Source organism: Martes martes, assembly GCF_963455335.1.
Source record: "Martes martes genome assembly, chromosome: 9".
Taxonomy (NCBI): domain Eukaryota; kingdom Metazoa; phylum Chordata; class Mammalia; order Carnivora; family Mustelidae; genus Martes; species Martes martes.
The window spans coordinates 21,134,282-21,205,004 of NC_137896.1; the positions used below are offsets into that span (position 1 = coordinate 21,134,282).

General features: G+C 54.3%; 1 protein-coding gene across 1 annotated transcript; it reads right to left on the reverse strand.

Annotated features, from left to right (window-relative positions):
* Positions 1-1,337: 1,337 nt before the first annotated feature.
* On the reverse strand, positions 1,338-51,691 carry SRC (SRC proto-oncogene, non-receptor tyrosine kinase). Its single transcript, XM_080814449.1, has 14 exons — positions 51,556-51,691; positions 34,273-34,341; positions 22,057-22,224; positions 20,940-21,197; positions 19,268-19,367; positions 11,796-11,894; positions 11,519-11,622; positions 9,558-9,707; positions 7,919-8,074; positions 5,917-6,096; positions 4,964-5,040; positions 4,137-4,290; positions 3,863-3,994; positions 1,338-3,573 (listed from the first exon to the last, which is right to left on the reverse strand). Exons 4-14 carry the CDS (start codon positions 21,187-21,189, stop codon positions 3,365-3,367), a joined length of 1,611 nt encoding a protein of 536 aa, XP_080670575.1. The 5' UTR covers positions 21,190-21,197; positions 22,057-22,224; positions 34,273-34,341; positions 51,556-51,691; the 3' UTR covers positions 1,338-3,364.
* Between the last annotated feature and the right edge of the window lie 19,032 nt (positions 51,692-70,723).

Sequence of the window (70,723 nt, forward strand, 5' to 3'; positions counted from 1 at the left end):
GTGCAGGTGCCCTCTCCACCTACTGTACGGGGTGAGTGCTTTGTCCCTGTCCCTATTGGGGCTGAGATACATCCCTGGCCTGCTGGCGCCTTCCTGAGCAAGGCCCCTGCCCGCCCCAGCACACATGGGCCCTCCCAGGAGTGGCCAGGGCTGTGTGTGCCCTCCGTGCCCACAGAACCAGCTGTACACTTTGGGGTCCAGGCCCCAGGAGCCCACAGCTGAAGCACCAATTTCCTGGATTTGTGTTCACGTGATACACACACCACTGGAGAAAACAGACACACGGGCTTCGTACCCCATGGATACCCAGGTCCACGCTCACCCCAGGAGCCTGCAGGCTATCAGACACCCAGACAGGTGTGCATACAGACACACACAGCCCTGGGCAAACAGATGCACAATCTCCCAGTCACATATCCATGTGAACAAAAGGTTGACACCACGAGACACACAGTCCTGGGAGCCCAGACTCACAGATGACCTGCACACATGCCCACACACACGCACACAGCCGCACATGAATAAACGGGCCCACGCATACAACCTCATGAACATGAAGGCATACACGTCCTAGGCACACACTCCCAGGAGCAAGCAGAAGACACAAGTCACCAACATCCACGTTCCCATGGTCCCAAGAGCGCACACACCCATGGTGTCTCTGGGTGTCCGTGCTGACCTGGGTACCAGGGGATTCGGCTTGTGAAAATCCTACTGCAGAGAGATATGTCTGAATTTTGAAATTTGCTTTTAATTAGACCATTATTATGGCCAGAGGTGACAAAGATGCATGTATGATCTGATGTAAAAGAAATTTCTTCCTATAGACTGTTGCACAGAACCACCCAGTTGGGTCCCTTTGTGGTGGAGGGAAAGGCGAGGAGAGGAAAGGTCTTTGGATTTTTCTAGAAGGCCCAGGACTTTTGTAGCTCCAGCCCCACCCCAGCCCAGCACTCCGGGGGAACACACAGCAAACCCAGGCACATGACCCCTTAAACACATCCACAACCCCACCCCGGCCCGACAGTCCCACCAGGCCCCCAGGGTGCTAACTGCCACCACTCTCCCAGGGCATCTGCGACCTGAACTGCTCATGCTCTGGGAGTCCTGGCTTCGTGGGTCACACAAAAGCCAGCCTTCCACCTGGTGCAGATACGTACGCACAGCCACATTCCAAAGTGGCTGTCTCTAGCCTGATCGTGTCTCCCCCTGGCCTGGAGCCCTCTAGCCACCAGTGGGGCCTGAACAAAGGCCCCTCTGACCGCAATTGGGCCTCACATCCTGCCCCACTCACTCTGTAGCACACAGTAGATGCTCAATAAACCACTAGCCAAACTCTGAGGTCTGTTTGTGTTTAATCAGACAATATGCAAAGTATTTACAACCAATTCTGGATCCCTCCCTCCCCCCAAGCCTGGGCCGTGAAATGTGGGACCCCAGGCCCCACCCAGCGCTGGGGGGGGTCCCCTAGGCCTCTGCATAGTCATCTGAAATCTACAAAACACTGTTTATTTAAAAAAAAAAAGAAGAAGAAGAAGAACAGTATTAGGACACCTTATACAAAGGGCCCCGGGCAGCTGGAAGGGGGCTTGAGAGTGCACCGGGGTAAGCGAGCCCAGATTTGACCGGGACAGACAGCAGACTTGCGTCATAAACATGGATGAAAGGAAAAGTTGAAATTTCATGGTCAGGCCCCACATGGCCTCCTTCCCTGCTGGCGGGGCCCGCCTGGCTCGAGAACCCCCGGCAGCAGGGGTGTTATTGCTATGGTGGGGGGCTGTGGGGGGAGATGCACAACATGTCCGGGGAAACAGAGCAGGGGAGCATTTTTACATGTTAAATATGGACACACATGGAGGAACACACACGTGCACACACACAACACACATACACATACGTAGGGGCCCTGGGCAGCAAGCCCACAAACCGTCAGTCACCCATTTTAAGATGGGCACACTGAGGCCCAGGGAGAAGCCACCACATACCCCAAGGCCAAACACCGAAGCGAGGGCCAGCGCACCTCCGGATGCCCCTGGCTGGGCTCACCAGCTGATGCCAGGCCACAGGGGTCTGGAGCAGAGCAGGTGCAGGGCCCACAGCCTCCCAGGAAGACAGACACTGCAGCCCAAAGAGGACGCAGGGGCCACCCACAGTCCCACAGCCAGACCTGGGGCCTGGCAGCAGATGCTCACCCTCTCATTAGGTACTCCTTTTCCTACTCATGAGTTACGGGGTGCCCCCCTTAGGGAGGAGAGCAGGTGCCAGGCATTGAAATGACACAGGACACACTAGGGGAAGGAAGACTAGGGGTTCTCTCCTGAGGCCACGGCCTCCCAGCCACTTAGATCTTCTATTTCTGTTTGATTGCCTCCAGAGCCCGGGAGCTCGCTCTCTTTCACGGCTGGCTAGCTCCGAGGATGAAAATCTACCCACGTTCTGATTGACATCTGCTACCTGACTCCTGCCTCGGCAGCCCTCATTCCTAGTTCGGCCCTCCATCTGCCTCCACTCTCTCCCTGCACAACAGGCCCGCTAGGTGGTGGCGGCAGCCTTGGGCCCCTGGTCCCCTGGGCTGCCCCAGTCTGTCCATGATGCCTCCAAGAACAATCTTGTTGGTTCCTGAGGAAGACAGAGGGAGCACCGGGTTCCGAACCCACCTCAACCCTGAACTGCTCTGTGGTCTTGGGCAAATCACATCCCCTCTCTGGACTGTCTCCCCCTGCATACTGTGAGGACAAGGAATTGGTGATCTCTAAGGGTCCCTCGGGTCTAAGAACAGGACTTGAGGGGGGTGCCTACGCTCCCCACCCGCGTGAGGCCAAGCTACACTTCAGCCGCCCAGCCTGGGAGCCACGGCAGAGGAGTCTGGACCCAGCAGCCTCCGCCAACAGGTGTTTCTGAAATGGACGGCAAGGGGCAGGGTGGCAGGCAGGCCGAGGGCCGGGGCCTGCCGCTCCTCTTTGGAAAGGCTCTTCGGCCAGCTCTGGAGGCAGACCTGGGGGCACATGGAAGTGGGAAGGGGCCAACGCGAGGAGCAGGCTGAGGCTGGGAAAGGGTATCCTCAGCCCGTCCTTCTCCCCACTTCCTCCTGCTGAGCCGCACAGAGCCCCATGAGGGAAGGCTGGGAGGATGCTGGAGCGGGAGCCTGGACGCAGTCACCGTGCCAGCCTTGGACCCTACACCCAGGGCTGCCCCGGGCCCCAAACCCTTCTGTGCCACAAAAGAGGGAGGGGCCTCATCACTGGCGAGTCAGCCCCACAGAGGGGATCAACGTGGGCAGGCAGAGGGAGGCAAGACCTGACATCAGGGGCCCCCCTGCCCAGGATCCAAGCCGAAAAGCCAGTCTGGCCCTGCAGCCTGCCCCCTATAGGTTCTCTCCGGGCTGGTACTGGGGCTCGGTGGACGTGAAGTAGTCCTCCAGGAAGGCCTGCAGGTACTCGAAGGTGGGCCGTTCCTCCGGCTCCTTCCGCCAGCACTGGCACATGAGGTCGTGCAGGGACTCGGGACACTCGGGCGGGCAGGGCATCCGGTAGCCCCGCTCCACCTGGTCCAGCACCTCTCGGTTGACCATCCCTGTGGGAGGGGGGAGGCGTGAGGGGACGGGCTCCAGTGAGGAAAGTCGGGTCGGGGGAGGAGGACGAGGACAACGGAGAGGGCCTCTCACCGGGATGGGGGAGGGTGACCATGGGTAACTCCCTTCCCCAAGGCTGAGAGCCCTGACCAGAGAGCTCCTAGGATCAGATGCTCAACCTCTTTGTTATACAGATGGGGAAACAGGCCTGGGAAAGGGTATGGCTTGCCCAAAGTCACCAGGGCAGAGGGGATTCAGGGATCAAAGATAGGGCACGGGGAGCCCTCTTACCAGGATAGGGCACCCGTCCCTTTGTCGTGAGCTCCGTCAGCAGGATCCCAAAGGACCACACATCTGACTTGATGGTGAACCGGCCGTAGAGGGCCGCTTCTGGAGCCGTCCACTTGATGGGGAATTTGGCACCTGCAGGAGGGAGAAAGGTCAGGGGAGGCTCAGGAGAACCTCAGGACAGCGCTGCCAGGAGATACCACTTCCATCCCCTGCTGGACAGACGCAGAAACAGGCTCAGAGTAGGCCAGATGGCCCCAACCCGGACCCTGCGCACCTTGTCGGGCTGTGTACTCATTGTCCTCGATGAGCCGAGCCAGCCCGAAGTCAGCCACTTTGCACACAAGGTTCTCTCCAACCAAGATGTTGGCAGCACGGAGGTCCCGGTGGACATAGTTCATCCGTTCCACATAGGCCATGCCCGAGGCGATCTGTAGGCAGAACGCCAGGAGCCCAGCTCAGGGACCATCCCCACCCCTGTACCAACCCCGCCCCTGCCCGCCCCACCCCGCTGGGTCACCCTATCCTTCCCAGTCTTCTGACTAGGGAAGTGAGCTTCCAGTAAACACTGCTGGCACAAGAGGCAGGACCAGCGCTCGGCAGAAAGAGGAAATGCAGGACAAAGGGCAAGGGCAAAGGGGAAACACGGACAAGATCCAGCCTGGAAGCAGGGCAACCGTAAAAAAGAAGCCCCAGAGGCCCCACAGATATAGATGAGTGCCAGGCCGTGCCTGCTGTCCCCAGTCCCCTCTCTGACCTGTTTTCTCATGTCAAATGGAGGGACAGCCATCCCCACCTCCCCTGATTGGGAGGATTAATGAAGGAATGACTGTTGAGCACCACCTACAGCAAGCAAGTACTAACGCATGTTTGTTGAGTGACTGAGTAACCTTTACAGAGAAGAAAACTGAGGCCTGAGGTCCCACAGCATGTTGCTGACCCCTGATACCCAGCGAAGGGCTCTTTCCTCACCCGATGATAAATGTGGTGGGGTCAGAGAGGTGGGGGCGGTCAAGGCATGCTGCCTGGAGGGGGCGCTCAAGAGGCAGCGGAGGCAGAGGTGAGTGGGACTGAGGCTGTGGGAGGTGGGAGGGGCTGACTCACCTGAGCAGCCATGTCCACCAGCTGCGGCAGCCGCAGGTACTTGCCTGTCTCTCCCTTGAGAAAGTCCAGCAGGCTCCCTGGACAGAGAGGAAGCAGCACTAACTAGCCCCTGCCCTGCCCTCCCAGAGCCAGGAAGCAATGACTCCCAGATCCCGTCCGCCAGGGCAGACCAGCCTCGGTGTAAGCGGCGCTCATTTCGGGCAAACCCACCTCTGAATAAAGTCTCCCTCAGCATCTGCCACTCAGCAGGCAAAGCGGGATAGGAAACAACCAAATGTCTCCGGGAGAAGAGAAACTGTGGTCCGTCCCCACCATGGATATTACTACCCAGCAATTAAACAAGGGACATACTACGGATACATGGGACAAGGACAAACCTCGGATGTAAAAGATAGCACATATGAAGTTCTAGAATAAACAAACTTATGATGGCAGAGGGCATGAATTATTGCCTGGCTCTAGGGCTGGAGGCCACTGTCTGCACAGGGCAATGGAGAGCTCCTGTAGCTTGACTGTGGTAAGGGATCCCTGGAGGGTCCATTTGTTAAAACTCACGGAACTGGACCCTTAAAATGGTGTATTTTATCATTTGTAAATTATGCCTCCAAAAGGCAAATTTTGAACAATTGAATTAATTTAAAAATTAAGTACAGGTCAAGCCAGGACCTTGACCTAGATGTGGCCCAGCTTGGATGGCTGGAGGACTTCTCTTTTAGCCGCAGAGCGGCAGGTGGAGTGGGAAAACCAGCCAAGGGGAGGAGACAAAGTACATTGTGGAAAATCATAAAAAACAAAACGAAATGAGAAAGGCAACCATTGATGTGAGAAGTTGGTTCTACTCCATTCGACCTTTTAAAACGTATACCCTAGATCTGAGGGGACGGGAAGCGTGTGCCCCCCTGTCTGGCAAGGGGCTGCCCCATGCATCTGTGTGTTGGTCGCCCAGGCCTTACCCTTGCTCATGTACTCCGTGACGATGTAGATGGGCTCCTCAGACACCACGGCGTACAGCTGCACAAGCTTCTCGTGCCTCAGTTTCTTCATAACCTGGGCCTCCTGCAGGAAGGCCTCTGGAGACATCGTGCCTGGCTTCAGGGTTTTGATGGCCACTCTGGTGGTTCCGTTCCAGGTCCCTGTGGGGGCAAGGGGTGCAGCAGGCTGCCTCAGTGAAGGTGCCCCTGGTCCCATCCCACGGGGCCCCAGATGGTCCTGCCTGCAAACCTGTTTTGGCTCTGGCCTGCCTAGCCACATGACCAGTCCAGCCGAGGCCCGTGGGACACTACACTGGAGGCTATTACAAGGATGAGATGAGTCTCTGATACATGGTCAAGAAACAGCAGGCGCTGAGCTGTTGTTGGGGCTGCCGTCAGTGGGAGTATCCCCAAAAGCCACATACGTGCCTGACAGATGTAAGATCATGGCTCTAACTCAACCACTGTCTCCTGAGAGGCCAAGTTCCTCCCAGGCAGCGTGCGGAAGGTGAGTCGGGAGTGAGCACATGAATAGGGCTGGGGAGGGGAGGCAGAGCCAGCCTCAGAACAAAGCCACTGCAACGAGAACATGTCTTGAGCCACACTCTCAAAAAGTAAGGCCTGGCCTGGACCAGGCCCACGAGGGCTCGGAGGTCAGACCAGTCAGGGTCTGACTCCCGGCTCTGCCTCCTGACAGCAGTGAGACCGTGGGGCGGTCCTTTCCCTCCTCCGGGCCTGTTTTCTTGCCTGGGAAATTTGGATGCTAGAGTGTCTCCCTGGGGGGCTGTTTGAGAATTAAGTGAGATTCTAGGCACTGGGCCCAGCCCGCCATGAGGGCTCCGTAAATAAGAGCTACACTTGTCATTTGATTATTATCACGGTTTTCAAACTGTGAGGCTTTGGGGGAAGCCATGTGCTAGCCCAGCATGTTGAATCCGAGTTCTTGTGCCAACTGGACCCAAGGTCCTTTGATGAGTGGCCCAAGACCCATTCCTCCCAGTCTCTGGGCCTCCACCCAAGGACTGGGGCCCAGGCCTATCTCTAGGGTCCTTGCAGCACAGGATGTCTGGGGATCTGTACCTGGCCCTCCCTGAGTTGGCCTGCTGCTACCACACACACAGGCCTGGAATGCATTTTTCTAGCCCCCAGAACATCCCTCTCCCCTCTCCCCGGCTCAAAGCCAGCACCTCCCGTTTCCTGACTTGGCCTGACCTCCAGCCTGCAGGCCTTGGTCCCTGCAGGGCCTTCCACCCAGCAGCCCTCTCTGCTCTTCCCCAAAGGGAGGAACATAGATGCCAAGTGCACACTAAGTGCACGCAGTGGCTTACGAGACTGGCACACGGTGATTCCACGGCAGAAGCCACAGGCACCTACGCGTCAGGCCTGCCTCACGCCAGCCTCCCCAATCCCTCCGCGTCAGCAGGAACCAGGCAGCAGAAGGGGGCCTGGGTTTTGTCAGGGCTGCATGGTATTTGTTTTCAAAAGACAGTTTGCCATTTCTCCAGAGTTAGACAGGAGAGCGTTAACAGGCCCAGAACATGCCAGACCCTGGGCTTCCAAGCCCTCCCTCTGTGAGCAGAGGCGTCTCTTCCCATGGCTAAGTGCTAACGTGTGGATGCATGGGGTGGGGGGCAGCGTTCGCTCACACCCCACGGTGGGTCCTCTTATCCCCACCCCCATTTCACACTGAGGAAGACAGACACAGAGTGAAGCCAGCTGGCCCAGACCACACAGCGTCTTTGGGGAATCGTGATGCCCAGCCCCGAGCGGCTCTTGGCAAACAGGTGCCACGGTCTGCAGAGGTGTGGGGGAGCTCCACATGTAAAAGAGAGCCCAGTGTTCAGTAGGGGCAACAGAGACTCATGGTGGTGAAGCAGGGGGGGGGCCTCGAGCTGTCCCGTGGGATGGTTCTCTGCTGGGGACACCAAAGCCCCCCCCCCAAGAGGAACATGGCTTCTTCTGGGGGGCAGGGGCAAGGTCTTACCCATCCACACCTCTCCAAAACAGCCCTGGCCCAGCTTGACCTCCAGCCGTAGGGACTCCCGAGGGATCTCCCAGGCATCCTTGGCCAGGCCCTGAGTCTGGGGCTTGGACGTGGGGCACACGGTGGTGAGGCGGTGGCACAGGCCGTCAGCATGTTCTGAAGACAGAGGAAGGGAGGTAGAGTTCAGGCCAGGCATCTGCTCTGGAGCTTCTCTGTCCCACAGTGTGACAGACACATGGGATGCACGCAGGCTCTGGGGACACGTGGGCTGCCCTCGAGGCCAGGCATCCACACCTGGGTGTCACCACCCCCTCACACTGGCTCGCGCTTCTGCTCCCGGAGTTATTCACTTATTCATTCATCAAACTTTAAGGGGCGGTCACCTCGGTGAGCACCAAGGACACAGTGGGGGACAAGTCCAGGGGAATCCTGCCCTCAAGGAGCTCCCAGTGCAGGAGGAGCCCAGCTTCCCTTCATCATCTCCCAGGGCCATGAGTGTGATGGAGGAAAGCAGTGCGTGCAACAGCAGGTGGGTGGATGGGGTCTTGGAAGGCTTCCCAGAGGAAGTGGCACCTGAGCTTGGAGCTGCAGGAAAGTGAGTGGTTGACTAGGGGCCACTCCAAGCAGACTCGTGCACATGCCAAGGCCCCGAGAGAGGAACAAGCCTCCAGGTTGCATGAACAGGAAGGAGGCCGGAAGGGCTGCAAAGGAGTGAATGGGAGCAAGGGGCCCTGGGGAAGGCAGGGAGGCCGGCCAGGCCTAGAGCAGCCACAGCCTCAGAGGCCATGTGGGGGTCTTTATCCTGAGATTCCCAGGTAACCTCGGGAAGGTTTTGCTGTTGGGACCAGTGTTCAGAATGAACCGTACAATGAGGGGTGCCAGGTGGCGGAGGGTGTCAGGAGGCCCAGTGGACAGAGAAGGAGGAGGCCCAGGATGGGGAGTAACTGGTGTTCTCGAGATAGGCCACACCTGCACATGGAGGCCACGGCCACAGCCACGTGAGGACCCACAGAGACCCGCCCATATGAGGACACACTGACCCTTGACATTCAGGGCCCCCAGGGGAGTCCTGAGGGTCCAGATACAGCACGCATGCCCGCCCCCACGACCTGTGCCAGTGCGTGCGTGCATGTGTGTGTGTGTGTGTGTGTGTGTGTGTGTGTGTTTGTACACAGACTGGGAGCCCTCGCCCTGGCTCCCATGCCCGGGTTCCCTTGCCTGCCTCCTTCACTCCCTCCCTCAGCGGCAGCCCCGTCTAGCCACCGCCTCCTCTCCCAATAGCCGGTTCAGACCGGTCTTAGGGCTGCAGAGACAACCAGCACCAGCCTAAGCCCCCTCCCTTCCCCGCTCCCCTCTAGGCAGCGTCCCTGTCCCCAGCCAGCTGCAAAGGAGGAGAAAAGCGGAGGTTGGGTATGGTGGGGGAGGGGACAGGGAGGAAAGAGGAGGAAAAAGAAGGAGGAGCGGAGGGAGGGGGAAGAAAGGAAAAGGAGGGGAGGGCGGGTGCGGGGGGAGAAGGAGCCCCATATTCTCAGGATTATAGAAGCTCTGGGCCTTCTTGGCTCCAAAGCACCACCCCCACCCCCAGACCCTGCGTGGAAGGTGGAGCCCCCAACCCCGCGCCTGCCCGCCTGGCCCTTACTGGAGTAGTAGGCCACCAGCTGCTGCAGACTGTTGAACTGGGTGCGGGAGGTGATGTAGAAGCCGCCGCTGTCCAGCTTGCGGATCTTGTAGTGCTTCACGTTGAGGCCCTTGGCGTTGTCGAAATCAGACACAGAAAGGCAGTAGGCTCCTGCGGGGCGGGGACAGAGAGGAGCAGTGACCCCCACGCCCAGCACCCCCCACCTCTCCAGGCCACAGGACCAAGTGCCCTTCTGGGCCTGCCCAGCACTGGAGGACTGGGAGGCCAGAGCGGCAGCCCCAGCCCCGGGCCGAGCCAGGTCTGGCCTGCCCTCTCTCTGAGCACCCAGCCCTGGGGTGGCCATCAAGGCGGGACCCAGTGAGCCAAGGGGCCCCTGATCAGAGACCCTCCCCAGGCATTCCTGACCCTGGCAAGACCTCCAAGACTGAATGTATATCCCAACTGTGTGACCCAGACAAGTCACCTGCCTGCTCTGGGGCTCAGTTTCCTACTCTGCACAACAGGATGACTCCCGCGGATGCCAGGAAGATCTGAGACCACATGTGAGAGGGCCTGGCACATAGTAGGTGCTCAATAAATGTTTGCCGGGAGCCAGGAATGGCCCTAGTGGCTGTGTGTCCCTGGCTTACCTGCTTCCCCTCCCATGAGAGCACTCTGGGCCCCACACCTTCCCGGACCCCAGGCTCAGGCAGGAGCGGGTGGTTGGCTGAGGCTACGGGATGGGCAGGAAGCCACACACTAGGTGTGGCCTACAGGCCACCAAGGCTAAGAGGGGCCATCCCTGGTGGCCTTCTCCCTGCCTCTCTTGAGCCTGGAAAAGCTTTTGGCTGGGAAATTTTCCTCCTTCCTAGCAGGCCTGGCTAGGAGCCTCTGTTAACCGGAGCCCAAGACAGACCTGGGATTGAGGCTTCAACAGCCAGAGAAAGCCCATTCCAGAAGGTGGGGTACAGCCCCCCACAGCCCATGGCGCTCTGAGTAATGCTCAGGTGCAGTTTACCATCTCCAGTATAAAGAAGGGGAAAATCAGACCAGAGAGGGAAAGCAGCTTGCTTCAGGTCACCCAGCAAGTCAGGCACACAGGACAGCAACCAGGTCTCTAGAGCCTGCATCAGGCAACCATAGCTAACAGATGGCCCAGGCCATGTACACGTGGATGCCCGTGACCTGAGCTGAAAGCCTGTCCAGCCCACGTGTGTCTGTGCACACACACAGGCATGCCCACACCCAGCGGCCCCACGCTCATGCAGGGACACATTCCCCAGGCCCCCAGGCACAAAGGCAAACCCACAACAATCCATTCCCACACAGCAACACCCAGACAATTCCCCCTCCACGTGCACACACACGCCTGGACTCACACATGGCCTGCACGGCCACACAGCTGCTCACACGTGGCAGGAGGCCCTGCTTCCCATCTCCCACTGAATCCTAAGCCCACACGATGTGGCCCAGCTTTGTTTCCATGCGGCTGGGTCACCGGCAACGCACTGGCCAAGGGACTAGAGAGAAAAGGGGTGACCCGTGTTCTCTGGCTGGGGGAGGGACAGAAGGGGAACAGGGACCCGGACTGCTGGGGAAGGGCAAAGCCGGCTCCTAGCACCTAGTCCAGCTCTAGAAGCCTCTGGAGAGGGAGACCAAGAGGGGCCTCCTTCATCAGCACCCACCCAGCGAACAAGTCTTTTGCTGCATGACCCTCAGGCCTCCCGACAGCCTGCACCCATATGTCATCTGAGGAAACTGAAGCCAGAGAGGCTAAGTGTCATCGTTTGCTGCATCTCTGGCCACCCCCAGCTAGCTCAGTGTTCCTCAGCTGTAGCTCCCTGCCTCTCCTGCCACTTTCTCCTCCTGAAGGGCTCTTCCTACTCCACTCCAGGTACCAAACTCCTATTCATTCCACAATACCCAGCTCAAACAACCCACATTAAGACTCCGTTCCCAGTGGCCAGCAGGAGTGCTCCTACCTTTCGTGGTCTCGCTTTCTCGCACCAGGAAGGTCCCTCTTGGGTTCTCCGCATTGAGCAGTAACCGCTCTGACTCCCGCCTGGTGATCTTGCCAAAGTACCACCTGGGGCAGGAGGAAGGAAGGCGGTGTTGGTGATCTTGGCTTCCATAGCCCAACTGTGCCTTTCTCTAGGATGTGGCTGAGGCCCGAGGCAACCAGACCACCCACTACACCCTGGGAGAGAAGCTCCCAACCAGCAGGTGGGGGGCAGGCAGGAGTCCAGGTTGCATACTCACTCTTCAGCCTGGATAGAGTCGGAGGGCGCCACATAGTTGCTGGGGATGTAACCCGTCTGTCCCGTGCTGAGCGAGTGGGCCAGCCACCAGTCACCCTCTCTAAGGAGGGGGAAAGGGAAGGAGCAGAGGAGAAAGAGCCATCAGTGGAGGGCCCCAATGCTACAGTCTTCACAGGTGCTGTGCTGGGGGTCCCCAAGGCCAAGTGAGGCACTGGGAGCTGCAGGGCCAGCTTGAGCTCTCGTGCTGCCAGGCCAAGCCTGGGATTTTTTCTCTCCCCAGCCCAGATGCCTCTTGGCCCAAGCTGACTCAGACGGACTTCGTCCAGGACTATGGCAGGACTGACCAAGGTCAGCCCGAGGCCTAAATTCACAGGGGCAGAGTCCTGGGATGGGAAGTAATTTGCTTCCCTTCAGCTAGACCAAGCCGTCTCCAGATGCCAGGAGCTGTCTCGGGAATGAGGGAGGGAGCTCCCTGTCTCTGGGAAGCAAGCAAGTTGTAACAGGAGAGATGATTCCTGCCTAAGACAGATATCAAGTCAGATCTTCAAAGCCTCCCCAAGCCCTGAGATTTGGAAGCAGATGAGACCTGAGTGGAGGTAGGGGATGGCCCTTTGGGGGATTGGTGACAATCCAGGCGCTAACCCCGTCCACTAGAACAATGCTTGCCTTTTGTCACAAACCACTGGCCATCCCTAAGGGGCTCCTCAGCTGAAAGCTACAGGCCTCCCCCTGCAGCCTACCTGTCTACAGGGGAAACTGAGGCCAAAGGGGGCTGGGGCTTGCCCAGAGTCACACAGAGTCATGTCAGAGGGGCTGAGGTGGCAGAGCCCCAATGCCCAGGGCACTTCTACACTAACTGTCCCACGAGGAGGAGACGGGGACAGGGGCAAAGGAGCTCCCCACACGGTCGGGTCCCCTGGGCCTGGGTGGGAGCGGGGAGGGGGCAAAGTACCTTTGCAGCCATCTGAATGTGAACCAGGTCTGGCTGGAGCGGGGGTCCAGAGACACAGAGGAGAGAGGAGAAAGCGAGAGCCCAGTAGGAAAGAAGAGGCAGAGATGGGGGTGGTGAGAGAGAGAGGCAGAAAGAGCAAGGAAGAGAGCAGGAGAGCAGACCAGGGACAAGGCGGGGCAGCCACAGGGGCCTCACATCCAAAAGCAACCAAAGGGGACAGGGACGGGTCCAGGGGGAGTGAGTGAGGGGAGGCCAATGGGAAAGGCTGCCAGTGGGGAATAGGGCTCAGCCCCCTTCCATTCCCACCGTGCAGATGGGAAGACAGGCCAGAGAAGCAAAGGCCTCTGCTCAAGGTCACACAGCCAGGCCCAGGATCCTGACTCCCAAGTCAGAAGGAATCTTCCCCTACAGGGTACGGTGGGACCTGAGAGCCTGCGGAGCTTCTCGCTGCAAGGCTGCTGTTGGACCTCACCATGACCATGACCCTGAGAAGACACATAGCCAATGGGATATGCTCCCCCTTCCTCACTGCCAGGGCCCGGAGGAAGAGGTCCTTGCCCACAGTTGCACAGTCTGGAATCGAACCCGGATCCCCAGCTCCTGGTTCTTCTGAGCTGCCTCTGTCATAGTCTTCAGCCCATTATGAAGATTGAGAAGTCAAGGCAAGGAGAAAGCAGGCTAGGAGAGCTCTCCAAAGACTGGTCAGAGTACAGGTGAGCACCCAGACCTGGGGGCTCAGTGGGGATGGCTCGAGGCTGAAGCAGAGGGTAGAGAGTGCCTTCCAGACAGCAAAGGGAGCATGACCAGGGCCATGAGGAACACCCAGCTGTGTAATTGCTGCACGCACGCTCAGACAGGGGCACAAGCTCACATGGTGGTCTCTGCTGGAGAGGGAAGGCTCTGGAGAGAGGTGGCATTGGAAGCCCAGGACAACCAGCCATCTCCCTGTTGTACAAACACCCAGGGGTGTCCACATCTGTCTGTCCCATGTGATTCTCAAGGCCACCTGTGAGGAGCAGGCCTCAGCCCCTAGATGAGGAAACTGTGGCTCAGAGATGTCAAGGCACCAGCCCAAAGCCACCCAGCGCCCAGGCTGGAGTAACCTAAAACGTTCCTTGTGGGGAAACTGGGGCACAGAGTTGGGCAAAGACTTGCCCAAAGCTACAAAGCAAGAACTCAAGTCACAGGGAACACCTGAGATCTTCCAGTCAAAGCCTTCGTTTCACCAATGAGAAAGTAAAGCACAGAGAGGGGCAGGGATTTGCTAAAAGCCACACAGCAAATCAGTGGCAGGGCAAGGGTGAGAACCAGGTCCCTGAGTGCCCACAGCCAGACACACAGCAGGCCCCCCGGGACACCTGCAGCTTCCCCAGGCCACTCAGAAGCTCAGAGACCCTCAGGAGAGCCAGGGGAAGCTAGAAGAGAAGGCAGCAGGGCTGGGACAGGAAACTGGGCCAAGGTCTAGGTCAGAGGCTACCAAACGAGACAGACTGACTAAGCCAGAGTCTGCAAACTGGCCAGCCTCTAGGGAGCCTCCATCCAGGCACTCAGAGTGGCAGGCCGACAAGGAGCAAGGTGCACAGAGGCCAGCCAAGCAGAATCAAGGGGCGAGGCAGGCAGGGTCAGTCCTGCTGGCATTACCCAGACTTCAACGTCAGCCAGCTGCTCCTCCAGCTCCCTGACATCAGCCCACGTGAGTGTGGGGTTTCAAGTCCAGGCTTGGGGTTTTATTTAGTTCACAAGGCAGGGTGAGGTGCAGCACAATCTCACAATGGACCCAAGGTCCAACTCTGACCTGGCCCCAGCGTGAGAGGCGTCTAAGAGCTTGAGCTCCAAGAGTCAGACCACGCTGGGCACCATCCTGTTCACCACCTGCAGGCTACGTGACCTTGACCCTGCCTCCATTTCCTCACCTACAGGATGGAGATACTCAACACCTCCCTCCAAGGATATAAAATACCAGCACAGGGCCTGGCATACAGTAAGGGCTCAATGTACATGAGCCGATAGTATCTTGATTTGGCTTTAAAAAGAAAAACAATGAAATCCGTGTCTCTATGGCACCCCTCCCCACTCTCCAAAATGTTTTTAAAAACTGAAGCAGCAAATTTAACTAACTAAATAAATAAATAAATAAAAACCAAACCCGCTCAGTCCCAGTCTCCAATAAGGATTTGCTGTGTGACTTTGGGCAAGGACCCTACCTTCTCTGGGTCTTAATGTGCTTGTCTATAAAGAGGGAATAATATCCGCAGAATCTCCCTTGCAGACAAAGTGTATAAGTCCGCCAGCCGCGAGCTGGGCTTCGGGTCAACAAGGATCATTAGTGTGGCCGTCATCTAGGCTTCCCTGTGAAATGGAGCTGTCCAGACACATCTTCCTATGTCAGTGGTCTAGGAGGCTCAAGCCCGCCTTGGGTCCCACATGAAGGGCCCCACAGCCTCCCAAATGGGTCCAGTCCCGCCGGGACACCAACCTGAGCCCACACTTGGAAGTAATCTATCAGGCTGAGCAGACTTACTACAGGCAGTGCCTTCCCCGGGGTCCTGGTCCTTATCAGACGGACTGGAAGAAGGGAAGGAAGGAAGGAAATAAAACACATTTCCTGCCGCACCCGTCGCCTCCCCACAGGTGGCCAGCAGAAAAGCACTGGGTCGGGGTCCTCCAGCTACAGTTTTACCTCCCAGTTGCTGTTTCACTAGCTGTGTGACCTCAGACAACTGGCCTCACCTCTCTGAGCCTCAGGATCTTCTTTTCAGACCCTAAGCCTTTAGCCAGCCAGGCTGGAGTGTGGATCGGGGGTATGGCAGCTTCAGAACCTGGGAAGTTACTCTGGTTTGGGCACTTACATTTAACTCCCTTGGGTTGTTGGAACTGGTCAGACAAGCACTTTGGGGACTGTGGGCAAGCCAGGGTTCCCTGAGGCCCGGGCCCACGGTCAGCGGGGCGGCGGCAGGCTGAGGCCAGGGGAGGCTGCGTGGGGAGGGTGAAAACAATCCTTTGCCCCAGGGTGGGAAGTGGAACTGGAGTGCCCAGAACAAGGGGGGAGACATCGGTGCCTGCTGGATGGCTCCCCCAAAGAAGCTGCTGGAATCTGCGTCGGAGGAAACGGCAGTTTGAGGAACAACCCAGAGTCGGAACCTGAAGTGCCCCGACTCCTAGAGACTCAGACACCAGCGCTGGGGGTCCGGGACAATCAGACGTCAGACCCCGGTGGGCTTCCTCAAATCCAGGCCACATAGCACGTGGGATTCTGGGACCCAGGGCCATTAGGCATTAAGATCCAGGGAGCAGGGTCCCTAGGCCGGCTACTGTGAGGACCCAGGCCCAGTAAGTCCTGGCCAAACCCTAATGACAGGCAGACTAGTCCTTAAGCTCTCCCGTCCCCAACAGCCAGTGCAGCCACCGGCCAGCCTCAGGAAGTCCCTCACTCAGACCGGGCCGGGGCTGGTGGTGGGAGTGGGAATAAATCATGGGCCCTGGGCAACAATGGGGGAAGGACACGCAGGGTAGTGCCTGGGTGGCTATGAGGTCTGAACACCTCAAATTTGGGTGACTCATCTGTCACTAAGGGCTCCCCATCCCTCCCCTTCCTCTGCTGCCCCAACCCCACCACCACTTGACTTCTCAGGCCAAGGGGTGCCTGAGCACCACGATGAGAGAAGGGCTCCCGGTCCCCCTCTCCAGTCACAGCGCCTCACTGCTATCCAAGGACTTCCCATGGACAGGACTCAACCACTTGTGGCCCCAGGCCTGGCCCAACACCCTCAGCCCTACTTGGAAAGCAGGAAGAAGGGAGGGAAGGGGCCAAAGGACAGGGGAGGACAGCCCTCTGGCTCTAGGTGAAAGAGGCAGAACCAAAGTTTCCAGAGCCTTCCCCCCACCACACCCTGGTTGCTCAAGCTGTGGCCCCAGCCTGAGGTTCCCTTCCCATCACTGCGGGTAGAGATTCCCCCAAAGCAGACACCCCTGCAGGGCCCTTTCCTCCCCCCCAGGTCCTCTGGCTGCTAAGGAGCCCCTCCTTCAAGGGCCGTGGGTAGGAGGACCTGCCCGCCCCTCCCAGCTCTGCCACCACCAGCTGTGCGACCTCGAACAAGTCACCTCACCTCCCCGGGCCTCAGTTTCCTCCTGCGCCAAAGAAAGCAAATCAGAGTTTCCAGCTCACGGGGCTGTGGGGCCCCCCACGACACCAGGCTGGCACGCGGAGCACAGGAAACGGGGGACGAATGCTAGTCATCATCTTGCTTGACAAGTCCAGGGAGGCAGCCCCCACGGTGCTGAGCAACAGGTGATTTGGGGACCCACGAAGGTGGCAGACCCTACAGCAGCCCCCCAGGAGCTCCCCGCCTTGGGGAGGCCGATGCAAACCGCTGGAACTGCAGGGCACCCAGGAGCACCAGGACTCCGATACACAAGGGGCGGAAAGATGGGGAGAGAGCTGCTGCCCAGGTTCCCATCCCGGCTTTGCCACCTGCTAGCTGTGTGACCTTGGTCAAGGGCCTTCACATCTCTGAGCCTCAGTTTCCTCACTTGCAAAATGGAGACAGCCCCTCCCCCGTCCCCAGAGCCCCGGCAGGATTGCATCGAGGAGTAAATACAAGGACATGGGTAGAAACGCCTGGCACAGCACCTGGCACCTCTTTTCCCTTTTGCCTCACAGAGAAGGCCGTCCGGAGCTGGATCTTGAAGGATGAATAGGAGTTTGCCAGGCAGAGACGGGAGAAAGGTGTTTCAGGCAGAGGGAACAGCATGCACAAGAGTCGGGAGGCATGAATGAGCGAGACACACTCGGAGCTGCTGATGTCCAGCCTTGTTAGCCAGGCCTTTGAGGATACTAAAGAACCAAGTCGATACTATCCCTAGCACCCTCTGGCCTTTCCACACTCCTAAGGGTGCCCCACCCTTTCCGGCCCCACACCCTCCCACAAGCTGCCCTTCTAAGAGGGACTGCGTTCCACCACTTCCACCAGCCACAGACCATCACTGTCCTTCCTTCGAGGACTTGCTTGAACTTTCTAGTCCCTGCAGTCCCCACCATAGTGGGGGGCACACAGCAGGGACCACATGCCTGAGCAGACCCTGGCCCTGCCCTCTGCCTCTCACTGGGTCTGGACTGGAGCTGGGCACCAACCTCCCCGAGCCAGGCTGGCTCTGGGAAGGTCCCTTCTCCCCGCAGACCTCACCGGGCTAGCACAGGACCCTGCATGCAGCTGGCCCTCAGTGCAGGCTGACTCGGAGGGATGGAGAATGGGCAGGCTAGCAGGAAGGTGGATGGGGAGGAGGCATGATGCAGTGAGTGACAGGGGATGGCAGGACCCTCCCCAGCCTCAGCCCAGGGTCAAGGTCAGGATCTGGTCGCACTGGCTGGGGGGAGGGCCTCAGCTGGGGAAGCTGGAGGGGGGCAGCCCGGGCAGCCAGGATCCGCAGGCAGGGACATGCAGTGGAGACACATGCAGACAGCAGCACCGCCCCCCCCCCGACCAGCAAAGCCCCCCGACCCCAGCCCGCCGCCTATGAAATGTGTACACACCTGACATCCACCTTCCTCCTAAGGGCCAGCGAGAGAGAAGCAGAGAGAGGGAGAAGCTGAGAGGGGGCTGGAGAGAGCAAGCAGGAGCCAGGAATTGGGGGGGTCCAATGGGATGTGGGGGTACACAAGGCCCTACCAAGGGCAGGAATGCAGCAGGTGCTGAGCTCTGCCCCCTAAACTGGCAGTGCCTGCAGGAGCGACCCTACCCCACTGTGCTGCTCCCCACCCCTCCCCGCTGGGCACATGGCCCAGAGCCTGCACCCCCCCAAAATAGGCATTGCACCCCACCCCCCCATACACTCCTGACAGGGATAGGGAAGAGGAAAGGGGAGAGGACTGACCCCCACCCCGTGACTAGAGCCCTACTCACGCCTCACGAGTTCCCTCACCCCTGCCTCTGCTCCCCGCAGGGGCCCCAGGGCCGGCCTGGCCCTAGGATGTCCCACCCCAAGGCTGGAGTCTCTAGAGGTAAACCGGACGTCCACACCCCATCCCACCGTCTCATCCTGACGCCCAGTTTTAACCCCCTCACGTTGAGCACCCAGTATGCAGGCCCTGCCTGCTCCCAATCTGGGCCCCACCCCCTGCAGCTAGAGACTCCTGCTCAACCAGCCTGTCCAGGCCCTCCAACCCCAGGTCCCTAAAGAGGGCACCACTGAGGGCACAGCCTCCAGCTTGAGGCCCTGTTTTCTGCAGTCCTGGGTCCTGGGCCCCATCCTGCCCTGACCGTATGCCCCTCTTTGAGTCTGGGATGCTGTGCTGTACTGAGTTACTGAGCCTGGATTCCTTGCCCTGGGAGCCCTAACCACCACCACCTGTCTCATCTCCCATCGGCCCAGGACGGTTCCCTGGACCTCGGCCAGCCCTGACACTAGCAGGCCCGCTGCCCATCATGCTGTCCCTGGCTCTGGGATGCTCAGAAGTGGCTCCGGCCCAAGACTAGGTCCAGGGGATAGAGTCCCAAGGGAAGGTGGGGAAGGGGGTCACTTACGTGTTGTTGACAATCTGGAGCCGCTCCCCTTTCTTGAAAGACAAGTCGGTCTCTGTCCGAGACTCATAGTCATAGAGGGCCACAAAGGTGGTCACTCCACCTGCAGAGATGGGTGGGATGTGTCAGAACAGCCTGAGAGGGGTGGACAGGAGGGTCTCCCACAACCACCACAGCCCAGCCCAGAGGCGCGGTCACCCTTCCAGGGGTTGGGCCTGCAGCGTGTCTGCCTGTGTGCATGTGTCTGGGCACCCCCATGGGGGGCACACAGGATGCGTGTGCATTTCTTCATACGTGAATGTCCCCAGTGGGCTCTAGGTTGATCCTGAGTGTCAGCTTCAGGGGAGTGCCCAGCTTCCCCGAGGTCTCTGCAGCCCCCAATCACAGGCCCCTTTGTGTTGTTCCCAGAGCCTGGCACACAGTAGGTGCTCAAGAAGTAACTGTGGGCGAATGAATGAACCAGTGAAAAAAGGAGTCTGTGCCTGGCCAGGTTATTCTCTTTTTCCCTGTGCGACTGGGTGCCTCGATGTATCTGGGGGGATCTTGGCTCCAGGTACTATCCCCTCCAAAAGCCCCTCTCTGTCTCCCATTTTAGCCACAAACTTCACCCCACACACCTCCCCCCAAAACCCCTCCATGCCCTTTTGGCTCCTTCCCAGCAGCCCCACCTTCGAACACCCTACACATTTTCCAAGCCTTGCTCTGTTTTTCTCCTCCATGATCTGCATACTGCCGTGTCCCCAGCACGCAGAAGGGGCACCACGAAGGAATGGGTGTGCTTGTTGGTCTGTCTGTCTCACTCGGGGATGTGTCTGTGTCTAAGGCATCCGCGAGTGACCCTGTGTCTGTGCACGTGTGTGTTCTCACTGCTAGTGTATTCATCTGGGATCCTCTGGTTGTCGGGGATGGTGTGGCTAGCTGAGCCTGTGTCTGCACCCTGTGTGTGTCTTGATCTGGGAGTATGGGGTTATTCGTGCATGTGTGTTTGTATTTGCTTACGTCTGCATAGTTGTGTGTCTGAGCCCAGCCGAGTGTCCCGAAGTGGGTCTCTAGGTACACGGTGTGTCTGTGAGCATCTCTGACGGTATCTCCAGCTCAGCTTGTTTAAGTGTCTGCATAGGAATCTTAGGAGTTGCTGACTGTGTGTGGCTCTTTGTGCATCTCTGGGCCGGCATTGTCATCTTTAAGCATCCCTTGCCTGGGGCTGCCATACCCCTGAAGCGCCAGCAGAGGGCGCAGAGGTGCATCACCGAGTTGGGCCGCCCCCCCCCCCCACCTCCCCCACCAGGGATCAGAGAACTCCTTCCTAGCCTTCCTTGCCCCCTCTGCCACTCAAGGCTTCTTGACCTGACCCATCTCTGAGCTGACCAAAGCAAAAAGCAAAGCCTCAGGCCTAGTCCCCACGCTGCCCTGGGCAAACAGCCACCTGAACCTCTGGGCCTCAGTTCCCCACTAAAGTCCCATACCTCTAGACCCCTTTATACTCTACCCCAGATTCGCCCTCAAAGGCAATGGATGTGCACCACACTTTCCAGTTTCTAAAGCCCTTCCCCACCCACAACCTCCAGGAAACCCCCAACAGTCCCCAAACCCAAGACTCTTCCCCTTCAGTGAGAGAAGCAGCAGCCCGCAGAGGCCCCGCCCACAGGCGCCCACACTCCCAAGGCCCACTGACCGGCCAGCGGCCCCGCCCTCTGCGGGGAAGTGACTGTGTCTGAAGAGTTGAAGCCCCCGAACAGCTTGGGCTCAGCAGCTGCAGAGGGGAAGGCCGTACTGGGGCCTCGGTGGCCATCAGCGGAGGCTGGCTTGCTGGGCGTCTGTGAGGTGGGGAAGGCGCCCCCGCCGCCACCGTGGGTGTTCTCAGCGGGCTCCAGGCTGCGGCGCCGTTGGCTGGCATCCTTGGGCTTGCTCTTGTTGCTGCCCATGGTCCTGGCTGGAGAGGAGAAAGCACGTTGGGGTGAAGAACTGCTGGGCCTGGGCCCTTTGGACAGTCTCCACTCCCCTACCCATTCTACAGATGAAGACACTGAGACCCAAAGAAGGGTACTGGCTTCTTTGGGTAAGTTAGATTTTCAGAGCCTCAGTTTCTTAATCTGTAAAGTGGGGATAGTGATGGAACCCATAAATGGCTTCCTTGGTACAGGGCCAAGCACAGAAGAAATGACTCATAATCAGAATCCCTAACCTCCCCCACCTCCCCCTGAGTCAGTTTCTGTCCGCCATGGGCCGGGATAGGATCTGAGTCATGTCCATCTCCCAGGCACACAACACATGGGAGAGGGCTCACTGAGGGTTTGCCGAGCAAACACACGTCTGACTGAAATGGTTTCACGCCAGCATGAAAGGTGCTAAAAGTTGCAACCAAGGCAGGGATGCAGCCGGAAGCTGGAAGAAAGAGAGATGTGTGGGGGCTTACCCCAGCCATGGGGCCTGTGCACATGCTATTCCCTCTGCCTGAATGCTGTTCCCTGACCACTCCACCAGAATAACTCATGCCTCCTTCAGTTCTCAGCTCAAAAGTCACCTCCTTAGGAAGTGTTCCCCAAATCCTTTCTGGCCTAAGTCCCCCTGACTTTTGTACCTCTCCTTGATAACACGTGGCTCAGAAAAAAGCAAACTGAAAACTCTACAGTGGTGCCCACCGCCGTGCCACCCCCTTTTGCCTCCTACCTCCCAATCCATAGATCCTGGTTGGCCCCAATTCCCAGTGAGCCTGGCCAGGGTCTTCCCAACCATCAAGACCACCCCTCCCTCCTCCCTCATCTTGCAGCCCTGATGCATCATCGCCTCACCTGGTGGAAGGCAGCGGCTGTCCCAGAGGATCTGGGAAGCAGCCTGAGGTCTCAGCACGAACACCAGGTGTGGAGTCGGGGGTCTTGGACTAGAGGCCCTGCTCCACTTCTCCCCGTTATGTGACCCTGAGCAACTCACTTCCCCTCTTTGGGCCTCAACGTCTTCATCTGCAAAACAAGGATAAAGCAGACTTCTCAGGGCTGTTGTGCGGATATGATTAGAAAGAGAAATTTCCATGGCTCTGACTCTTGGGTCATACTTTATCAGGCTCTGACTCCGAAAGTTCCAATGCTAAGAACTTCTCAGACCTTCCCTTCCTTCAACCCTCCCAAAGCCTGTTATGAGCATGAGCAAGGTAGGGTATGACATCGTGGTTAAGGGTGGGCTCTGGGGCCAGACTCCCTAAACTCAGATCCCACCTGTACCCCTAATTGGCTGTGTGACCTCAGGCAAATGACTTAACCTCTCTGCGCCCTATTTCTTCATCTGGAAATGATGGGGTCATCTGGGTCCCTCATAAGTGAATGAGGCAAGTCACCCTACCACATCAGCTACACAGACTGCTACTGTGTAGTTCTGGACATACCGGCAAGGTGGGTTTGGAATATTCTCCAGGGAATGCTGGAGGCCCTGGAATGAGTCCAGAATTTCCTCTGGGAACCCGTGGGTGGGGAAAAGTGCTCCTTTTTTTCTTTTTTTTTTTTTTTTAAGATTTTATTTATTTATTTGACAGAGATCACAAGTAGGCAGAGAGGTAGGCAGAGAGGTAGGCAGAGACAGAGGAAGGGAAGCAGGCTCCCTGCTGAGCAGAGCTCAATCCCAGGACCCTGGGATCATGATCTGAGTCGAAGGCAGAGGATTTAACCCACTGAGCCACCCAGATGCCCCGGAAAAGTGCTCTTGATTGGTTGGGGCCTTAGACAAGATCACTGGCCCTGAGCACCAAGCCCAGGTCTGCAAGATCTCCTCCCTACAGGAACCTTAGCCAGTTCCTGCACCCCCCGGGCCTCAGGCTGCCAGGGTGCACAATGTGGGCACAGCCAGCCTGCTCCCTGGGGACCATCCAGCTCTGAGAATGTGGGGCTGGAGAGGCCGGGAAGAGACCTGCTCAACAGCCCCAGGGATCACCAGGGCCTCCTGAGGGACCGGCAAACAGGCCTGGGGACAAAGACCAATTTCTATGGCAACCCAATCCACTGGGGTCATATGACCACTCATATAGCCCATGTCCCGTGGGTCCTACTGACCCAGTTTCCCGAGGCCCCAGGCTTGATGAAAGCTGGCCCCAACCACGGCATCCCCTACTCAATGGCTCCCTGGTACAGCATTCACAGTCCTGACTGTGCAGCAAGTGATATGCCAGTTAACAGCGGGACACAAAGATGAACTGGCCAGGCCGTGTGTCCAAGGACACATGCGCTAGCAGAACACTTGTTTGTGCGACTCTCCAAGGAAACAAAAAGTATATTTTTTAGTTATAATTTTTAAAAGTTTTTAAGTGATAGAACTCTCTAGGAGCCTGAACTTTCTTTAGAATGAACTAAATGATGAAGGGTGAGCCCCCTGTCACTAGAGGTAATCAAGGAAAGGAGACAGAGTCATTGGTTGGTGTGCTGTGGCAAAAGAGGGAGAGCCAGGCCTGGACATTGAGAACCACCCCGTACCCAGCACCTAGAAAATGCATGTTCCCTCTTGGGAGGGGTTGAGGGAAAAAAGACAGCTCTTGGTCCCAAACTCTTACACTGACCAATACCACTCCCAGTAGGGCACTCAGAAAAAGTATGAGAGAGCTTTTAAGACCCAGGAAAGGTGGCCTGGTCTCCAGCTGCAATGTTTTTCAGTTTGTGGGGTTTCTGTTCTGTTTGTTTTTTGGTCTTTGTGGTTAAATCTGATTATCTAAGTAACACGTGTTTGTGGAGAGGCAGGCGTGTGGTGGTTAAGAACTACAGTACCAGAGTGTTTGAATCCTGGCCCTGCCACCCCAGCATGGGACTCTGTGCATCAGTTTCTTCCTCTGTCAGTCAGGGAGAACAGCAGTGCGCATGTCACAGGGCTGTTGGGAGAACCAGCGAGGAAGACATACGGAACATGTTCAGGACAGAGCAGCACGTTGCTGGCCCTGCCCCGGAAGACAAGCAGCCAGGCATCATGGGATCATATGACGGTAAAGAGAACAGGGCTAGTGCCCTTGCCCACGCTCCCTGGAGGCAGGCCCGGGTCAAACCCACCTCCACCTCCCCAGGGACCAGGACGGACCTGGCATCTACTAATTGTTCTGGAAATATCTGCAGACCAGACAAAAGACGAATGAGCACAGACATGATTTGCCTCCTGCTTTGTTCCCACGACGCCACACTGTGGACACCAAGTATCACTCCTGGATATTCAAAAACTCCCAGGGCCTGGACCTGGGCGAGGCCTTGCTCCAAGCAGTCTACAAATCCTCATTCGTCCAATTCTCATGATAATCTAGAAGGTAGATACTAGCGGCCTTCTTGTTTTACCCATGAGCAGACTAAGGCACAGTGAGGTTGAACAACTTGTGTGAGGTCATCCCTCGAGGGTGAGAGGGGACAGGGAACCACACTGGGCAGGCAGGAATCAGGGGCTGCTCATGGGGTCTGCTGGGGGGACTTGTGGACCTATCTCGCCCTCAGGACATCTCTCACGTGGAACAGCCAGATGCCCTTGGCGGATGGAGCTTGGGAGAACAGCCCAGCCTGCTCTCCTGGAAAAAGCCAGAAGTTTCCAGCTTTGACAAAGCAGAGTGTCCTCAAGGAAGGACAGGTGTATTCAGGGTGGCGTCTAGTCCCTGCAGGGCTGCTGCCGTGCTGTGTGACCTCGGGAGAGACCACCCTCCCAGACCCCAGGCTCCTTTCTTGAGGCAGGACCCTGTCTCCCCGCCTTTTGGTTCTGGGGCCCAAACTCCAAGTCACCATGAGTTGCCCCCTGGAGAGGAACCAATCCCCACATCTCTTCCGCCACTCGCACACTCTGAGGTACAGATAGACCCTTGGGGGGTCTGGGGGAAGTGGTGAGGCCTCCACGCTGGGGTGCCTGAGGTTCCCAGAGGAAGGAGGCCCCTTTCCTCCGGGGAGCCACTCCTAACCTCAGGCTCCCGACCGCAGTCCCCAGACTGAGGGCAGTGCATGAGAAGCACCAGGAAGCCGGCCAGCAGCCCTTCCCCTCACCGCCCCAGTCCTTCACGCTCCAGGAATCCCCAACTGACTTGGCGTCTCCCCATAAGGCTGTAGCCCTAGCCCCACGGCCCGTGTCACCGTCTCCGTGCTGGTTCTCCCAAGTCCCCAAGTCTTCCTCAAACATCTCCCTCCCCAAGCCCCGCGTTGGTCCCCTGGGCGGGGCACCTGTCTTCCAGGGCCTGGACACTGGAGTCCGGCCAGCAGGTGCGCCCACCTTCCCACAACCAGGGGCATCTCTGTAAACCACATGGACAACGGGGGCCTCCTCTGCTTGGCGCGTGCCATGGAAAACCGGAAACTAACTATGTGCTTGTGAAAGAGGGGGCTGGGTGAGCAAATGATGCCTGTGCACCGTGGGGACAGTCGCATAGCTAACCAGCCGCAGCCAGAGCACAGCGCTGCCAGAGAGAGAAATCGGCCAGTGCAGAATGTCCTCTGGGCCTCTCGGGACTTGTTTCCTCAACTGGAAAAGGGGGACAACAACACTCCCTACGTCCCGGCGTCGGTCAGAGGACTAAATGAGCCAGCGTTTGCCATGGGCTTGATGCGGTGCTGGCGTGGAGTAGGCACGAGTTACTATGGTTCTAGAAAGGAAGCTGGCACGTGCGTGTGTATGTGTGTTTGCGAGAGCATGTGCGTCTACCGTCGAGGTGCAGAGAAAGTTCTGGAAGGATTCCAAATGCTTCACAGTATTTCATCCAAAAAGTGTGGGACAGGGAGAGGAAAATGCCTTTTTTACTTTATGTCATATCACGTGACATTTAGAATTGACTTTGTCAGGAATTGTGGGGTTTTGTTTTGTTTTGTTTTGTTTTGTTTAGGAATTGTTTTTTAATGAGACACACACACAGACACACACACACTGAAGAGCTTCCCATGACTCCCTTCTGGACGAGGCCCAAACTGCTCTCCGGGGTCCACCAGGCCCTGCACAGTTGGTGCTATTGTGGTCTCCCATGGCCACTCCGCTGGGGGGCACCACACTCTCCCTTACCTCCTGACCTGGCGTGACCCCTCCCCAGGCACACAGACCCTCACAACATCCAGAAGTATGTGGGCAATAAACTGCTGCTCACTCCCAGCACACCCGCCCCTTCCTCCCCTACTCTGAAGAGCATCACCTCCACTTCCTCTAAGGGCAGAGGGAGGCCAGGGTATTAGGACTTGAGAGTGAGGAATCCAGTCAGGCCTGGGTTCAAATCCTGCCTCCACTGTTTACTAGCGAAATCTTGGGCAAGTCACTTTGCATCTCAACTTCCATATCTTTAAAATGGGGATGATAGAAAAAAAAATAATAAATAAAATAAAATGGGGATGATAGTACACCTAACATCAGAGACTCAAACGAGAGAGGCCATGTACCAGGCACAGAACAAGTGCTCAAGAAACAGCTCACAGTGGTGTTTGCTGTCATTAGTAACCTGGCAGGGAATAAGAGGAGATAGGTGTTAGGTGTCAAGGCCTTGAATGCCAAGCATAGAGCTGAGAACTTTACATGAGGTTGATCCTCAACTGTCTTGACAGCACAAGGAAGTAGGGACTGTAACTGTGCCCACTTAACAGATGGAACCACGGTTCAGAGAAGCCAAACCTTTCCTGAGGCCACACAGCAAGTGAGTGTACCAGGGCTGGGATGCTCGAGGTCTAGGAGAGTGGCATCAGAAGGCACCTCTGGGGGACCCCCCACCATGCAGATAGCCCCCACTGCCAGGTGCACCCACCACTCCACCAGCTCCACCTCCCCTACACAGAAGCAACACAGGGCTCAGAGGCCAACCTCTGACATCACTGACCGTAACTCTGGACCTTCCAGGAAAACAGAAGCATCACAGAACTACAGGCTTGGAGCTAGAATGCCAGGTTCAAGTCCAGCTTGCCAATTTCTAGCCAGGCAGCCCCAAGGGGGCCTCAGTTTACCCCTTCCCAAAAATGGGAATCAGTGTAATTGTTCCCACATAACTAGTCTTATTGTAAGAAAACATAGAGGTGGGGCGCCTGGGTGGCTCAGTGGGTTAAAGCCTCTGCCTGTGGCTCAGGCCATGATCCCAGGGTCCTGGGATCAAGCCCCGCAACAGGCTCTCTGCTCAGCGGGGAGCCTGCTTCCACCACTCTCTCTGCCTGCCTCTCTGCCTACTTGTGATCTCTTTCTCTGTCAAATAAATAAATAAAATCTTAAAAAAAAAAAAAGGAAAACATAGAGGTAATACTTATAGAGGGCTTAGCAGATAGGAAGTGCTCCATAACTATTAGCTACCATCATCATTACTGCGCAAGACCTTTTTTAGATCCTTGCTCTTTTTTTTTTTAAAGGTTTTATTTACATATTTATTTGAGAGAGAGAACACGCACGTGAGCGAGAGGAGGAGCAGAGGGAGAGGGACAAGCAGACTCCACACTGAGCATGGAGCCCCAGATGCGGCTCAATCTTACAAACCTGAGATCAGGACCTGGGCCAAAAGTAAGAGTCAGACGCTCAACTGACTGAGCCACCCAGGCACCCCAGATCCTTGCTCTTTTGTAATCACTCTTACAATGAGGCAAAGGCTTCCCAGATTTCCTACTACGTGCCAAGTTCAGTGCACAGCCGTGGAGAGACTATCTGTTGGGGTTCATTAGGAGCCCAGGCCTAGAAAAGCCACTTCACAGGGGAAAAGTCCAAGAAAGACGAGCATGCCCACTAGTTGACCTTGCTCTGAGACCCTTGCCAATCCAATGAGCTAAGAATAAGAAATGGAAGTAATAAAACGAAATTAGAAAAGAGAAGACAAGGAACATCATTTGCAGATGTTATCAGCACAGACCTGGGAAATCCAAGAGAATCCGCTGCAAAACTATGAAGCAAAGAGCAAATTAAGTAAAGTGGAAGGAAATTAAAAGTTAACACCCCCAAATCAACAATGTATCTATACACCAGCAGCAATCAGAAAATAAAAGCAAGGTAGTCTTGATTTTGGCTCAGGTCATGATCTCAGGGTCATGAAATCAAGCCCGCATCAGGGCATCAGGCTCTGTGCTCAGCGCGGAGTCTGCTCTGCTTGAGGATTCTCCACACACACCCCCACCATCTCCCACGGCCCCTCTCTCACCTCACACTCATGCGCTCACTCTCTCTCAAATAAATTAACAAATCAGATCTCTTTTAAAAAAAGAAAAGAAAATCAAAGAAAGCTTAGCATTATGAAAATATCGATTCGTCCTAAATTAATCTCACAGTTGAATGTGATCCCAATAAAAACCCCAACAGGATTTTTTTCTAATCTAGGTATATCGATTTTAAAGTTACAACTAAAAGTAAATGTACATGAGTAGCCAGAAAAATCCTAAAAAGAGTAATGGGGAAACAGCCCGACCAGGTAGTGAAAATTACTGTAATTAAAACTGTGTTGGGGCATCTGGGTGGCTCAGTCGTTAAGTATCTGCCTTCAGCTCAGGTCATGATCCCAGGGTCCTGGGATAGAGCCCCACATTGGGCTCCCTGCTCAGTGGGAAGCCTGCTTCTCCTTCTCCCACTCCCCCTGCTTGTGTTCCCTCTCTCACCATCTCTCTCTCTCTCTCTCTCTCTCTCTCTGTCAAATAAATAAATAAAATTTTTAAAAAAGCTCTGTCATATCAGCACAAAAACAGGAAAACCAATGCAACAGAATAGAGGGGGGTCCAAAAATTGCCCAAAACATACAGGGATTTAACACATAATGAAAGTGCCATTTCATGCCGGTGCAAAAAAAGGTAGATTATTTTTAAGATCGAGCTGAGATCAATGACCTGCCATTGGGAAACAAAGATGGGTTTTAAACCTACTCTATATGTCTATAAATTCCAGATCAATCAGATTTAAAACACACAAAAATAAAACCAAAAAGCTTAAAAAGGGGAGCAGAGAATAAATTTTCTAATCTCAAAATCAGGAAAACATTTCTTAACACAGGACAAAACCTAAAAATCATTCTTAAAATGATAAATCTTATATTTTTTTTAAAGATTTTATTTACTTATTCCACAGAGAGAGAGATCACAAGTAGGCAGAGAAGCAGGCAGAGAGAGGGGGAAGCAGGCTCCCTGCCGAGCAGAGAGCCCGATGCGGGGCTCGATCCCAGGACCCTGAGATCATGACCTGAGCCGAAGGCAGAGGCTTAAACCACTGAGCCACCCAGGCGCCCCAAAATGATAAATCTATCTACATAAAAATCTAAAATGTCTGCGGGGCTCAATAAATATAAACAAATTTAAAAGGCAAGCAACAAACTAAGAAAAATATTTGTAACTCATATGAGAGACAAGGGTTATCCCCTTTACATATAATGAACTCCCACAAAATAAGAAAAATAATTATAGACAGTCTATAGCAAACGAAATGGCTCTTCAACATATGACAAGACACTCACCTCACTTATAAGATTATGCAGATTAAAAGTACACAATTTCCCCCAACCACAGCAGAATACACATTCTTCTCAAGGGCAAATGGCACATGGAACATTCTCTGGGACAGACCATATTCTAAGTCATTAAATCAGCCTCAATAAATTCAAAAGGGGTGAAATCATAAAAAGTGTGTTTCCAACCACAATATGATGAATTAAGAAATCAATAACAGAAATTACAAATATGTAAAAATTAACACACTCCTCAATAACCAATGAATCAAAGAAATCATCAAAACAATAGAAAATGCTTTGAGGTGAATGAAGATGAAGACACAACATATCAAAATGTATGGGATGTAGTAAAAGTAGAACTTAAAGGTTAACTTATAGCTGTAAACGCCTATATTAAAAAAGAAGAAAGAAAAAATAAATAAATGAAAAAGAGGAAAGATTGCAAACCAATAATCTAACTTTCCACCTTCACACAATAGCAAAAGAAAAGCAAATTAACCCTAAAGCAAGTAAAAGGAGGGAAACAAAGATTAGGGCAGAAATTAAGGGCATAATTTGCAACAACGTGGATGGAACTAGAAGGTATTATGCTTAGCGAAATAAGTTAATCGGAGAACGACAACTATCATATGATCTCCCTGATATGAGGAAGTGGAGATGCAACGTGGGGGGTTGGGGCGTAGGAAAAGAATAAATGAAACAAGATGGGATCGGGAGGGAGACAAACCATAAGAGACTCTTAATCTCACAAAACAAACTGAGGGTTGGTGGGGGGTGGCTAGGGAGAGGGTGATGGGGTTATGGACATTGGGGAGGATATGTGCTATGGTGAGTGCTATGAAGTGTGTAAACCTGGCAATTCAAAGACCTGTACCCCTGGTGCTAATAATACATTATATGTTTATTAAAAAACAAAAAAATTATTTTACAAAAAAAGAAAACAAAAAAAAGAAATTAAGGGCATAGAAAATAAAAAAAACAACAGAGAAAATCAACAAAACTAAAGGTTGGTTCTTTAAAAAGATCGACAAAATTGACAAACCTTCAGCTTCACTGAACAAGAAAATCAGAGAGAAGACTCAAATTACTAAAATCAAGAATGAAAGAGAGAACAATACTATAAACCTTATGGAAATAAAGAAAGTTATAAGGGCATGCTATAACTACTCCAACAAATAAGATAACTCAGATGAAAGGGACAAACTCCCAAAAAAACACAAACTACCAAAAGTAAGAAGAAATATGAAATCTGAATAAAGCTAAAACAAGTAAAGAGATTGAATGAATAATCTTAAAACATCTTACAAATAAAGACCCAGGCCCAGATGGCTTCACTGGTGAGTTCTACCAAACATTTAAAGAAGAATTAATATACCAAGTCTTTACTAGGAACAGCACTCTAATACCAAAACCAGACAAAGACATCATTTTAAAAAAAGGGGGGGGAGACAACTACAGACTGCTATCTCTTATGAATATAAGATACAAAAGTCTTTTAACAAAATATTAGAAAACTGGATTCAACAACACATAAAAAGAATTATACATCATGACCAGAATACAATGTTGGTTTAAATTCCTAAAAACTGATTAATGTAATATACCATACCAAATAGAATAAAGGACAAAAAACAAATAACAAAAAAAACAAATAACAAACAAAAAACAAATAATCTCAATAGATGCAGAAAAGGTATTTAAAAAAATCCAACACTCTTTCATGATAAAAACACTGAACAAATTCCCTGGAATTTCCTGAATCTGATTAAGGGCATTTGTGAAAAACTCTCTCTAACATCATACTTAAAAGTGAATCGCTGAATGCCTTCCCCCTAAGATCAGGAATAACATAAGGATGTCCACTCCTACAACTTCTCTTTAACACTGTACTATAGGTTCCAGGCAGGGTAATAGAGAAGAAGATGAAATAAAAGGCAACCAGATTGGAAAGGAAAAAATAAACCTATCTCTGTTTGCAGATGACATGATCTTGTATACAGAAATTCCTAAGGATTCCTATAAAAAATTATCAGAATAAACAAGTTCAGCAAGGTTGCCAGGTATAAGATCAATATATAACAAATAAATTATATTTCTAAACACTAGCAATGAATAATCCAAAAATAAAATTAAGAGAACAATCTACAATATCAAAGGAACACTTAGGAGTAAGAGTAACCAAAGAAGTACAAAATTTACACTCTAAAAAACTTCAAAAACTGTTGAAAGAAATTAAAGAAAATCTAAATAAGTGGAAAGACATCCCATGTTCATGGACTAGAAGACTAAACACAGCTACAGTGGCAATATTCTCCAAATTCATCTACAGACTCAACATAATCCCTATCAAAATCCCAGCTACCTTCTTGGCAAAAATTGACAAACTGATCCTAAAATTCATATGGAAGGTCAAGGGACCCAGAATAGCAAAAACAATCTTGAAAAAGAGAAACAAAGCTTGAGGGCTCATTCCTCTCAATTTCAAAACTTGGGGAAAAGCTCCAGTAATCAAGACAGCATGGGGACACCAGGCTGACTCAGATGGCAAAGCACACAACTCTTGATCTCTCATGGTGTGTTAGGGCCCCACGTTGGGGATAGAGATTACAATCAATCAGTCAATCAATCAATCAATAACACCATGGTACTAGCATGAAGACAGATGTATAAATCCATGGGAGAGAATTGAGGGACAGAAATAAACCCTCACATTTACAGGCAATTGAGTTTTGGCAAGAGTGCCGACACCACACAACAGAGAAAATACAGTCTTTTTCAACAAATGCTGCAGGAAACACAGGATACGCACATGCAAAATGTGGAAGCTGGATACCTTCCTCAAGCCTAACACCAAAAATTAACTCAAAATGGATCATGAGCCTAAATACACAAAGTAAAGCTGAAAAAAATCTTATAAGAAAATCTATGTATACGTTTCATGGCCTTGGTTTCCTAGATATGATACCTGAGCATTAACAACAAAAGAAAAAAATGGATAAACTGGATGCCACCGAAATTAAAAACCTTTGTGTCCAAAGGACACCATCAAGGAGGTAAAAAGAATTCACAGAATGGGAGAAAATACTTGCAAATCTTATCTGTGATAAGGGATCTATACCTAGGATATATAAAGAACACTTACAACTCAACAACAAAAAGACACATGACATAATTTTTAAAAATGGGCAAAGGATTTGAATAGACATTTCTCCAAAGGGGAACTACAAATGGCCAATAACTGTATAAAAGATGTTCAACATTATTAGTCATAAAAGAGATGCAAATCAAAACCACAATGAGTTACCCCTTCACACCCACTAGGAAGGCTATAATTAAAAAGATAACTGGAAGTTGTTGGAAACGTGGCTGATGGGAATGTACAGTGGTGTTGCTGCTTTGGAAAACAGCCTGGTATTTCCTCAAAAGATTAAACATAGAGTTACCATTATGATTCAGAAGGTCTGCTCTAGGTATGTACCCAAGAGAAAAGAAAACATTCACATAAAAACTTGTACGTGAATATTTATAACATCATTATTCATAATAGCCAAAAAATGGAAACCACCATATGTGCAGCAGCTGACGAATGGACAAATAAAATGTGGCCACTATATCCAGACAATGGAATATTATTTGGCAAGAAAAAAGAATGAAGTACTGATAACATGCTATGACACGGACGAACCTTGAAAACATGATGCTAAGTGAAAGAAGCTAGACACAAAAGACCACATTTATAGAAAAGGTCCAGAATCGGCAAATCTATAGAAACAGAAAGATTGGTTGTTGCCTGGAGCTAGAGGAGGAACATCTGAGGGGGAGTGGGGAGTGACTAATGGAAACACAGCTTCTTTCTGGGGTGATGAAAATGTTCTAAAATTGATTGTGGTGATAGTTACACAACTCTGTGAGTCTACCAAAAACCATTAAATAGTACATTTTAAATGGCTGAATTGTTTGATATGTGAATTATAACTCAGTAAAGCTGTGATATTTAAAAACAAAACACTACAGCACAGGGCCACTGTTCAACTATTAGATTGGCAAAGACCCCAAAATTCTACAGCAACCCACAATGGTGAGAGGGAGGAGAGACCGGGGGATGGGGGTGGGCATCCACACAACCCACCGGAAGGACCATCTAACAATCGCCATCAAAATGACTGCATACACCCTCTCACCCCGCATTTTGGGATCAATCCTCAAGGAATCGTCCCACATGGATACTAAGTGTATGACTGAGGGTCTCCATCACCAAACTGTCTATAAGAAGAAGATACTGGAAACAACCAAAGTATTCTTCACGAATTAAATAAAGCACGGTCTCCATCTACACAATGAAGACTAAGCAACCATATAAAAGAAAGCAGCACCCAACAATCCCCAACATACGCTGTCAAGAAAAAAGTTATACCGCAGGCTACGTGTGTGTATGTGTGTGTTACACGTTTATTCATGCCTCTCCATCTCCCTGGAAGGACACACCAGAACCCCTCCCAATGGTTGTCTCTGGCAAGGAGACCTGGGTCCAAGAAAGGCTTTTCCCTGTCTTCCTTTGTACTTTGAATTTTTTTTTTTTTTTACTCTGTGTGTGTGTGTGCGCTTTTTCTTTTCCTTTTAGGAAAAAACACAGGCTTACCTGGTCTCAAATCCTGGTGAGCTCTCTCTCATAGCTGGCAATGTCCCCTCGCTTCTCTGAGCTTGTGTTCTGCAAAGAGAGGATAATCGTTATCAGCCTTCAAGGTTGTCGTGGAGGGGCAAATAAGACAGCCCGTGCACAGGGCTCTCTGCTGTGCCTGGTGCCCATTCAGGGCATGGTCCTTATTGTTTATTAATAGGTCACCCTCTACACCAAGGTGGATGGTACCAGGTGGCAGTAGGGGGCCTCGGACCACATGTGCAGAGCACTGGCCATCCTCTCAGACTGGGAGAAGCCGGGAAAGGCTTGCTAGGAGAGGCAGCATTTGAGAAGCACTTCAAGAATGAGAAGGAGTTCCACAAGCAGAGATGGCTGGAGACAATGCTCCTGGCAAAGGGAGCCATGCACTCAAAGACCTGGAGATAGGAAAGCCCTGGGTATTCACTCAATTGCATTTTTGTTGGTTCCTTCCACTAAGCTTAGCTGAGCATCTGCTAGATGCCGACCACTGTGGTGGGAAAGACAGGCAAAAGCGAAGGGGCTAAACCAGCCAAGGGAGGAATTATACTGATGGGGACAAGGAGGGACTGGGGCAGAACCGCACATCCTACTGCTCAAAGAGCAGACCAGGAAAAGGAGGCTCAGAGAGGGACAGGGGTGGCCTAAGATCACACAGCAGGATCTCAACTTCTGAAAAGACCTCCACCCTCTCCCTCACCCCACAGGCCTGGAGAAGAAAAAGCCCACAGGGGTCCTCCTGATGTGCACCCCTCAGAAGGTGGACAGATACCATCTAAACTGGGGGGCCCACGAAAAGGAGAGACAGTTGGTTCTCAGATGACAACAACGGCCAGTTGATGAGCAGAGAGACTCCTGTGTGTCAGATATCATACTAAGAATGGCATTTTGAGCATGAAGCCCAATGAGCCCACGGCAGCCCTGTGTGGCCAGCCGTTTTGCAGATGAGAAAACTGAGGCGTACGGAGGTCATGGTGCTTGCCGAAGGTCACAGAGCCCATAAGACGCAGCAACCGCAAGTGGACTTGAACCGTCTGAGTTCTGTGACCTCATGTCCCAAGGACCCATCTCCAAGGGAGCCAACAACAGGACCAGTATCAGTGGCCACAACCCCTCTCAGAAGCACCCAAGCTGGGAGCTCTTCAGCCACTCCAGGAATGTCTCCTGATAACAGCGACCCAAGGAGGGGTGGGGAAGCATGGGTGGTGGAGGCTGTATCAGGAATGTGTTGGGGTGGAGGGGGTGGAGGTGGGGGGGAGGTAAACAGCCCATCGGCAGCCATCAGTCCTGTCTCTAGAGAGAGGGACTGAAAGGCACTATCAGGCACCTACCCGAGCCAGGCGGGCTGCTGTATAGGGTAAAGGGGGCCCTCCACCGCGGCCCACAGGTGGACCCTGGATAAATTAACCAAAGCCTCCTTCAGTACCAGGGAGATGCCCATGGTCATCCCCAGGCAGCTGCAAAGGCAAATGAGCTAACTGACACAGAGCCCAGAGCGCACAGGCCACACTTCATAAAAGGGGACGTCACTGTTGGGAACGTGATCACTTCCATTATTGCTTAGTTCCCTGGGTCTCATCAGGACCCAGCTACACGGGGGCGATCAGCCCTGTCTTGCAGAGGAGGGGACAGAGGGAGGCTCAGAGAAGCCAAGTCAGGTGCCCCGGCCACCATCCAAGATAGAAGTGGGCCCTTTGGGGATCCTGGGTCTCCGGGCCCTAGGCCGCCGTCAGTCCTTCTGTCCAAGGCTACTGGTCCCAGCTGGCCTCCGGCAGGGAGTCCGTGCACTGGGGACTAAGCAGGGCTCCATGGCCAGTCCACTGTCCATACGGGGAAATGGGAGGCCAGGACAGGGGGAGTGGCTGATGTATGGAGTGGCCACATATGGAGTGAACGTGGGACCCTTCGGAACCTCCGAGGCCAGGTCCCCAACTGAACCCCCGTCCCTCCTCACAACAGCCCTGCGGGGAAGGTGCTACCAGCACCACCCTGTCCACGGAGGAGGCCGGAGGAACGTGGCAAGGGTGTCAGTCCAACACTCCCATTTCACAGATGGGGGCTGCGTCCTGTTCCAGCCTCCCCTCTGGCCTCCCACACTTGAACAGAAGCTCCCTGAGGACAGGGGTCTTCACCTGAGTCCTTCTTTCCTTTCACGCTCGCAAAAGAATTACCTATCAAACAGGGGTGTGTTCCCACAGGTGGTTTGGAATATGGAAAGGACTCTGGCTCCAGACTGGGGGGATACGAACAATGACAGTAGGAAAAGCTAGTACTTATTTAGGATCTACTGTGTACCGTTCTCATTATCCCATTTATAAAATAGGAAACAGACACATACCAATTAAACGATGGGACTAAAATCTCTTAGCAGCTCACTGCCAAGTCCCTCCATCTCCGAGCTTCTGCCTACAGGGAAGGCCCGAGGAAGGAGCCTTGGCTGCGCTCTTCTTGGTAGGGTCTAGGGCCCCCCTGGCTCCCTCAGCAGATCTCAGTGCCATTGGCTGATCCCGTGCAGGCTGGAGGGGTGGAATGGGGCATGCTGATGGCCACATTCCCCTCCCCCATCCTCCCAACTAAGGTTCACACTATCCCTTCAAATGTTCCCAAAAGCCCTGAACTGAGCCATGGCCACACTCATATCACACGTGAGGACGTAAAATCTCCAGGAAGCCGCCAAGCCAGGAAGTGGAAACCCAGAAGCCAACACAGATCCAGGCAATACCAAAACCCATCCTGCCTCCACAGGACCTATAAGGAGGCATGGGAAGGGCAATCTAGAAGGGTTGGCACAGCATGTGCAAATATCCTGAGGCAGGAAGGCCAGATGTACAGGGGGTTATCGCATGAGAGGTCTGGACTGTGTGGGTCCCAGCTTAACTGGGTCACTGCTGGTGTCTGGGCCAGGCTTGAAGAGGTCTGAAGCAGGCCCTGAGAGGGATAGTCTGGCAATTTAGACCAGAAAGGCCTGAAAAACTGAGAGGGGAGGCCATGAAAGTTTTCTCAGGCCCCTGAGGGTGTGTAATGGGGCAGGGTAAGGTTAGTGAATCTTCATCCCACAGTGATCCTATCAGAGTACAGTAACCTCCAGCTCCAGCAGGCTGGAGGGACAAGAAGGGTCCTAAACCATGGTGGACTTCCCAGAGGAGGGGACATCACAGCTGAGGTCCAAAGGCTGGGCAGTGTGTGAAAAGAGGCAGGGGAAGTATGATCCAGGCAGAAGGGCCTGCTTGGGTAAAGGCCTAAAGGTGGGGTCATTAAGAGAAAGGAAGGGAGCCAGTATGTAGCTTCAGTCTCCCCAGCAGCAAAATGGGCAAAAAGACAGGCACACAGTGGGTGGCTCCAGTGTTCCCATGCCCACTTCCCACCATCCCCCATATCAAAGGCCCAAGAGATCAGTCACCGGAAAGCCGCTGCTGGGTCCTCCTGCCCATGGGAGCAACTTGGGGCTGGTGAGGTTCCCCCCAACCCTACTCTGACTTCTACCCCAGAGCCTAGGCTGGGTAGCCAGGCCAGCGGGTGAGCAGGGCGGCCCACAGGCCAGGAGGTCACGGCCCCATGCTAGGGAGCCTCTGTGAGACGTCCCCCTTCACAGACCTGCTTGGGGCAGGGGGCGCCCAGACCGGGGTCACAGAGCCAAGCGAGTCAGGCCCCTGACCGAGGGTGTGGGCACGGGGAGGGTGAAAGGCTTCAGTCAGAATCACTGTGTGATCTCAGGCAAGTCACACCCCATCTTGGGGCCTGGTGTCTGGACCTGGACAGACGCCCTGGCGTGCCAAGGCTTCCTTAGCAGATACCACTCCCAACCCCACCGCCACCCCCGTGCCACTGAGGCTTCATGTTTTGTTCTCTCCGGGCCTCTCCAAGGTCAACCCTCCCGGGCTGCCGACTGCCCCACCCCGGCTGGCGGACGGGCCTTGGGGGGACAACTGCCAGCCAGGGGCTCACAGTGTTCATGACTCCCTGCCAGCAGCTCTGCTTCTCTGCTCCGGGAACACAGAGTGCCCCCTCCTCGCTGCCCACACCCAGGCAGGAACTCCACAAGGGACACGAGTGGGCAGGAGCACCTGGTGGCCTGGTCCCCTCCACACAGTCAGCCCTGAGCTCCACCCCCTCCCCCAACCGCGAGGCCCACACACAGGTGGCCCCCCGGATGCATAGCTTTGGGACGTCCAGCTCTCCCTTTACTTAACCCATGAAATGATGCCTCTGCCAGACCCGAGGAGGGAAGCCTCTGAGCCTGAGGCTGGGGATGATGATCAGCAAGATGGGCCTTAAAGCTTCTACTTGCGGCTCGCAGGATGGAGGCCCGCAGGATGGAGGCCCGAGGCTTTCTCCCTCCTCCCTACCCCTCGGCCCTACCCTCAACTCGTAACCATGTAACCACCATTGTCTGGCCTTCAGGCTTGGCATGTGCAGCCCCCTCCCCCAGGGCTTCCCCACCCTTCACAAACTCCAGTACAAGGAGGGAGGGATGGGGGGAAGGAGGGAGGAAGAGACAGGGGGAGGGAGGGAAGGATGGATGGGTCCCACCCAGGGCCTGGAACAATGAAGAAGTACAGGCCTCAGTCCTGGGTCTGTCCCACCCCACAGCCTACACCCCAACCAGCCCCATCTCCTGCCACCACCTGAGGGGTCCCTGTGGCCAGGCTTCTGACCTCCCTGACCTACACAGGGCAGTAGGCAAGCCAGAGACAACTCCAGGTCCCCAGCCCCACCCAGCACGGGCCCAGGCACAGAACGGGGCCCAGGCACAGAACGGGGACCAGGGGATGTTTGCCGAGTGAGCAAGGAGTGAGGGAAGGGGGAGCCAGGGACCATCCATGGGCCAGAGCTGCTGCAACATGTCTGGTCCCATGCTCGTGGAGCAGACATGCTCGGGGCTGGCAGGCCTCAAACCGGCTCCGCCAGTGCAGCCGGGGCGGAGCGGGGGCTGCAGGCTCGGGCTGGCACCAGCTTAGGGGTGCAGGAGTGCTGCTGGGGACAGGATCCGCAGCCCAGGGAAGGCAAAGGCTAAGTGGACCCTGGAGCTCCCATTAACCCCAGCCCCACAGAGACAGAACCATTCCAGCTCCTGCCGCTCTCGGGTTTCTTCCTGGGCAGGAAGGGGACTTCTTTCCAGACTCCAGGCCCTGCCCCGCCCTGCAGAGGGCAGGATCCCTTCCCGCTAGGACCTGCCTCCACCTGTCCACAGCCTAGAAGCCCTAGAGGGATGGGCAAGGCCGGGAAGTGAGTGGTGCAGGAACGGGCCGAGGCAGCAGGCCACCTGGTGTAAAACCCCACTCTGTCCCTAGCTGCTTCGTGGCCAGCTTCCCCAGGAACCAGGGGAAGCCTCAATCCTCTGGTGCGGAGTCACCTAGAAGACACCACCAGGCAACCGCAGGTCTGCCCCAAAGCCCCGCGCTGTGGGTGGACATAGCCGGAGGCCAGACGTACACACATGTCCTTACTCCCCACAGAAACAACAACAATAAAACCACCTGCTGATTACTTCATGTTTACTATATGCCTGCCAGCGGGCCTGGCACTTGACACGCCTCGCTTTGTCTGGTCCTCTCATCACCGCTAGGAGCTAGGGACCCCCAGCAGAGGAAACCAAGGTCCAGGTCATGTGGCCAGGGAGAGCCCAGGCTCCTGACCCCACGCCTGAGGTCGCACTGAGCAGCTTCCCTCTCCCCAAGGTAGTTCAGGGCAGGAAAGGAATCTCGGGTACCCCCAGAAATCTGGAGCTGGAACTGGGGAGGCAGGATCCATAGTCCCCAGATCCACAGATCCACTGAGTCCTGAGAGGGCAAGCGCCAACCCTGCCTGGCTGTGTAACTCAGGCAGTAGGTATATCACTTTGAGCCTTCGGTTTTCTTATCTGTAAAATGGGCAGGGTCCTGACCATTTCACCTCATGTATAGGAACAGGACGGCTCAGTCCAGCCCTCAGGACAAGGTGAAGGAGGCACTAGAAATGTGTGCCTCCAGATGGGCTGGGGAGAGGAAACGATCATAAACCAGAAACCACAGTGGTCTGTGACGGGGACTCGGGCCCTCATCACCAGCAGCCCAAGAGAGGAGAGATGATTCCCCCTACCCCCATGCAACCCAGTTCCGAGTCCTGTCGGTCCCACCCCCAAACACATCCTGAAGCCACTTCCTCTCACCATGGCCACCCCCCTAGTCCTGGCCCAGCCTCCTCCTCCAAGCTGGCCAACGGGGGGGGGGGGGGGGGGGGGGGGAGGCAGAGAGCCTTTCTGGAATGTCAGTCTTAACCCCCGCTCCCGCTTCACAGCCCCAACAACACAAAGGACAAAGTCCTCACAGGGACCTCCCAAGGCCTACGGAGGCCTCTCCCAGGCCCACCCCCTTCCGATCTGCTCACTCTGGCCGCTGTTTCCCCTTCCCCTGAGAACCCGGGGCACACGCTCACTCGGGTCTTTGCCCCTGCTGCTCCCTCCGCCCAGAGCACGCGGTCCCCAGACCCGTCCATACCTCCCTCCTTCACTTGCTTCAGGTGCTTTACTCAGACGTCCACGGGCTCAGAGGGCCTTTCCTGGCCACCTGTTTAAATGGCAACACACCCAACCAGCTCTGCCCTCTCTCTCTGAGTCTCGTTTCAAAAGCTACCTCCTCACACTCTTGACCTCCCCCAGTCCAGGCGAAGACCTTCAACTTCTCCTTCCTAGCACAGCCCACAGCTCTGATGACACAACTCATGGGGAGAACGCACAGCTGAGGGGAACAGGGACCACTCCTGTCTCACAGCTGAATGTCTACAGCACGTGGAACGGGCAAAATAGTCACCAGCTGGGATGTCTGGCTACCACCCGGCCAGAGTGGACACTAGCCGAAAGCACAGGACCTAGCATGGGGTGGATACCTGGTAATTACTGAATGGGTGGACGGATGGACGGATGAACAGATGGATGGATGGACAGATGGATGGGTGGGTGGATGGATGGACGGATAGATGGATGGACGGACGGACAGACGGATGGATGGATGGATGGACGGATGGACAGACAGATGGATAGGTGGATGGATGGATGGATGGCTAAGTGAACAGGGCGCACACAGGGGACTTGGGACTTGCCAAGGATGCCCAGGGCCCTGAGAAGGTGGCCCAGAGAAGGGACGGATCCGCCCGAGCTCACCAGCCAGGCTCTGGCCTCTGCAGCTGTACCCAGCCCGGCCTTTCCTCCTGCACAGCCCGACTTTCATTTCCCATCTTCTCTGTCTGAGAAAGCTCCTTCCCCCGGGGGAACTGAATGAGGAGGAGGGGCGGGTGGCCTGAAGAGGGGGGCTCCCAGGCTCCATCTGTCCCACCACAAAGGGGCTTTGTCTTCAGTGCCTCTGCTGAGCCCAGGCAGACCAGAAGCCACCCCTCAGCCGCCCAAGCAGGTCCCACCACCCTGGTTGGCCCAGCCAACAGCTCGAAAGCCAGACCCCAGGGGTGGGCATAGTGCTGGGCGCAGCCCTCTGAAATCTCATTCAGCCCTAGGAGACTCTAGGGTGACCCCCATTTTGCAGATGGGGAAACCGAGGCTCAGAATGGCAAAGATACTTGGCCAAGGTCTCCCGGGCCACAGAGAACAAAGCTGGGTTTCAAACCGATGCCCATCTGGCACCAGAATCTTCAGCCATGGTTCTCAAACTACCTCATCTGGAGTACAAACCGTCTGGGTTCAAGAGGATGGAGGGACCTTTCTGGAGGCAGAAATGGACAACCATGCCTAGCCCTGCACCCAAGCGGTGAGACCTTTGCCCTGGCAAGGTTTACCAATAAGGCAGGGAGGCTGGGCCCTGAACCCAGAGCCCTTGCCCCATGCCCAGCCCATGTCTCAGGCACCTTCAGAATCGTCCAGCCAGGCCCCAACACGTCTCCACTACTTCCTGCCAGGCAGGCTTCCGCAGGGAGAGGATGTCCAGGCAGGCAGAGCAGGGGCTGAGGACCCCACCCCTCACCTTGCTGCTCCCCCATTAATCCCAGACCTGCCATTTGTCTGGCCGGTGCCCACCTTCTCTCCAGGGCCACCTCACCAAAGCCACAATGCCAAATGAATCAGTCGTGCCCAGCAGCCTCTCCTCAGGCCCAGGGACAGCATGGAGACTCCCCGAGCAGGTGCTCAGGGCTCTCCATGGATGGGCACCAACACCTCTCAAGTCAAAACCCTAACACTTCTTGGGGTTCCAACAAGAGGAGCTGCTCATCCCACACCTTCAGGCCTTGGTTCAAGCTCTATCTCCCCACAGAGAACTATCCCATCCTTTCAGGTATGTTATGCACCGCTTCCTCCAGGAAGTCCTCCCTGGTCTGCTCCCTCCAAGGCCCCAAACCAGCCTCTACCTTCTGCCCCAGATAGGGGTTCTTGATCCCTATCTGGAACCCCAGCCTCCCTGGACTACCTTCACTTGGCAACAGTAACTGAGCACTGAAGAGCCGGGTCTGACCCTCTCTATGTATTCCCTTCACACCTTCAGCAGGAAGCCTCAGCAAAGCCTGGCAAGGTATTGAGGTCTTGCCTGGTTAGTCTAGTCACCTTCTAACTACCTTGTACATGAGCTGACATTCCCCACCTTCCCAGGCCGTGCCTGCACCCACCAGATGAGTTCCTCCCTCCAGATCTTCGCCCAGGCTCTCCCCTCTTTCTGGCATGCCCTCACCACTTTTTCCCTTGTGAGCGCCTGCTCATCCTTTAAGACTAAAGGTGGCACCTCCTCTAGGAAGCCCTCCTGGCCTTGTAATGGGCTGCCACAGTTCCTACAGTGCCCACCCTGTGGTAGGGCAATGATCAGGGTCATGTCCGCCTCCACCGGAGTACAGGCTGGTCCCAGGGTGCAACCTTTGGGGTCTCCAGACCCCAGCACAAGGCCCAGACACCAGCAGCGGGTTATCAAGAGTCCAGCTGCCAACTTCCTACCCAGAGAACCCAGGGACAGAGGCCAGGAACAACTCCCAGAGACGGTAATGAGCCCTATTTTGCCATGCTTCCCACAGATCTAAGGTATGGGCGGAGTGGTGGTGGGGGGTGCCTTCTGCAAATGGCCAACTGGTAACCAAGCCCACGTCGTTTCTAAAACTAGGGCACAGGAGAGAAACGGGAACAGCAGAATTGTCCCCAAATAGAACTGTGGCTCATCTGGTTCCAGGGCCTTCGGGAACACCTGGCAGGGAGGGGGGTGGGGAGCACAGGTGGCTGCTCCCAAGGCTCTGAAAGGAAATCTGAAGTTTGGAGGGCAGGAAGGTCAATGTCACCACAGTCACTGCTGACACCCTGCCCCCTCCCCTCGGGGTCAGTCCAAATCCTGGAAGATGGCAGTCCACTCCCACTTACCCTCCCCTAACTGCAGGGTGTTCCCTAAACTGTCCTAACTCTGAGCCTTTGCTCACATGGGTCCTCTGCCTGGAATGCTGTTCCCCCTTCTTACCAATTAGAGTCCTGCCCATGGTCATAACCATAACCACTAGCTGGGGCCTTTCTCTAAGCCTGGCGTGGGCAGAAATCTGGAAGAAAATGAGCTTATCCAGTCCTCCCAGCAGCCCAGTGAAGAAAGACGCCTGCCCCCATGTCACTGATGAAAAACTGAGGCTCAGTAAGAGAAGCCACTTGTCCAGGGCACACGGCAGAGGCGGCAGGTGGACCAGCTGACATGGTGGGACCCTGGTGCCGGTAGCCGCAGGGCCCCCGGAAGGCCTGGCCGAGCCTGGTTCAGCCTCCTAGGCGGGCCCAGCCTTGAGAATTTGGCATAATTCAGGGACAGAGTGCACGGGGAACAGCCCCCACTAGACTAGACCGGAGCACTCACCTCCCGCAACCCGCACCCTAGGGTGGCTGCTGACTAAGAAACCACACTGGTTTGACGTGACAGAACTATCTCCCCCACGATAGGCACAAACCCACTGCACAGATGAGAAAACTGAGTCCTGGGAGGAGACAGTTTCCCCATCTGGAAAGTGGAATCTGCCCTCAGGAACCTGTGACATCCCTCTATGGCCGGTTGGATGCTATTTCCTTTCTCTGAGTCTCAGTTTTCCTATCTGGAGCACCTGACTGTCAACCCGTTCCTCTTCAAGTCGATACGAATGATAAGAAAACAGCAGCTAAACTTTGTTGGGGGTGTATGACGTGCTGGCTTTGCTGACAGCATTGCACACCTCACTTGATCCCCAGAACAAGCCCACGATGTAGGTCATTAGGCCCATTTTTCAGGTAGGGAAGCTGACACACAGAGAGGTAAACTGACTCACTACAGTCACACAGCTTGTGGATGACAGCAGTCAGAGGTAGAGGAGAAGCCCTGGGGTTGGGGGCTGGTAGCTTCCCAAAGCAGTCTCCTGGCCTCGCCACCCCGAGAGGAATGCCAGGGAGGGGCTGTAGGAGAGTCAGGGGTCAGAAAGGAGGCAGAGGAGGGCTTGGCCTGGATGAGGTGGGGTTGGCCTGTAGAGTTCACGGGGTCCTGGGTGCAAATTTGTGAACTGTGTGACCTTGGGCAAGTCTCTTTGCTTGTCTGAGCCTCCGTCAGGTGAGAAGGGGCCAGAACGGCGGCCCTGCGGGATGCTGGGAGGACAAGACCCAGGGCCCAACCATGTACTGAAGACGCCAGTGACTTCTGAAGGAACCCCGGGGGCCGGTCACCGTTCCCTCAGGATCACAGCTGCATCTCATTCTCCACTCAGAAGGAGTGGGAACATGGGCACAACCTGTCCCTCAGTCCTAGAAGGAACCCTCCCCACTCTGCCAGCCTTGCAGGCCATGTGACCTCGGACAAATCACTTAATCTCTCTGCACCTCCAAATCCTTTCATGGGGCTCTGAGAGAGGGGCTCCCACCTCTGGAGATGGTGTGTTCAAGGGGTGGGTGTGGGGTTAGTCCCATCCATGCAAGCAGAGAGACCAGCCGGGGTGACCCTGACTTGGGGCCTCAGTTTCCCCATCTGCCAAATGAAGAGGATTACGACGGTTCTGCCTCCCTCCTGGCCCTGCCGGGGATGCTCAGAGGGGGCTGTGGCAAGCGCTTAGTAAACTGTCAAGGGCGGTACCCAGAGCCATGGTTCCCGCTGAGGCAAAAAGAACCCCATGACTTGCCATCTAGGGCAGAATGTGTCAGCACCGTGAGGGAAGGCAGAGAAGAGGCAGCAGAGTGCAGAGCAGGAACGAACGGACTCAGGTTGGGGCACAGAGGGTGGTCACTAAGAACTTTCCAGAAGCAGAGGTATCTTAGCCACTTAGACAAGTATTGAGAGGGACGGCCACTGGGCAGTGGGCCCACGGAGGCCAGGCACAGAGGCTGGACAGACACACTGGGAGACAGCCAAGCACTCTGAAAGGCTAAAGTGCCACCTGAGTACAAGGGAAATGGGGGTGCAGCTGCAGGTGGGTGAGTCACAGGTGGGCAGAGGCAGGAGCCAGGCTCAGGGAGGCCGGATGACGCTGGTCATTTCCAATCCACCCGGTCACCAAAAAAGTCTGTTTCTCATTAACCTTCCCCTCGGCCACGTCCCATGGGACAAGCCTGCCACAGGCACAAGCATCCAGTGGGAGCCCTGGGGATTCCCCAATCAATTGGCCTGCAATTCCCATCCAGAATTCCCGCCCTGTCAGGGAATTGCCTTCATAAGCACAGGCACTCAGAACCATGAAGCGCTTGCTGTGTGCGGACTCAGCCAAAGCAGCCATACATTAGCCCAGCTGACCCTCACACCACCTTGTCGAAGCTGGCCCTGGCACTGTCATCCCCGTGTCACAGACAGGGACACTAAGGCCCCAAGCAGTTGTTTTCCAACAATCCTACCCAGCAAACGCAGAGTCAATATTTGAACCCAGAACCAATGGGGTCCAAAAGTCTTTTGCTATGTCCACTCCCTCTATGCCACGAGTATCCACCGAGTACCCATGAGATCAATCCATGGACCTGGGAACTCCTGCAAGATCCAGTACTCGGGATCTGAATGGAGATCCATCAGCCAGAACCAGAAGCCCAGAAAGTCAGGACCACCTGCTCCCAGCAACACACCAACCCTATACCTGGGAAAGACTTCGGCAAGCTGGGTACCCACTCAGTGGGAATCAGATGTTACAAATCACCCAGAAGCCAGAAGTCTGGGCTGTGCTGGGAGACAGTGGCCCCAGCCCTTTTCCCCTCTGAGCCTCAGTTTCCTTTCCTGTGTAATGGGAACAAAAGTTCTGCCCACCCCACGCTGGGGCAAAGGATAGAATGGGCCACCTTGCTGTGACCTGGCTGGACAGGGCATGACATGAGGACACCCACATCAGATGGAGTAAAAGGCAGGCCAAGGGAAGGTAATCAGGCCTGAACAGGCGGGCTGAGTTTCCAGACACCATCACCACCCTGACCTTCACCCCCGGCACCAGGAGTCAGCCTGTGCCGGCCTCGAAGCCCAGCGGCTCTGGGAACCCAGAGGACTCCGTCAGGCCTGCCCTGGAGGACCCCCCACCTAGGATCCCCACCACACAGCCTCAGTGAGGGAAAAGTCCTCACCACACAGAGCAGGAAACTGAGGACCAGGGTAGGAGACACCCCTCATTTTATTTTGGAATCCCCTGGGTGGTTCTGTTGGGAGGAGAGGGACTGAGGCCCAGGTTAGAAGGATGTCCCTTGCTCAAGGTCCTATAGCAGGGAGTCGGGGAACAGGGGTTTGGCTTCTGGCCGTGGGCTCTGGGATCCTCCCCATTCATCTACCCCTTGACTCGGCCCCACCCAGGCTGTCCCGTGGGAAGGGGCAGGCTGGCTGAGTCGGGAGAGGCCTGGATCAAAAGACAGGAGACAGGCCTTTTTCTCCCAGCTTGGATAATATGTCCTGGGTCTTTCTGGCCTCAATTCCCCCATCTGTGAAAAGAGAAGGTCAGAACAGACCAGGCATGACAAACCCATGGCGTGTGTACAACATGCTCAAGTCATCTGCCAATAGCAGACATTACAAATCCCTCACAGTACTCCTTCCCGGGAAGCCAAGACTGGGCCTCAGAAGCCTTCTCAACACAGCAGCGGAGGCCTGGGCCATCCTAAGACTCAATACTATCTGAGCCCCCACAAGGGAGGGGAGGGAGAAAGATGTCCCATTTACTGAGCATCCAGTAGATTTGAGGCATCGGGAGAAATTAGCAGATTCCATCTTCACAGGGGAGGTGTGCCGAGGCCGAGGCTCTTCTGGACAAACAGTGGGAACGGGGCCTTGACCACCAGGGAAGGAAGCATGCACTGGGCCTGCTTTTCACCGAATTGTGACGCAGGGCCAGCCCCCAGGTAAAGGCAGATACAATCTCCTCCCACTCTCCCTTTGGCCTTATCAAGGGTAAGCCCCAGGCCCACTTTGTAGCTTCAGAAACTGAGTCACAGGAAGGGGCTGTCCACTGCCAGAGGAGGAAGGACTTGAGTCGGGTCTGGGTCTTCCCCACCCCTATTCATCTAGTCAATGTGTGCTAAATGCCTTATTTCAGTCCCCTTGGGGCATCCTAGAAGCCATGACTCATATTATCCCACTTCACAGATGAGGAAACTGAGGCGCCCCAGAGGAAGTACCCGCACCCCCATCCCTGCCCTGCCCAGTGGCTTGAGTGGAAACCAGAGTGGTCTGCTGTGGAGATAAGAGGGTAAGAGCGGTGGGGGGGCAGGAGCAAAGGGCTGTAGGGATCCAAAGGGACAGAGAGGTGTGGGAGCCACACGACCCAGGCAGAAAGTGGCTTCTCCACTCTGGGTCTTAGTATTTATATCTAGAAAATGGATCGATCTCACCTAAGGCAGGCTTTTCGAGAAGCTGCATGGAGGTAGACCAGTAGTGCTCTCCCCAGCTGAGCCTCCTTGCACAGCAAGGGCAGAGCAGGACTCAAATCCCCCAGCACACCGGAGGCTTTCCCAGGCCATTCCCGCCCAGACCAGCACCTTCAGACTCCACGAGCTCATCTGCTTAAAGCCTTCACCACACAGACAACGAGGCCAGACCCACTGGGCCCACTGAGCCACCCAGTAGGACACCACTCAAGGCAGGTCCCCCTCCCTAAGCACCTGCTGGCCCCATGCACTGGGGCTGTACAGCCCTCCTTTAACTGTCAGCTGATAGGGAGATATTTATTGTCTCCATTTGCAAGACGAAGAAAGTAAGTCTCAGAAAGTTACAGCGAATGACCCAAAGATATGCGACAAGTACAGACAGTCAGAATTCAAACACAGACCCGTTTGACTCCTGAGCAGCCCTTATCATACCTCTGGTCTCCAGCTGCCTGCTTCCCACCTCACTGCTAGCCTCCGGCCGCCCTGCATGCACCGCCCCAACAGCTGGCTGCCCCCCTCTCCTGCCTTCCTGCCAGTGAACTCCTACTCCACTTTCAAAGCCCAGACTCAAATGCCTCCTCCTCTTGACTCCTGATCTAGGCCCCCACAGAATGCTTGGAGTCCAGCCCACAGATCTATTCCTACCAGGTGCCTTGAACAGCTCCATACCCACCGCCTCCAGCATGGGGCTGTTCACACAGGGGACACCGATTAGCCCCTTGTGTGAAGATGAAGGCCAAACTCCTCCCCAAGGCCCACACAGCCCCATATCGTCCAGGCCTGCTGATAACAACCCCCATAACACCCCCCACTTCACCTTTCACCCACTTTGCTTAATTCTCCACACTCTTGGACTCAGAGGCCCTCCCATTGTTTCTCCATAACAAGACACACTCCCCCACCTCAGGGCCTTTGCACATGCAGTTCCCGCTGGTTGGCAAGCCCTTCCCCTAGCTCCAGGCCTGGCCAGCTCCTACATACTTCCTTCTAGATTCCTCCGCACCCCACGCCTCTCTCTCTATGCCCTTATCGCATCTATGATTATATATTAATTTATTTGGCAACTTGTTTGCTACTTGGCTCACACTCTAGACTCAAATATCTGAGAGGCCGGGGACCTGTTCACAACTCCGCAGCAAGGACCTACCCAGACTGACCACACACCACAACCGCAGAGGCCCTGGGAAGTGTCTGAATAGAAGGGAAGAAAGAGCACCCTCCCTCCTTCTTTGTTGAGCAAACTTCTTGCTCTCCCTGAGCACCACCTCCTGGAAGCCTCCCTACTGATGCCTCCTACAACTCCCACTACTAACCCCATCACCACACTGCTCAGCCTGAGTTAGAAGCTCCTGGTACACAGCAGAAGCTCATACAGGGTCGTGGATATTTGCATATAAGCAGGTTTGGGAAAATGGGGTCAACTGAGGACCAGGGGTTTGGGGTGGGGGGGTTGTTGTCAGCAGGTCACTAAACCATGTACTCTCTGGTTCCTGGGGCTTAGGGGAGCCAGACATCCCACCCACCCACCAGGTCACAATCAGGGAAGAAGCCAAAGCAGGCACAGTGCTGTGAGCTGGAGAGAGTTCGTGCTCCAGGAAGAGGCTGGGGAGAGGAGGCAGAGCCAGGGAGCCTTCCTGGAAGAGGGGGGCCTGAAATAAAGCTTTCAAGAGCAAGAACAGAGAAGCAGCTCAGAGAGGAGAGGGCAACGCTGGCAGGGACACCTTCAGGATAAAAGCCCAGGGGCCACCCAGGAGGGCCTAGGCAGGCAGTCAGCTGAGAGAGGTGACACATTGTAAATCACTTCCCTGTGTGGAAAGACCACATCACCAAGGCACACCACATCACCACTCCACCAAAAGGGCCTCACGGCTTCCATGCAATCACTCATCCATCAGGACAGTCTTTTCCAACACTGTTGTGGGCCCGGCCCCAGACTGGGAAAGCCCTGCTCCCCCAACACTGGAGAGGGGTACAAGGACAGCCAGACTGGGGTCTCTGAAGCTCTGGGGTCAAATTGCGTGAGCTTGGTCAACTCACCTCCCCTCTCTGAGCCTCAGTTTCTCCATTCGGCCTATTTTATACTTAACAAGACTGGGGCCTGAGGAAGCAGTGAGCGGCTTGAGGCCACACAGCTGCTGGCCGGCAGGATGGTACTGGAGCTGTCTCCTTCTCAAGGGGTGATGAGATGGCTTCCCGGACACCAATCCATCCTCTTCTGGACACGAGTCCCACAGGACCCGCACCCTCGGCCCCACCCACTTTAAGCAATTCATCCAGTGAAGCGCTCATTTATTGAGCACCTACTACATACCAGGTTCCCACGTGTAGATTCCCCTATTCCACATGTGGGGCTCAGAGGGGTCGTCCCTTGGCCCAGGTCACCCAGTGAGACAAGAAATGTCGGTGTCTTGTCTGCCTGGCCAGGGGGCTGAGAAGAGGGTCAGGAACAGGACCAGCCTGGCCTCTTCTTGAAACCAAGTCTGATGTCAGTGGCACTGTGGCTGGGCCTGGACTCCCCGCAGGTAACCCAGGGACCACTGCCCCCATTGTGGAAGTCCTGAAGCTTGGGGACCCCACTTGGCCAAGCCTCACTTGTTCTGCCCACTGCCCGCTCAGCCTGAAGGCCCCAGAGGCAGACCTGATACCCCACAGGTGAGCCTCTTCTGTCCACCCCCATCCTTCCCCAGGAGTCGCAGCCAGACCCACCTGCCACTGATCCAGACCCCCAGCTCGGAGAGGGTAGGCAGTCCTCTGACCACACAGAGATGGGCAAGTGGTTGGCCCCGTTGGCACTCAAACTCACCCCCAGCCAAAGCCCAGGCAGAGAGATGGACCCCGCCTGGTGGAGAAAACCCAAAACTTTTGCCAACTTCTGATCAGGCAAGCGGCTGGGCCTCCCAGGGGCGAGGCTGGGGGTGCTGGGGGCAGCAGGGACCAACAGTGTGGCCCAGTCCCTTGCAGACCGGCGGCACCAGGCCCTACCCTAAGTCCCAGTAGGATAGGGAGGTCCTGGTGCCCCAGCCCCGTGCCCCTGGCTCGGCGCCCCCAGGCCCACCCTACCCGCCCCCTCTCCACCTCCCATCCCCGGCCGGGGGCGCCAGGCCCGGCAGCCGCGGCCAGAGGCGGCGCCGACAGGCTCAGATTTCAGATTTGGCCTAGACCTGGCCCGGGGGCTCGGCCTGGCTCCTGCTCTCGGGGGGCTCGCAGGGGAAGGGTGAGCTGGAGGTGGTCCCCGCGCCGACAGGACCCCCGAGCCCCCCGCCCAGCCCCCTCCCCCCGCGGCATCACAACAAAAGGCCGCGCCGGGCAGGTCCCCGTGCGCCAGCCCAGCGCTCCGGGATCGCGGCTCGGACCCGGGGGTGGAGGTTGGAGGGGTGGACAGGAGCCCCCCTTGGCCCGGCGATCCGCTACCACGGTGGTCCCTGGCGGGGGCTCCCCCATGCCGGCCGGGACCGGGGGTCCGCGGAGGGGCGGGGGGTGGGGGGGCTCACCTGGGCCGGTCGGTAGGCGGGCGCACCGGCAGACAGACGCACGGGGTGGCGGGGGCAGACCGCCGGACAGCCAAGGCTCGGGCAGACGGCGGCCTGGCCGCTCCGGCTCCCAGGCCGGAATGGATTCCGGGCCGGGAGAGACAGATCGAGAGAGAAAGGGAGGAGGAGGAGGAGGAGGAGGCGGCCGGGGGAGGGGAAGAGGAGGGAGGGAGCGCGCGAGCAGGGAGGAGGGGCCCGGCAGGCCGCCGGGAGGAGGAGGAACGAGGAAGCGTGCGGGGACGGATTCCCCGCCGGTGACCTAGGAGAGACCCACATGGGGAACCCCCACCCCACTGGAGCCGGGGGTCCGGGAGGGGCAGGGCCGGGGGCGGAGGCACAGAAACCCTGCCCCCACCCCGCCCCGTGAGAGCGCCCCACCCAGTGGGACCCCAAAAGACCCTCAAGCCAAAATGCCCTCCCTAATAGCCCCCAACCCACCCACCCTGTTTACCCCAAATCCATTTTTCGCAATTACCAATAATAATAATAATAATAATAATAATAATGTCAGCACTAATGAAGCCCTCACTCCTTGCCAGGCACCAGGCTAATGGCTCAGGTCGACTCTAGGATCTATTCTTAACAACACCTAGGCTGGGCAGACTGATGATTATCCCCATTTTACAGATGAAGAAACTGAGGCACAGAGAAGTATGTTGAGAATCAAGCATTGGACCCTGGCCTTGACCTGTTTGCCAAAGTAAGGATTGAGGATTGGGGAAGGAAGAACAGAGTGGGGAGGAGGAACATTTATTTTAACAGATATGTGTTCATTTTATGTCTTTTTTTTTTTTTTTTTTTTTTTTAGATTTTATTATTTGAGAGAGAGAGCATGAGCAGAGAGAGGGGGAGGAGCAGAGGGAGAGGGACAAGCAGACTCACCACTGAGTGGGAAGCCAGATTCAGGGCTCAGTCCCAGGACCCTGAGATCATGACTGGAGTCAGACGCTTAGCCAGCTGAGACACCCAGGTGCCCCGACATGTGTTCATTTTAATGTGTATTTAAAAAATGAAACAGTAACTAAGGCAGCTCATCAGAAGTCATTGAGTTCTAGATATTCCTGCTTATGAGGGGGCTGAAGCCAGTACTTAGTGGCAATCGCACTTCCAAGGAAATAAGGAGGCAAATTACATCTGGATGCAGGAGGCCAAGAGTTCAGCAGAGAAAGGGGACATAAGGAAATGCTGCTTTATGCCACAAAGACTCCCCCAAATGCTATGCCAACAATGTTACCCCCACCACCTCCCAGCCCATGCTCCAGAACGGCACCCCACCTTTGGCTCTTCACTTATCCTCTGGGAATCATGGCACAGGAAGGGGTGGGTCTGAATCCAGCTTTAAGCACCTCCACCTGCTTCCTCTCTTTCTCTGAAAAGTTCTCCCATTTCACAGATGGGAAACTAAGGCCCAGCCAGGTCCAACAGCACCAGGCCTAGGCTTCTCCTCCTGAAAGAGGCTGGGAGGCGAACCCTAGAATATGGGAGGCAAAGGCCTCAGAGCACAATAGAGCCTCCAAGAGACTAGGAACGAGCAAGGCCTAGAGCCAGCCCGATCTGGGTTCAAATCTAGGCTAGTTGCCCACCTGGGGCACGTTGTACAAGCCCACCGACTTCCCCAGCCCCATCCCCTTGTGCTTACAAAACAGAAGTAAACGTAGCCGCAGAGGACTCCTGTGAAGGTCAGAACGGACAGGGGTGAGGGTGGCCAAGCTTGCACTCAGCTAATGGTATCAGCTAGTGATAGTTCTTATGGTCGGTAAACTGAGGCCAGAGGGGGAAGCAGCTGCTGCAAGTCCCACAGCCAGTCAGAGCCAGCACCTGAAGCCCGCCTGGGCAGGGAGAACAGCTGTTCCTGTTTGCAAGGCTGACTTAAAGATTAACCGCAGCTTCCTGGGATTCTGGGCGGGCCCCAGGCTGGAGGAGCAGGTTTCTTGGTTTCCCTTATTCACTCCTGAAGGCCTTCACCAGCCACACTGGCCAGGATGGGATAGTCACCAGGTCGGTGCTGGAATTGACTCTTAGCCCTTGAAGCAGCTAATTGTGCTCATCTCTCCAGCTCCAAGGTCCATGACATCACATGGGTAGCTCGATATTAGCCACCATTGATGGGAGTAGTTACGCCTTGGAAACAAGCGGGGGGGGGGGGGAAGGCTTTTTTTCCTTCCAGTGAGCTAAATGTTAAATATTTACAAGCACAGAACATTCATCCCGAGGAGTTTAACCGAAAGTTCTGGGCTTCTTCTGGACCTGGGAGGACAGAGGGCTTTAAAAGCACAGACTTTGGATCCACAGGCTTGGGTTTGAGTCCCGACTTTGCCACTTCATATATATGGGATGGTTAGCGCGCTGTTTCTCTACACCTCAGTGTGCCAATCTGCAATATGGGCTAAAGATCGTGTTTCTCTCAGAAGGCTCTCCTGAAGATGAAACAGGTGATCTACACTTAGTATGTGTCAGCCCTCGGGATTCATACCCCTACACACTCTCTTGAAGGAGGCAGGGGCTACTGGGACACGTCTTGGGTCCGTAAGCACAGGTGCGGCCTTCTGCCTGGAGCCACCACTGGCTTTGAGGGTGGGCTCAGAGGCTGAGGTTCTCAGGAGACCCTTCAGGAGGATATGGCCAATACGATGGTTTCATTATCGAGTGGTGGAAGTGTTTGTAATTTTCATACCCCCTACCCCCGGGCCTTTGCTCAGGCTGTAAGCCAACCAGGAATGCTTACCCCATTTTTCTAGCTTCCCAACACCCCCTGCTCATTAAGGTCCTGAATAAATGCCACCTCGTCCAGGACGTGCTTCCTGACAGAGCCCTGATGGAGGCACACTGCAGATCTGTCCCCACCCTGAGGGCAGGGACTATGGTCTGACCCATGCCCAGCACAGAGCAGATACCGCCCAGCTGGCTGGAGAGATCAGACTAGGGACGTCCACATACAAAAGTTCAAATTCCAATTCTTCTATTCATTGACTGTATGGTCTTGTCCTCTCTTGAGCCTCAATTTACTCATCAGTATAGTGGGGGCAACAACTGTACCAGCTTCTGTGATTAGACAGATACAAGAGTCCCTGGTTTGGTGGATAAGTAGCTCTTCATGCATTATTCTGTTTAAACCCTTGTTAGTAAAACAGTGACTCATTGCTTAATACCTGCAAGTTATTCATCATCATTAATGGACAGCAAACATTTATGGACCACCAACGGTATACAAAGCCCTGGGCCTGGCCTGGAATGCCACAAGGACGATCTCCCAACCCAAAGCACCCAGCAAATGAGAGATATTAGTGATGTCAACAGGTTATATCTCTGGAAACCTCCTCTTCCCTCTGACACCCAGCCTGGGTCAAAGCTACACAGAGGACAAGGTAGAAGGGGTCAGGGAGACCTGGACCCACACAACTGGCAGCAGTCCCATGGGTGACAGCTTTCCTGTGACATGGGATATGAGGCCCCATCTGTACTTTACCCAAGGCCCTGGTGGCTCTGGTTCAGTGGTGGCCTAATGGCCACACCCACCCTGGGCCTAGCTCACCCTTGAAGCAGCGACTGGGAAGCCAACCCATCACAGACTCTCAGCGGGAAATTCCAGACCAGCCCTGTCATTCGCCAGAAGGTGGACTGCAAGTTGTCTGTTCAAAGCCATGGGGCTCAGGGTGAAAGAACAGGGTGAAAGGGAGGGCAGGCTCTGGCTTGAGGCTGTGGAAGGGGCGTGGCCCCTTCCGTGGCACTGCACTTGACAGGTGACACAGAGAAGTCCAGTTCTTCAGTGCCTCAGCTGGATCTGTCCCTTTCCAACTGCTCAGGCCTCCCACACGAGCTCTGCTCACCTTCCCTCCTTGTCCGGCCGGCCTCCCTGCAGTCACCCATCACAGCAGATCATGCCACCTGGAGGCTTTGCAGCTGCTGGTCCCTCTGCCAGCAAGACTAAGTTCTATCCTTTCTGGTCAGTCCATATTTACTGAGCATCTACTAGGTGCTAGGGTCCGTGCTAGGGGCTAGGGATGCAGCAGTGAAGAAACCAAGTCGGGGGCACCTGGGTGGCTCTGTTGGTTAAGCCACTGCCTTCGGCTCAGGTCATGATCCTGGAGTCCCAGGATCAAGTTCCACATCAGGCACCAGCTCCACGGGGAGCCTGCTTCTCCCTCTGACCTTCTCCTCTCTCATGCTCTCTCTCACTGTCTCTCTCAAATAAATAAATAAAATCTTTAAAAAAAAAAGAAAGAAAGAAAGAAAAGAAAAGAAAAGAAACAAAGTCGGACCTCTGCCTTAGAGTTGCTCATAGCCTCAAGGAGAGGGAAGTTTGAACAGTGCACCAGGCACAGTGATGGGGCAAGCACTGGGGGCCGGTGCGGGGGGGGGGGTGGCGGTGCTCAGAGGAACCTCCCCAACCCCTGTCCAGAGTGTGTGGTGGAGTAGGAGGCTGGTGAAGAAAGAAGGTCCACTACGGAGAGTGTAGAAGCCTAAGGAGAGCACTGCTGGTGAAAATCAGATGGAGATAATGTTCCGGGCAAGGGGAACAGCATGAGCAAAGACACAGAGGCCCAAACCACTGCTGTGTTTGGAACTGTGATCAGGGCAGGGGGGATGGAGCACAGCATGATGGGCAGGCTAGAGTTGGGGAGGGGAGGGGAGATGGGCGGCTGGGGTGAGCCCTGAGGATTCCTGAATGCCAGGCTTGGCTTCTGTCCCGGAAGCCTTGGGGAGCCATGGAGGGTTGTGAGCAGAGGAGGGCCTGGGGAGATGTGCTTTCACTGAATGGAAGACAGGCTGTGGGGCAGGGAAGAACAGTCTGGAAGCCTCTGATGGCAGCCACAGCTGAGGACCAGCTGAAGCCAAGCCCCAGGCCTACCTAGTGTATATGAACATGGGAGTTCCAGGGAGTAAGCCCAAACCAGCCTGAGGACAGTAGAGATGCATCCAAGCCCCATGAGAGTCAGAAGGCACTCGGGTCAGGTGAGTGTGTTCTCCCTCAGAGGCCAGCTGCCAGCAGGGTGGCCAGTCTCCAGCAGGTTCCTCCAGTATCCACCCTCCTTCCAGGGAAGGGACGGAGACAGCGGGCACCTTAAGCAAATCATGACATTAACCATCAACATCCTCACAGGCCCACCTTCTGGGTGTGCATGGCCAATTCGCAGATGGGAAGCCTGAGGTTCAAATGCTTCTCTGTCCAGCCCAGAGTCTGGTGACAAAGCAGAGGATGTCACAGGCAGAAAAGACCTGCCCGTGTGAAGAGAAGGGAGACACCTGCCCTCCACCCAGGTTCCTGTGAAGGGCAGGAGCCAAGAAACTCAGGCATTCATCATCCCACCACTCCCCTCAGGCCCCAGGAGAGGCCCAGAGAAGGAAAGACATTCTCCCAAGGTCATGGGGAAGGGGGGAGTCCTCTGGCAGGCAGAGCCAGCCCCGCTCCAGCCCAGGCCTCCTTCCACCATGTCTCTGAATGTTTGTGAGGAAAGATGAAAGGAGCCACGTCCCTTGATCCGCCTGGCCTGGCGGGAGGGCAGAGGGCAGGGCGGAAATCTGCAGCCAGAGCGGTGACCCCCAAGATCAGAGGGGTAGAAACCTGCTGCGCAGACAGGAGACGGCCTGCAACAGGAGGGCTTCAAAGAATACTTATAAAAATAATCATCAGAGCACCAGCTCCCCGTCGCTGTGCACACTGCTTCCTGGCCAGTGCCCCGTCCTGGGGCTCTGTGTGTAGCATCTCATGTGTTCCTTCCAGCTCTGTGAGGTAGGAGCTACTGTTATCCCCATGGGACAGAGGAGGAGACTGAGGCTCAGGGAGGCCACATGCCACAGCGGCGGAGTGCAGGACCTCGAATCCAAACCCAGGCAGAATTCAAGTCCCCCTGAGAATGATGCTCCAGTGGTTCTATCCAGCCCAGAACTTCTGTGAGCTTCAGCCTTCAGAGCCTTCACCTATTTCACATCCAAGGGGGAGAGGTGGGGCCCACAGAGCCTGACCCAACAGCTGACCCCACCCCAGCCCCTCCCTGAGCCTCCACTTCCCCCTCATGGAATGTCGCCATCTGCACCGGTTCCCAGGCTTGCTGGAAAGATGGACTGTAGCAATGTTTTGTGGGAGTGCTTCAAAAAGTAGATACTCAAGAAGAAAAAAATGCTAGTACTCTACTCTGCCTTTGAGGAGGGGAGCATAACTCTGCATTCCTTAGTGACTTCCTTCCTTCCAAGGAGAACAGTGCAGAAGCAGGGGCGGGGAGGTATGTTGAAATGGAGAAACCTGACAAACTCTGCCTCAGCCAGGTAGTCAAGGTCAACATCAACAGGGATAAGCCATGGTAATGATATGTGCCCTTGATATGATGTGGTGAGAGCAGCATTTCACCTCTGTGGTCTTCCTCCCCAGAACCCGTAATCCCCATGTAATCATGAGCAAAACATCAGACAAATTCCAGTAAAGAGATATGCTACAAATATTAGTTGACCAGTTCTCCTTAAAATTTTCAAGGTCAAGGCAGCTGGGTGGCCCAGTCGGTTAAGCGTCTGCCTTTGGCTTGGGCCATGATCTCTGGGTCCTGGGATCCAGCCCCATGTTGGTTTCCCTGCTCAGTGGGGAGCCGGCTTCTCCCTCTCCCTTTGCCCCTCCCCACCTCTTGTGCTTGCTCTCTCTGCCAAATAAATAAATAAAATCTAAAAAAAAAAACTGTCAAGGTCATCAAAACCAAGGAAAGTCTGAGAAATTGTCACAGCCAAGAAGAGCCTAAGGAGACACGATGATGAAACGTAATGTGGCATCCTGGATGGCATCCTGGACCAGAAAAGGGACATTAGGGGAAAACCAAGGAGCTCTGAGTAAAGCGTGGACATTAGCTAATAATATATACCAATATCGTCTCATTAGTTGTCACGAATGTACCATGCTAAAGCAAGATGTTACTAACAGAGGAAACGTATATGCCACATTAGGTTCTAGAGCAAAGGAAAGGATTTTAGGACTGGCAGGAAGCCAAGAGAGCTGTCTCTAAACATTTCCTTCTAACCCTGGAGAAACTGAGGACAGAGGAATTGAAGTGATTACCCAAGATCATACCACCAGTTGAGGACAGCCTAGACTAGGATCAAAGCTTCTTAATGTCACAAGAATGTGTTAAATGCCTGTCATATACAAGGCAACAACCTATGTCCTCGTCATGTTGAAGGCAGGTTAAGAAGTTCAAAGATTTGTCCATGGCTCAGCACCTCCTTTGGGCCAAGTATCCCAGGACACAGACCCTGACCCTTGGGGGCTCTCAAGCCAAAAGGGGAAACAGATGCTGACGCATCCCAAGCTGGAGGGCCAGGAGCCATGTACTCCCCTGTCCAAAAGATCCCACCCCAGGGCGCCTGGGTGGCTCAATTGGTTAAGCCTCTGCCTTCGGCTCAGGTCATGATCTCAGGGTCCTGGAATCAAATCCCGCATTGGGCTCTCTGCTCAGCGGGGAGCCTGCTTCCCCGCCCCCACCCCCGCCTGCCTGCCTCTCTGCCTACTTGTGATCTCTGTCAAATAAATAAATAAAATCTTTAAAAAAAAAAAAAAAACCCACCCCGCATGTGCAGCCCGTGTGACCTCACCGAGCCTCACTCTGCCAGTGACATCAAGCACTTGGTGATTGTACAAAGTACCAGTGATGCTGAGAGAGGATCCAATCAGGTGTCAAGGCCAAGAGGGAGCTAGCGTGGGGCCCTGGGCACTGCACATGCTCCATGAACAGTGATTCTTTCCATTGACTTCTTAGGGCAGTCTGAGGGCTGGAAGAGCCAGAAGAGGTAGCCACTTCTCAGTTTGCCTCAATTTCTCCAGGAGCCGCCCCAGTGAGGGACATTTAGGGTTGGGTCTGGAAGGACAGGAAAGGGTTTGCCAGGCAGGGAGGAAGTGGAAAGCCTCCAGAGTTCACTGTCTGGTCTGGCAGAGAAAGAGGCATCAGGCTACTCTCTCGGGGCACTTCCATGTGACAGGACTTCCCCGTTTCCTGGCCTTGCTGCCTCCTTCCTGGCCTCCCTGGACTATGGGTTCACCACTGCCTGAGTCAAGGGCAGAGGCAGCAGGGGCTGGGCCAGGGTGGGGGTGGGCACCAGAGCCACACGACTCCAGGCCTCCGTCTGGAAATGAAACCAAGCCGTGCCTCCCACTCACCAGCTGAGTGTTGCTTATACAACTTCCTCCTTCTGTTCCCGTTCAGGAATTACCCGGGGCAGGCTCTGTGGTGGTTAGGGGATTGCCCCAAAGGCTGGGCCGGGGGCCTCTGGGTCTTCTCTGGCCCCTGAAAGACTCCCAGACCCCTCATCTGGTCAGTCTTCTCCTTGTCCCGTCCCTGCCTCTACACATCTGTCCGTGTAGGGTGGTCTACTGTCTCCCCTCTCTCAGCTTGTCCAAACCCTGCTCAGCCCCAGGCCCCTCCTGGAAGCCTTCTGCAGACACCCCTCCCAGTCCTGGCCTTGTTAACCACTCACAGGTCTCCTATATTGCAGGTCTTGTGCCAGGGTTGGGGACGGATGCCACAGGGAGGGTCCTCTGCAGCTTGGGCCTCTAACTCCTATGTCCCTGTGCATCCCACATGCTTTGTCCACTCTCAGGGAGAGAATCGGAAACCAGCACCCCAGTTCAGTGCAGTCTCTGCACGGTGTGGTCTTAGGCAAGCTCCTTCCGCTCTCAGGTCAGTGTTGTTTCCATAGCTGCTGAGGGAAAAGATTCAGTGACGTGTCCAGGGAGCCTTAAGAGAACGGGACGGTGAGGACTGCCTGACCCCACCCTGCCAACCCCAATGTAAAGATTCCCTCTGAGGGGAACTGGTAAAATGCATACAGCAGGGCTCCAATTCATCCAAATTTCTATGTGGAAACAAATATGGGGACCCAAGGAAGCAGCTATGGAAGGGCGCCTGGGTAGCTCAGTCCGTTGAGCCTCCAACTCTTGGGTTTGGGATCATGGGTTGTGGGATCGAGTCCCACATGGGGCTCCTTGCTCAGTGGGGAATCTGCTTGAAGGTCTCTCCTTCTTCCCCTCCCCTCCACTCTCTCTCTCTCTAAAATAAATAAAAATAAATCTTAAAAAAAAAAAAAGAAAGAAAAGAGCAGCTACAGAGACCTCGCTTTCAATCCTGCCTCGATAGCCTTGTGACCTTGGACCAGTCACTTGACCCCTCTCGTCCTCACTTCTCTCATCTGGAAACTGGAGATAACAGTACATACTTCACATGGCTCTTAAGTGATTGGCAAGACACATGCGGATATACAGCTGTTGTTACTGTTATTGCTGGTGCAGTCGGCCTAAGATTCCATGAATAGAGTGGACAACGAGGGGAGCCTTAAAAAATTCACAGTGTGGGGGCGCCTGGGTGGCTCAGTGGGTTAAAGCCTCTGCCTTCGGCTCAGGTCATGATCCCGGGGTCCTGGGATCGAGCCCCGCATCGGGCTCTCTGCTCAGCAGGGAGCCTGCTTCCTCCTCTCTCTGCCTGTCTCTCTGCCTACTTGTGATCTCTGTCTGTCAAATAAATAAATAAAATCTTAAAAAAAAAAAAATTCACAGTGTGGCACCTGGGTGGCTCAGTGGGTTGAGCCTCTGCCTTTGGCTCAGGTCATGATCTCAGGGTCCTGGGATCGAGCCCCACATCAGGCTCTCTGCTCAGCAGGGAGTCTGCTTCCCCCCCCCCACCTGCCTCTCTCCCAACTTGTGTTCTCTCTCTCTGTCAAGTAAATAAATAAAATCTTTTTAAAAACTTAACAATTTAGATCTATATATTTTGTCATAAAGAGAGTTCACGCTTAATTAGTAAATTAAAATGTTACAGTATTACTAATATAATTCTGGGGCACCTGGGTGGCTCAGTCAGTTAAGGGTCCAACTCTTGATTTCAGCCAGGTTGTGATCTCAGGGTCATGAGATTGAGCCCCAGGTCAGGCTCCATGCTCCGTGGGGAGTCTGCTTGGGATTCTCTCTCCCTCTCCCTCTGCCCCCGCCCAGTCACGCTCTCTCTCTCGAAATAAATAAATAAAACCTTTTAAAAATAATAAGAAGAAATACTATAATCCCATCTCTGTTTAAAAAAAAAAATGGGCATGGGAGAAAGAAATAAACACTAGCATGTTTCTAGCAGTTGTCCCAGGAATGGAGGAGCAGAGATGAGCTGAATTATTTTTTTTCCTTTGTGCTTGTCTTTTCTTTTGTAGTTTTCTATCATAAGCTCATGTTACTGGAGCAACGGGAGGTAATATAGGTTGCTGGTGACTGATCACAGTCTTTGCTCCCCAACTGATCTGAACACCCAATACAAGGCCTGGTCCCAGAGCTCCACAGCTCAGGGCTCCTGGGAGCCAAAGTCCTTAAGGGTGAGCTGGTCATGCACTTGACCTCTCTCCACCTGATCTGGGCTGGCCCCTGGAGGTGCATCTGCCTGGGATCCTGGTGTTCATTTTGCTCTGGCCCCATCTGATGAGGAAGACAGAAACTCCCAGGGGAAGTGCCCAGTTCTCTCCCTGACGTCCCAGGACCCTGCTTCCCCTTCCCTTCAGCCTTGGCTCACCCTATTTACTTCCACAAACCATCTGCAGAGGTGGAAATGGGGGGGGGGGCGCTCTTGGGCCTTGGGCCTGGGTTTAAGGTCAAGGACGCAGCTCGTGCTCCCCTAAGAGGAGCCCATAATCCCCTGGCTTCAACCAGACTTTCTCTTTGGCCCTTCCAAAGCCGGCCCTGAGACAAGCTCACGTGGGAAGGGATCCGAGAAGCTGCAGAGGCAGGGAAGGAGGAAGGAGGAAAGCCAACAGAAGAAATGTTATCCAGGTCACTGCCATAGGCAACAGGAGTCCCAGTCCCTACATGCCTCCAAGAAACGTTTCCCCCCACACTTCCTAACCAAGCCTGCTCCCTGCCTCCAAGGAGCCGGAGGGAGAAGATCTGAGAAGGAAGGGACTACCAGCCAGCTTTACCCCCTCCCCCTCCCCAGCCCTAGCATCTCCACCTGTCTGCCTCCCCACAGAGCTCTGCATACCTCCATCCATCATCTCGCAGACCCTTCCCCAGGACAGTCCCCCAGTGCCCACTCTCGGCTCCAGGATATCCCTCTTTTCCTAAGCAGAACACATCCTCCCGGTTCCCTGAAACTGGCCTCCTCCTGGATCCCCCACTTAGGGATAGGTGCTCCCTCCTCTCAGGCCCTTCAGCCAAAAACCAGGCATTCCAGCCTCCCACACCTCCCCCACCCCAAGACCTAGGTGGGGCCTAGCTCACCCAGACACCATCCTGTTGTCTGATCCCCCATCCCCGACTCATTCTGTAACAGCCCTCGAGTTCCTCTTTCCAAACCATAGCTCTGGTCCTTCACTGACTCCCTGTGGTCTCCAGCCAGAGTCCACACTTAGGAGGTCACACGGGGCCCTGCCAGCCTCTCCAGTCCCACCTTCATCTTGGTCAACCCCCCCCCTTCCCACGACACTGTCTCACCTCCAGGCTTTTGCTCTTGCTTTCCCTGACTGGGAAGTCCTTCTCCCCGCATCTCCTCCCTGGTTAATCCTGCTCTTTCTTTGGTCTCTCTTCTGACCCTCCAGCCTAGACCAAAGCTTCACAGACCCCCTCTGTACTTCCCACAAGGAGGCTCATTTGAACCCTTCCACTCCCCACCCTCTACCCCCACCCACAGACCAAAGAGCTCCAGGGGTTAGAGGTTGGACCTGGGTTATGCCCAGGCCAGCGCTTGACCCTGAATAGGCCCCATGCTTGTTGGGACAGGAACCTCAGGCCTGGGTTGCCCAGGTCCGCTGGAGCAGTGCCAGGCCTAGTCCAGCCCCTGCCTGAGGCTAGCACATTAGCTCAGGCTTCTAGACCAGGAACCGAGCCAGCTGCCCTGCCCCAAGTCACGCCCTGAGTCTGGCCTCACCTTCTCCCCATGCCCATGCCAGCTCGGGGGGGCGGGGGATCTCACAAGGAGCCAGGAAGGATCCCAGCCCCCGTCTTGGCTCAGGCCTCAGCTCCCTGGGGCCACAGTCCCTGGCTGAGACCTCTCCCATCCAGATGGTTGGATGGGGGAGGCCCAGAGTTGGCAGGGAGGTCTCTCCCCACAACACGAACTTGAGCCAGGCCTCTTGCCACTTGTGGTCTGTGCTCAACTTCCCACCACAACTACCTCCCAATAATTAAATATATTTAATCATCTAATAGTTAAATTAGCTTCCTGGGCCTTGAACTAGCTCCCCTAAAGCCTTCCCATTCCTAGAGATGCTGGTATAGGTGTTTCCAGGGCCTTGGGATGGGGCTACTTGATTTGATTCTGCTCTGCAAACACGGAGTGATTTCTGTGTCAACAGGTGGAAATGTGCCCCGGGAAATATACAACGGGTGTAAGGGCCAACCTGGGCGGCATCCCCTCCCTGCTGCACCTTGCGCCATCACCAGCCAAGCCTCTCTACCTGCTGAGCATCGGAAACTCCCCAAGGTCACAGAGGCCAGGTCTGGAGATCTGGCGGAGGCCTGAAGAATGGAGGAAACATTTTCTGTCTGGTGTTTGCACCCTGCTTGATGAAACGCATACAGCCCCAGCCTTCAAGATCCCAGGGCGAGATCTCGAGAGAAGTGAGAGGTGGTCAAAAGCCAGAGAACAAACCTATTGACACAGAAATCCAGGCTGTGCTAGAGTGGGAGTCGAAGGGGGAAGCGCAGGATGGGGAGCAGGCGGGGAGCAGGAGGATAGGGGGACATGGAGGGCTTCTCAGAGGAGGTGAATTTTAGCTAAAGCTTGAAGGATGAAAAGAATGGCCATATAAAGATTTGGCGGGGGTGGGGGAGGGGCGAGTGTTCAGGCAAAGGTCCTGCGGTGAGAATTGAAGCAAATCAGTCTGTGTGGAGCCATGGGGCGCAGGAGGGGGGCAATGGGAGATGAAGCTGGAGCCCAGAGCCTCGTGAGCCCTGGGAGGGCCCAGGAGGGGAGACACATCAGCGAATGTTTCTGAAAGATCCTGCTGGCAGCTGCGTGGAGGGAGGTTGAGGGGGGCAGAGAGAGGCAGGCAGCCCTCTGGGAGGGGGTGAGGTGGCTCAGCCCTGGCGGGGAGGCAGCCAGAAGCGCCGGCTCGAGGGCATGGGGGAAGCGGCCTGGGTCTTCGCTCGGATGGGGAGTGTGGGCGCACAGAGAGGCCGAATTGAGACTCATCCTCAGGCTTCTAGTTGCCTTTTACTGAGATGGGGAAGCCTGGGTAGGAGCCCACTGAGGGGAAAATGTCAAGAGTTCAGTTTTGGCCAAATTATGTTGGAGAAACCCTCTCTAGGTATCCATGGAGATGGTGAAAAATCAGTAATTCTTCAGCCAACACTTACCAAACACACTGCATCGGGCGCTAACTGCCTTCTTCATGTTAACTCATCGAATCCCTTCACCAAGCCCTTGGAAAAGGTGCTTTTGTTCTGCCCGTTTCTTGGACAGGGAAACTGAGGCTCGGAGTAGGTTGCTGTGTAGAGGAGGAGAAGCAGGCAGGCAGTTCCCAGGGAGCCCTCATGTCTAGAAGGCCTCCGAAGGGGCTCTGGCTTCCCGGAAGGGGCTTCTCCTGGGTCAGACGTTGCCGGGAAGCCACATGAGTGAAGACGGGAACACAGGGTGCCCCGGGGACTGAGCCACAGGGCAGCTGTAGCCCCCGGGCGTGCAGGGACAAGGGAGTGGGGAGACCAGAGGGAAAGGGAGGAGGGATGTTGAGCAAGAGGGCCTCACACTTTCCAGGAGCTCAGCCTGGCAGGGGTGAGACGGAGCTGCTGGTGGGACTGTGGACCGCAGGACGCTGCCCGGCCCACCTGGGGCCAGGGACTCCAGCAGTTTGCCAGAGGGACAGACACTTCTGAGTAATGATTTCCCTTTTGATATCATCCAGGCCTCTGTGCACCTAAGCCCTTTGTCAGCCTGGAGAGCTCTCCCTCTCCTGCCCTGTGCCAATTCTCCAGTGGCCTCAGGGGCAGGGCGCGGGGTCAGGGTAGGGAAGGGTGACTCACTCCCACCTCTCTCAGCTCGGGCTATTCCCACACGAACTGGGACTTACTTCGTCAGAGCTGAGAGGGTGTTAGGCGCCCCTGTGCTCTCTGAGGACTGTGGGCCTAGGAGCTGACGAGGGCCAGGCCTTGAATGCCAGGATAAGGCCAGCATCTGCTGGCTGCTGGACCAGGAGTCCTCCAAGCTCAACAGCGAAGAATGACACTCTCCCCACCCGAGCAGTCCAGAGTGGGGAGACCCCAGCCACCCACCGGGGCCATCTTCCATGAGTGTATTCTAGGGAGGCTTAGGCCCCGAGCGGGGAAGGGGCTTGTCCAAGGTGTCATTCCGTCCCCTCCTTTCATCCATGTCACCCGATGCTTTAATCCTCCGACTGTCACCTCCCCCTGGAAACTTTCCCGGACTCTCCTCCAGGCTGAGTCAGGGCCTTCTTCTGCATTCCCAGAGCCCCTCAGGAACAACATCAGCAGGCTTGTCACAGTCTCTTGTACTTGTCTGTGGGTCACCTGGCCTCACAAATGGAAGGCAGGGGCCACTGAGCAGGACTGATCCACTTTGGCGTCCCTGGTGCCCAGCTCAGGGTCTGGAGAGACCTGGGGCTGGCGTGTATTTGTTGAACCAAGCTCCGCTGAACTGAACCCCTTTGTGCCTTGTGAGGGGCCACAGGCCTTGATCTTTCTCTGGCTTAGGAGACGGGCGCCATATTTCAGGTTCAGCGCTTCCGTCACGCGGCCGAGCAGACACGGAGGGCCCCTGGATGACAGAAAACTAAAAGGGCTGTCAGCTTCCTGGCCTCATTTTCCAGAGGAGGAAGTTGAAACTCAAAGCTATGAAGTCCAAGGCCCCACGATCAGCAGGGATGAATCACACAGACGGCCGGGGCCCTGCTCCGCGGCTCCCCTTCCGTCAACGCGGAAGCCCAGGGATCCTCGCCTCCAAAAGTTCAGCTTCCTTGGGTGCTGTGAGCTCATAGGCCTCAGGCCCTGCAGTGAGGGGAGGAGACATCATTCAAGAGGCTGTTTATCATCGTGTTGTGCCCCCCCTGCGCTCTTGAAGCAAAACAGTCCCAAGAAAGAGGGTGATTCATTCACAGGACCCTTTGCCAGTTCCAGAGAAAAGGCAGACCAGAAATACATTCCGCAACTTTTGAAGAGGAGACAAAGAAATCTCCGGACGATGTTTCTCTTTAGTGGACACAGGCTGGGGGAACATATATATTTTACATATTTATGTATTATAAATATTTATATATTTCTATTACATGGTTTTCCTCTCAGAGAGCCGAGCTCTGGGGGAAAGAAGTTGTCATGGTTTCAGCCAAATTCCCCGCAAAACACAAGGTAGTGGCCTCTAAGAACACCAAAGACTGTATTGCTTTTAGAACAACTTGACGACAGATGCCTGGGTGGCTCAGTTGTTACACGTCTGCCCTCAGCTCAGGTCATGATCCCAGGACCCTGGGATCGAGCCCTGCGTCCCCGCTTAGCAGGAGTCTGCTTCTCCCTCTGCCTGCCCTTCCCCCTGCGTGTGCACTCGGCGCGTGAGCTGTTCTCTCTGAAAAATAAATAAGTAAAATCTTAAAAAAAAAAAAAAAAAGGAAAAGAACAACTTGATGGGCTCAACCCGACAACCACTCCTAACGTTAACTGATTGTATGTGAGTTAAAACCAAATTAGATGGGCTGTTTTTGTTGTTCTTGATATTAATCCCTCTAGAACTCTGTTTGTCAAGGAGAGGGTGAGAAACTCATGCGTGTTCCTCTTAAGTAGAGGGAAGCTTGCTGAATGTGCTGGAGGCTTTGGACGTCTTGCAAACAGGAAGACATGGAGGGAAGTAACAGGTGAATCTGGTGGGGGGCTGGTAGGGGAGGACGATGCTTGGGGGTAGCATGACTTAATTGCTAGGAGAGTGAATGGCAAACCTCCACGACTCACAGAAAACCTCTGGAACTACTGTAGCAGTACAAAGACAGATGGAAAATTCAGTCTCTTTCTGAAGTCTCATTATCTACGCTCTAGGTTTGGCCTCCTATAATATGAATGTCATACTCAACTCTTTAAAAATTGTACTTTTAGCTCCCAATCCTGAGCTGGGTAGAAGTAGGAGCAAGCTTGACCTCTTTGCCCAAGTGAAGTTGTGTGATACAGGAAGAAAGCTCCAGAGATCTGGGTTCTAGTTCAGTTCTGACTCCAAAGAGCATAGGTGGCATTGGTCATGTCTCTGGTGCTATTTGAGATACGATTCCCCCATCTGTAAAATCTAAGAGAAGAAAATGGGTTGAGGGAGAAGAGGGAACTTTGAGGCATGGGCTTTCGAGTCATACTGCCTGAGTTCTAATTTTTCTAGCTGTGTGTCTTGAGGGAAGTTGCTTAACCGTTCTGAGCCTTGCTTTTCTCATTTGTAAAGCAGAGACAGTAATATCTACCTCATGGGATTTGCTGAGAAGTTAAACTAATAATGTTTACAAAGCACATAGCTTAGTGCCTGGCCCCCAAGAAGGTGTTTTATTAAGATTTAATTGATACATAATGAAATGTTCTCATCTTAAGCATCAAATTTTGGCAACCGTGTATCAAGATACAGAACATTTCCATCACCCCAGAACATTTTTCTTGTGCCCCTTCCTAGTCAGTCCTCCTGGGAACAACCACTGATCTGATTTCTATCACCACAATTTAGTTTATTTTAGAATTCCACATGAATAGAGTCAGACAGTGTTTATTGTATTTGTTTTTGGGTATATTTGGCTTCTTTCCTTCAATGTAATAATTCTGAGTCATTCATATTATTGCCTGTATAGTAGATCATTTATTTATGGTGTAGTATTTTGCTGTATAATATGCTACAGTTTATGCATCCTACAGAAGATGAGCATCTGGGCTATTTCCAGTGTTTGCCTTTTAGGAATAACGCTGCTATGAATATTTTAGCCAGGATTTAGTGCAAGACTTTCATGGACAAATATTTTCTTTTCTCTTGGGTAAACACAGAGGAGTGGAGTACTGGGTCATAGAGTAGATGTATGTTGAACTTCTTAAAGACACTCTCTGTCTCCTAAAGTGGTTGTACTGTTTGACATGTCCATCAGTGAAGTGTGAGAGTTCCAGTCCCTCCGTGGTCTCCCCAACATTCGGTGTGGTCATTCTTTTCCGTTTTAGTCATTCGGGCATCACCCTGTGGTCTTCATTTGCATTCCCCTGATGACTAATGAACTCATTCTGTGTGCTTATTTAGAATTTCCTTAAAGGTAGCTCCTCCCCCCTTTCACTGCCCTGTGGCTTTCAACCTCCAGTATTTGAAAAACTGTTGAATAAATGTGCAAGGGAAAGACTGACAGCAAAATCTAGAAATATAAAGAGCTCTGCAAGTACAAAGGCAAGCGTGAGCTCAGCCTCAGAACCTCTCCCTTAACTTTCATTTCCCAGGACTGAGCGGCTCAGGACACGCTTGTCTTCTGAAGAAGTTAAGATCATGGGCTGACCTGGAATCCATTTTTCCCAGGGAAGGCAGGGAGAGGGGGAATGTTTGTTTGTTTGTTTGTTTGTTTGTTTAAAGTAGGGTCCATGCCTGATGTGGGACTCAAACTCACAACCCTGAGATCAGGAGTCTGAGCCAGCCAGACACTCTAAGGTCAGAATGTTTTAATGAAAAATTTATCTGGTTGAATAATCATTTCCACTGCTACCATTTATAAACTACCCACTATGCTCCAGGCACCTCATACACACAAAGCATGTGTCATTTTTTAAAGACTTTTATTTTTAAGTAATCTCTACACCCAGTGTAGAGCTCGAACTTAAAAGTCTGAGATCAAGAGTCAAACGCTCCACTGACTGAGCCTACCAGGTTCCCCCAGCATGTCTAATTTTTTTTAAGTTTTTCGGGTTTTGATTTGTTTTTGTTTTTGTTTTTGTTTTTGAGAGAGAGTGACAGAGAGAAGTAGCACAAGTGAGGGGAGGGGCAGAGGGAGAAACAGACTCCCCATCAAGCAGGGAGCCGGATGTGGGGCTGGATGCGGGGCTGGATGCCAGGACCCTGGAATCATGACCTGAGCTGAAGGCAGACGTTTAACTGACTGAGCCACCCAGGCGCCCAGCATGTCTAATTTTTATAGTTGCCCTGCAAGGTTATTATATGATCTCCATTTGGTGGACTCTGAAAATCAGAGATGTAAATTCCTTTGATAACACCACACAGCTACACCTCCACACGCATGCACACAATGGGATAGCATTTAGCCCTAAAGTGAAATGAATGCTACACTTTGCTACAATGTGGATGAACCTCAGAAACTCATGCTGAGAGAAAGCAGTCAGACATAAAAGGTCACATACTGTGTGATTCCATTTGTATGAAATATCCAGAATAGGTAAATCTATACCTATAGACAGACAGCAGACTGGTGGTTGCCAGGGGCTGGCGGAAAGGTGAATGGGGAGAACCTGTTAAATGGGTATGAGTTATTCTTTTGGGGTGACAAAAATGGTTTGGAACTAATTTTTTAATTTAAAAAATTTTTAAGATTTTTATTCATTTATTTGAGAGAGAGAGAGCATGTGTGTATGAGCTCAAGCCAGGGGAGGGGCAGAAGGAGAGGGAGACGGACAAGCAGACTCCACACTGAGCCTGGAGCCTGACACTGGGCTTGATGTCATGACCCCGAGATCATGACCTGAGCCGAAACCAAGAGTCGGAGGCTTAACTGACTGAGCCACCCAGGCACCCCCGTCGTAAATTTAACCAATGCTACTGAGTTGTATACTTTACAATGGCTAATTTTATGTTATGCGAATTTTATCTCAGTATGATTAAAACAGCAACAACTCTACCCTACAGTCTCTCCCTCATTGATGAGCGTAATTTTGCCATTAGTGATTTAGTTCTTTGGATAGCAAAGCCTCCAGCACCCGCGCCCAATCTTTTCTCCCCCAGAAAATCCCCCATGAGAATTCCAGGGCAGAAAGGGAGGAATCAGCAACATGGCGCAGAGGGCAGGCACTGGAGTCAGGTTGCCGGAGTTTAATTCCAGGCACTTCCATACCCTCATCTGTAAAATGGGGATGATAATGTTACCAACCTCATAGGGTTGCTCTGAGGACAAAATGAAATCATTCATGTAAAGTATCTGCACAGGTGTCATGTTTATTCACTAAGCTGTATTGTTAGGG

Coding starts and splice junctions, on each gene's coding strand:
- SRC (XM_080814449.1), bottom strand. CDS start 21,189: ATGGGCAGCAACAAGAGCAAGCCCAAGGATGCCAGCCAACGGCGCCGC. Junction 8,075..9,557: donor GCTGGTGGCCTACTACTCCA/GTAAGGGCCAGG, acceptor CTCTGTCTTCAG/AACATGCTGACGGCCTGTGC. Junction 3,574..3,862: donor GGGACGGGTGCCCTATCCTG/GTAAGAGGGCTC, acceptor CCCCTCCCACAG/GGATGGTCAACCGAGAGGTG.